We start from the raw sequence: 59,579 nt of genomic DNA, 5'->3' as shown, positions 1-59,579 counted from the left end.
TACCTTCACTCAACAATGTAGTGCACAACAGAGACACTGCTCTCTCTTGTGACATGATCGAACTTGAATTCTGGTATGAGTTCGAACTCATACCAGAATTCAAGCCATCAACGGCAATTTTCAGCACACAGAGACAAACGATTATCCACGCTCACACTCACACCTAGAGACAATTTCGAGGGTTCAGTCAAGCAAACAAACAATGAATCGGCACCGGATGATCGTGCCAGGTGTCCTTTTAAGTGTCATTGATTTTAACGACCAGCACCTGCGAGGCTGCCGGCAGGGCTGACTTGCGAGGCGGTGATGGCGGGTTCGGATCCCAAAAAGCAGGCAGGAGGGAGCAGGAGGTTGTTTGACAAATTGTATTAAAATAAAGTCAGCAGGAACAAAATGTAAAACATCAAAATGATCTGAATGCAAAAAATACAAAGTAGCAAAAGAAGACCAAAAGTAAAAGCCCGCCAAGGTTAAACAAACCTGTACACGATGCATGCTGCAACCAAGCAGCAAACAAACAATGAATCGGCACCGGATGATCGTGCCAGGTGTCCTTTTAAGTGTCATTGATTTTAACGACCAGCACCTGCGAGGCTGCCGGCAGGGCTGACGTCGCTACCCGCTGGTCGCCAATCTGATCGGGACGACCAGCACCTGTGCAGGTGCAGGCGGGGCCGACAGCGCCCCCCGTTGGTCGCCAACCAGATCATGACAATTTGAACAATGGCAAAGAGGAGTTAACAGGACAATCCAAAATGCATTATGCTGACTCGCGACTTGGCATTCTGTAAACTTGCCGGAGAAAAAAAACATTTTTGTTGTTTGGAGCTGGGCTATGGGACTAACCATAAACCTCGTTGGATGTTTTCGCCCTAAGAATTATTCAAAAGATGGTTGGCCAAGTTTATATCACGTCTGACCCGAACCTGCACTTCAATTTCTTGTGAAGAAATCTTAGCATTTATGCTTCGCATCAAACATGATGTTTTCCAACTGGGAAGCATGTGTTTTGCCTCTTCAAGAATCTGACTGACTGTCCTGCTCCTAAATGACCTGCGGTCTTCTGGGCTCAGCCACAAACGTCACACTATTTGTTGAAGAACAGCCGAGTTTGTTCACTCCTGACGGTTTAAAACGTTGTTGCGTCATTATGTGCAATGTCCAACACAGCACTACCAAAGCATGTTTGGTGTTTCTATTTTGCACCCGGGCTGCCCTGATTTTAATTTTTTTACATAGGTTGCACTTAATCAGCGTCTGGACTCATTTACTGCAGGCCAGCACCCCCTTGTGTTGAAATGACGTATGCAGAGATTTCAATGCTTGGCTAGCCTCTGAGACTCCATTTTAAATTAATGTGTTCTGTTGTACCTTCACTCAACAATGTAGTGCACAACAGAGACACTGCTCTCTCTTGTGACATGATCGAACTTGAATTCTGGTATGAGTTCGAACTCATACCAGAATTCAAGCCATCAACGGCAATTTTCAGCACACAGAGACAAACGATTATCCACGCTCACACTCACACCTAGAGACAATTTCGAGGGTTCAGTCATGGGTCCATGCAGGTTTCTGGAATGAGGGGGGAATTTTGGATCCAGAGAGAAAATAAACACAAACATGGGGACAACCTGCAAGCTCCACGCAGGGATGCTGGAATTGGGTTCGAACCCACACCCACTGTACTATGTCAATGCCCTAACCACTAAATTCCCTCCCACCCCACCCTGCCCCCATTTTCTTACCATATGTGTTAAGTAACACAATGAATTATATTATATGCAATATAAACAATGGATAACAATTGAAGAACACTGTGTGGCCAATGTGGTCTATGTACACTGTATCTGAACAATTACAGAGCTATGACATTAAAACATGGCTTGTGGCAAGTGTCAGCGTACACTGCAGTGTGAAAGATGAGAGCAATAACAGAAAAGGGAGAATATCGCACAGGATCACAAGTGGGCCCCCGGGGTGAGAAGTGAATTGATACTGTATGCCACGTGAGCCGGAAAGAAGGTTCATTCTGACGTCATTTTACATACTTCTCCCTTCCCCCGCAACCAGGAGATAATAAACCGGTACCCTTGATACTTGCATGTGCCACATACTGTATGAAAAAATAATGAGGACTCCCAGGCATGTCATGTGAAGTTTGCTGAGGCACTCTCGGTGGACAACAAATACGAATAAAATTTGAATTAATGCAGCATGAAATGTAAAACAGCAAAACTAACAATTTATGGAAGATACAAGGGTAAAGTCAATCCAATCCAAAGAAAAACTAGTTATTTGAGAATTAAACGGCCCAGAGAGGAAACCGTAACTACAATGTGGTTCATGGCGAAAAATTAGTTTGACACCCTTGCTTTAGAACATTGTGACCCACGAGTCAAACAGTTTACCCACCCCTGTCCTACAGTGTGCTGTGGACTTGTACAAAGAGCTGTATGGCAATGAGTTCCAAGACTACTCTGAAGTTGCTCAATCTTTCGATGAAGGTCTCCCTCAGGTGTCCAAGAGAGATGATGTCGAGCTGGAGCCTCAGCTGTCTGTTAAGGAGCTTAGCTAGAAGAGGCCCTGTAGAGCATGTAGAGTGGGAAGGCTGCTGAGATAGATGACCTGCTGATTGAAGTTTTTCTTGTCTGTGTTCAGAGAAAAAGAAAATAAAAGAAACAAAAATAAAGTTGGCATGACTATAAAGTCAGAATTCTGACCTTCAGTGATGTGCAGTCAGGGGAGGCAGGTGAGGCTGTGCCTCACCTGTCATCATGGAAATATCAAATGACAAAATAAATTAAACAGTTATATTTATTTAGTGATTTGTACTTTAATGTGATTTTCCATTTAACTTCACCATTTTTGGATGTTTATTTTTCAAAATCGCTGAATTTTCACATTTACCGTTCAAATACTAAATGGAGACGAGCGGTGAGGCAGCAGCCCGCTGTGCCTCACCATGGATTGCACAATCACTATGCTAACTGTGCTTGCTTGCTCTGCAGTGAGATCGCATTGCTGTCCCTCTGCATATCACTATTAAAGTGTTCAAAAGCTTTTAGTAGATGAACTAAATTTCTGCAGTTTAGCTGGTGTATATTATGTACAGTCACTGTACATTATAAACACTGTACTACAGTGTTTATTTTATTTTTATCAAACCTGTGTGCATCGGTGAGGCACACAATTCTCCTGCTTCATGCCACCATCCAGTCATTTTTTTCGTGTTGCTTGGCCTTATTTTCAGAATGGTGGATTACATATCTAAATTGAAAGCATTTTCTAAACTGGACTTTCAATCGAATCAGGAGATAATAATTAAAGGAAGACCAACACCGGACTGAATGTAAATCTCCTGGACAGATTCTCAGCTTTTTGGCCGAGAAGGATCTCATTGAAACTATTCCTGAAGCGACAAAGTTGCTCCAGCTCGTGCTCACTGTTCCAGCTACTACAACATCAGTGGAGCGGTCATTCTCAGAACAAACGACTGAAAACATGTATACAGTCGGAACAGGACTGATCGAGGAGGACTTTTTTCACTGGCAGTGATCTCCATTGAGACAGAGACTTGGACTTGGACATTTATAAGTAAAGTTAACACGATAATAACGTTTTTTATTCTTTTTTTCTATGCTACAGTTTCTATAGGGTATATAAAGAATGCTGACATGACATTTGAAACAAAACACGTTAACATTTGCCAATCAAATGGTGAATAAGCTACTCAGTGGAGTTCATATGTTTGTAAAGCTGACTGTGATGACGTCAGTGCCTCACCAGCCATGAACCTCACCGCACGTCACTGCTGACCTTATAGTCATGCCACTTACACTTTCGACTGAGGTTTATTGTACAAAGTAGAAGAAGAACGGCAAATTCACCAGAGCTTGACTATAATAATAATAATAATAATAATAATAATAATAATAATAATAATAATAATAATAATAATAATAATAATAATAATAATGGGCGGCCCAGTAGTCGAGTGGTTAGCACACCGGCTTCACAGTGCAGAGGTCGTCCCAGTCCGGCCTCCCTGTGTGGAGTTTGCATGTTCTCCCCGTACCCGCGTGGGTTTTCTCCGGGTCCTCCGGTTTCCTCCCACACTCAAAAAAACATGCATGGCAGGCAGATTGACCACTCCAAATTGTCCCTAGGGGTGAGTGTGAGAGTGACTGTTGTATGTCTTTGTGTGCCCTGCGATTGGCTGGCAACCAATTCAGGGTGTCCCCCGCCTCGTGCCCGAAGACAGCTGAGATAGGCTCCAGCAACCCCCGCGACCCTAATGAGGAATAAGCGGTACGGAAAATGAGATGAGAGATGAGATAATAATAATAATAATAATAATAATAATAATAATAATAATAATAATAATAATAATAATAATAATAATAATAGGGCGGCCCGGTAGTCGAGTGGTTAGCACACCGGCTTCACAGTGCAGAGGTCGCCGGTTCGCGTCCCGGTCCGGCATCCCTGTGTGGAGTTTGCATGTTCTCCCCGGACCCGCGTGGGTTTTCGCCGGGTCCTCCGGTTTCCTCCCACACTCCAAAAACATGCATGGCAGGCAGATTGACCACTCCAAATTGTCCCTAGGTGTGAGTGTGAGAGTGACTGTTGTACGTCTTTGTGTGCCCTGCGATTGGCTGGCAACCAATTCAGGGTGTCCCCCGCCTTGTGCCCGAAGACAGCTGAGATAGGCTCCAGCAACCCCCGCGACCCTAATGAGGAATAAGCGGTACGGAAAATGAGATGAGATGAGATGAGATAATAATAATAATAATAATAAATTACATTTTAAGCGCCTTTCAAAGCTCTCAAGGACACTTTATAGTCACAGACAAGCATAGGTACTATAATAAATATAATAAATAAAATACAATCATAAATAGAATGCAACAAATAAAATACAATTATAAATAGAAAGAAGAGAGAGCTACACAGAAAATGCCATTTTAAATAGGTGGGTTTTGAGATGGGATTTGAAGGTGGGAAGAGAGTCAATGTTATGAATGTTGGGAGGAAGTGAGTTCCAGAGTTTGGGGCAGAGCGTCTGAAAGCTCTGTCCCCCATTGTGCTGAGACGGGCAGGGGGGGGACCACAGAGGTGGAGGGAGGAAGAGGATCTGAGGGAATGAGACGAATAGAAATTTGAAGAAGGTCTGATAGGTATGGGGGGGGCAAGCTTCTGGATAGCTTTAAAGGACATCTCCGGACAAGTTGTGCCCATAATTTGTAAAATGTCTTCAAATGACTACCAGTAAGACTTTAGTTTACTGACGAAGTTTCTTGGATAAGAAGTGAAATGTCCGACACCTTCAAAGAAGTACAGATGACGGCTGAAGAAACCTTTTCATCGATGGACCACTCCTGTACGACTGAGAGTTTACACAGACACTAATGACTGGACCACTGGGCTACTAGAATGAATCCAAATGAAGAAATTCTGAATTGACAAAAATTAGAGCAAATAGATTGTCATAACATTGGTCTTTCTTTCAGACTCTCTGTTCATTACAACCATCATATGCCGTACGTTTCGAGTAATAATAACATCCACTTTGTTTCAATAATTCGCTCAGAATTCTTACATGTGGAACAATAAAATATTTTTTTTGTTTTGTCACTTGAGAATAAAAAGTAATTAATCACTTGCACTACACATTGCAGAACAATATACTTTTGACTTATTTCTGACAATCTTTTCCAGCAACGGCAACATTTCATTTAAATAAATGAAAACGCCCAACATTTTTGAGTACATTAGAGCAACCACATGAAAATAATGGTGTGTGTGCAATATCTACAGTATATGTACACAATTGTCTGTGTGCATGTGTGTGTGTGTGTGTGTGTGTGTGTGTGTGTGTGTGTGTGTGTGTGTGTGTGTGTGTGTGTGTGTGTGTGTGTGTGTGTGTGTGTGTGTGTGTGTGTGTGTGTGTGTGTGTGTGTGTGTGCGCGTGTGAAGTTCCCATCCAGAACCAAATCAATGTCAGTCGTATTGCATTGTAACTGATTTATGTGGTCTTCAATTACTGTCCATTATGTTGAGCACCAAACATAAGCCCCAAGAGTCAGTTTTTAGGCGTTCGGAACGGTAACATTTTAATTTATGTCTTTGTCTCATTTTCTATGAATGCAGCCTTTAATCGGGTGCGTGTTCAGCAGTAGACAGACCAATAGATAAGATTGAAGAAAATGTATGACCCCGGAAAAATCATACGCGAGTATTTGTCAATGGCATGTGTGTTTTGGATGATGTTTAGGGTACGTAGGCTCTTCTTCTTTTTTGTGGTGGTAGATTCACTGCTCACTGACAGGTGAACCACCATATGTTCTGTTTTTTCTGAAACATTGTGCATTTCTTCCTGCTCCTCTTCGGGCACGATGGGATCTTCGGTGTAGCCAGCAAGACTGTTGGTATCAGCCTCGCTATAGGTGCCATCTAACATTGCCATGGTTCTTGTCTGGGAAATATCACATGTGCAGGGCAGTGACTATCAGGGGGCAAAAAAAAAGGAATTATTTCATGAAAGAACAAAACAAATACACAAAACCTCCTGTCTTTTTCAGTCGAAAAAAGTTTTTTGAGATCGCCTCTTACAAAAATATTTATTTCAGCATAACTAAGCTAATATAATTTTATGTGTTTTTTGAATTGCAAAAAAAAATGTAGGTTAATATCAGATGTGTAATGGTTTTTTCCGTTTGTGCCCAGTCGGTAGCATTGGAGCGCGTCTCCGACAGAGTCAGATTGATATCATATCATTACCTCTCGCCTGCTTAAAATGACTATTTAGATGTCACTTGTCGAATAATTCTGTACTGCTCATGACTCATATCCAAGTGTTTGTTTGTACTAAATCATAGTATTTTATTTGTCATCCCTAGTTTTACTCTTTTCACTCCTTTTGTTATTCAGAGTAATGTTGTCTGTTTTTCACATTTTGGCTTTCACTTGTCTTTTCACGACAAGAGATCTTGTATTAACTTTCCCTTGCCTTTGCAAGCGCCTTATCTTTTTCTCGCTATTAACCAGGTTCCGTGTTACTAGTGTTTTACGTTTTATTTTGTCAGTTTTGTTCATTGACAAAACTATAAAACTATTTTGTTGTTGATTTTATCTTTGTATGGATTCTGGACACCCTATTCCCCTCCCAAAAAAAGCAATTAGAAGTGTGAAAAATTACAGTTCAGACATCATATATCCTGTCATTTATCCATCAAACAAAACACGATATCTGTATATGTGGCTCTACAAATTTCAGTTGTTCTACTTTTGACAAAGACTACAAGTATGTTCTCCATGTGTTGCAATGGGTTCTCTTGCTATCTCAGATACATATGGTGTGGTCTGTTGAAATCACCCCTATGATTTACTGCCTATCAGTTTGAGGTCTACAGGTCATCTTAGAACTGGCTCTGAGACAACTCAACATGTGCAATTGTTTTGTGGTATTTGTTTTTGCGAGTTCTTCGCATCGTCCACCATTTTTTTTTCCAGCCCAGTGAGCTGTCAGTTAAGAAAGTGCTGAAAAACAAATCATAGTTCCACATTTTCAGGAGAACTAGACTAAAACATACGGATAAAATCCATCCATCCATTTTCCGTACCGCTTATTCCTCATTAGGGTCGCGGGGGTTGCTGGAGCCTATCTCAGCTGTCTTCGGGCACGAGGCGGGGGACACCCTGAATTGGTTGCCAGCCAATCGCAGGGCACACAAAGACGTACAACAGTCACTCTCACACTTACACCTACGCGCAATTTGGAGTGGTCAATCTGCCTGCCATGCATATTTTTGGAGTGTGGGAGGAAACCGGAGGACCTGGAGAAAACCCACGCGGGCCCAGGGAGAACATGCAGAGGTCGCCGGGACGTGAACCGGCGACCTCTGCACTGTGAAGCCGATGTGCTAACCACTCGACTACCGGGCCGCCCTACGGATAAAATGTATGTCAATAACAAAAGCCTGCTGTAATATGTTGGCTGTTTCGATATCTGCTTGTTTTCTGTGGTGTTTACACAAGGGAGTGGGGGATTCATCCTTTCATTAATGAGGAAATTGACAATATGAGACTTTGACATCATGCCAAATAAACTGGTTGTGAGAAACCAACCTGTGATCGTGCCTGCTCCCTCACTTTCCGTTCCCGACGATCTTGGACAGTGGACAGGTAGTTGACTGCAGCATACTCCAACACAGATAGGAAGACGAAGACAAAGCTGACCCAGAGGTAAATGTCCACTGCCTTGATGTAAGATACTCGAGGCATAGATGCATTCACACCAGTGATGATGGTGGACATGGTTAGCACAGTGGTAATTCCTAGACACAAAATAGAGAATGTCATATTTCACCTCACATTTTGGTACCCCGCCCCTCATTCGTTCATCCACAAATTCATCAATCGACCAATCAATAAACCATCCATTTTCCAGACCGCTTTATCATCATTAGGGTCGCAGGGTGTGCTGGAGTTCATCCCAGCCGTCTTCGGGCACTAGTCGGGGGCCACCCTGAATTGTCTTCCAGCCAATTGCAGGACACACAGAGACAAACAATCATTCACACTCATGTATTTTGTTTTTCTACTTTCATTCCTTTCATCACCTTGCTGCTGTGAAATGTAAATTTCTCCACTCCAATCCAATCCACTCACACTCACACTTAGGGACAATTTGTAGTGTTCAATCAACCTGACATGCATGTTTTTGGAACATGGGAGGAAATCAGAGGACCTGCAGGAAATCCACGTTGGACTGGGAAGAACCCTTCTTGCGGAAATCAGGCTCAAATATGACCATGGAAGAATTCAATATCCATGTGTGCTGCCGAGAAAAACCATGAGCAAAGGACTTCCTAATTCGCATTGACTCTTTTAATTTTGTGAAACAAGTGACCAGCCGACACATGAGCAAGGACATATTTTAGACAGGTCCTTGCTTATGGATTACGAGTGTCAAATTTGAAATTCAAATTTCCACATTGTGGGACAATTAAAGGCTTTCTGATTCTGAAAATAGAATATCTGAATATATGGCAGTCTTATTTGATTTAGTCCTATCGTATGCTCCTATAAAATCAGCGAATCTTCACACTGATGGCCAGTATATATATGGGGTTTCCAGTCCATACTCCGCAAAGATGTTTCACTTTTTTGTTTTTTATATTTTATATATATATGGGCGGCCCGGTAGTCGAGTGTTTAGCACACTGGCTTCACAGGTCGCCGGTTCGCGTCCCGGTCCGGCCTCCCTGTGTGGAGTTTGCATGTTCTCCCCGAACCCGCATGGGTTTTCTCCGGGTCCTCCGGTTTCCTCCCACACTCCAAAAACATGCATGGCAGGCAGATTGACCACTCCAATATATATATATATATATGCACTCTCTTTGTTGCAGTGATAGAGTTTTACGTTATGTAATTCAAGGTATCCAATTAAAGGACAACCGAGGTCACGTTTTTGTTTTTTTACTGACACCAGAAAAACGTTTTATAGCATCCAAAATACCCAAAACACGCAGTATGATCTTTTTAGTCAAATGCAAAACACCCATAAAAAATGACTTAAAGTGTACAAATTCTGCAAAAAATTGAGCTGCGAATTGGGCATTTTCAGAAAGTCCCGCCCCCAGTTCATGACGTCACGCCAAGACGTCTTGCATTGCTTGTGAATCAAAACAATGGCTTCAGATTCGAGGAATATGCTTTCTTGTTACACATCCAGTTATGAATATGATTCAAATAGTTCCGAAGAGGGAAGCATACGTGTTGGCAATCGATTAAAGAATTTATTTGTGCCATTTTGAGGCAACATTGGGGGAAAATCTCTCACCCAAAAAAGAGGCACAAAATGGCGACCTCCAGTGGCCACCTCCGTTTCCACAGGCTGATAAATTCCTTATATGGCGCTTGGATGCCCTCTTCTGGCCTTCTGGCGGCTTTTGGGTGCAACACGAGGTCCCCAGACCAAACAAATACAGCAAAATACATTGACGTGATGGAAGGACCGCTACAATGCGTTTTTTTTTTACAGTGAAGGGCGGTCCTTTAGTGACGTCACGTATGGACTCGTCACCAACTCAAAAACAAGACTTCCCGAATATTCAGTGCAAGTCTTAAAACGTAAAATATAGCTATATGCGGTGGAATCTTTCTAAAATACGCTCAGTAGAAGTCATTTGAAGCCATTTTACAAATTATGAACACAACTTGTCCGGAGACGTCGGTTGTCCTTTAAAGAACTGTAATTATGCGGAAGAGAAAGTGAGATGTATCTGATAAAACAAAGCGGGTTATGAAGTACGAAACATTCAGGACAAACTTTGAGTCGCAAAGACTTAAATAAGACTTTAAAGACAAGACTTTAATAAACAAATAAGCGAGCAAGAGCTCATTCCGATACTAGCAATATCCATGCTCATTGTGAATTCATTGCAAAACAATGCATGTTTGCATGTTTGCATGTTTCCTGGAATGGTTTGATTGTTATCGTGTTAAAAACCTTTTGCAAACTGCACCGCTTATAAGACAAGGGGCAAGCTCTCAGGCGCTAACTATAAGCATAGAAAACTTTGAAGCATTCTGTGGCTGGCTTCAAAATTTTGTGCACGACCTCAGTAGCAATGCTGTCATGTGTGGTGATCGTGGGAATCTAAAGTTAGAGACCGTGAGGGAGTAGAAAGAAAACCACCAGATCTCTTGCTTGTGTTGTTTTGTAGCAAATATTCTTAACTCTGTTCTTTTCTGTGTTATGTATTTTTTTTATTTTACACACCTGTGCTGTATAATGCAGTTTTTGGGCAACATAGCACTTTGTTGCTTTTGTTGTAACACGTACTTGATGTTGTTAACATACTTTGATGTTAATTCAGGACATATACTGTACCACCCTTATTTCACTGTTCTCATTAATCAAAGTATGTTAATACCTTAATGGTTTTCTTCTGTTGACCTTTGATACAGACTAAAAAATGTGCAGTATTTTATATGTACCGTATCTTGTGCTGACCCCGCCCGCCTGTCGAATTTTTATAATGAATGTGTCCCCTGAGCCAAAAAGTTTGCCCAACCCTATATTATACTGTCGATGGATGTAACAGAGGATCTGGTCATTTTTCAAAATAAAACATCAGAAATACATAAAACAGAGGTAATGTAAATCATTTATTTTTCTGTATGGCACGGTACTAAATGACCCACGCACTGGTGCCAGTCCGCGGCCCAGTGCTGCACTAACGAGTAACCTGATAGCAAGTTCTTGACGCGATTGAAGATTCTGACTCAAACGTATGTTGCCTTTACCCAGGGAAACTCGCGCTGGCACAGCCCGGCGGTCAATCCAAAAGGACACCCATGACAGCATGACCATGAGTGTGGCAGGAAAATATGTCTGCAGCAGAAAGAAGAAGATGTGGCGTCTCAGCGTGAAGTTGATGTAGAGGCGATTGTACCAGCCTGAAAACACAGTGTAATTACACCTCAATAGTTTGTACAAGACAAGTATACCTGAGTGTTTCACTACTACAGTAAAGTCTCGTTATATCGATATCGGTTATATCGATAGTACCGCTTATTACGATATTATTTTCATTTCCCTTGCACATTTCTAGTCTTTTTATGTATAATTAGTACCGTTTAGTACGATACCCGGTTATTACGATAATCCGGTTATTACGGTGCTCCTTTTCATCCCCCGCCGGCCATTTTTGTTGTTTATATCGATATATCCGTCGCGCCATTGGTCAACTTGGTCACATGAGCCGCCATCGGTCGCGCTATTGGTCGACTTGGCCGTGTGACTTTGTCACGTGACACGCCATCGGTCGCGCCATTGGTCAACTTGGTCACGTGTCTTGGTTACGTGTCACGCCATCAGTCGCGCCATTGGTCGACTTGGTCAGGTGACTTGGTTACGTGCCCAGCACCCATGTAGCAGAGCCATTTTCATTTTCAGACGCTAGCTCGTGTGTAGCAGACGAGATTGAAGTGTTTGTGTTAAAAGGTAAAAATGGGAAGCAGAAGAAGATTGATGACTTTTTTAAATTGTATACATAATACAGTAAGATGTAAGCGTTGCAGTTTCCCTGTTGTGTTATGTACATGCCCACTGTACTGTATATGAATGCAATCGTTTTTTGCAACAATGTTTCTTGTTTTGTCTGCTGAAGTGCGATGATTTTGAAAATTATTAACATTCCATACTGTGTATTAAAGGACAGCCGATGTCACTTTTTATTCAAATGCAAATAAAAATGACTTCACGCCTAGACGTCTTGCATTGCTTGTGAATCCAAACAATGGCTTCAGATTCGGATAATATGCTTTCTTGTTACACATCCAGTTATGAATATGTTTCAAATACACTGTAGTTCTGAAGATTAAAGCATACATGTTTACAATCATTAAAGAATTATATGTGCCATTTTGAGGCAACATTGGGGGAGCCCTCTTTTGGCGGCTTTTGTTTAATGCAGTTCGGCGCAGGATCGGATATATCGATAGTCCCGGTTATATCGATATTTTTTCGGACTCCCTTGAATATCGATATAACGAGACTTTACTTGTATATGTTAAACTCTGTCATATCCAGGACGCTAAAGGTGGAAGGCCTACATTTTTTGGACTTTACTTCTCTAAACTATACATTCAAGATTAACTGGCTGCGTAATTATCTGAGTAGCCCAGATGCAATATGGAATTTCATTCCAAAATCCATGTTTTTCCGACTTGGTGGTCTGTCTTTCTTGCTGAAATGTAATTATAAGGTTGAAAAATTGCCTGTTAACCTATCAAAGTTCCATAAACAAGTTTTATTAGCCTGGCGCCTAATGTATAAGCAATCTTCCTCTCCACATTCAGGTATGATCTGGAATAACTGTCATATTTTGTACAAAAACAAATCACTGTTTTTGTCGAGATGGATTGACCTGGGTACCATTTATGTGCTGAGTTTCTCGACACACATGAAATCCCTGTGACCCTAAGGACTTTGCCATCGTTATGGATGCCATCCCAAGTGGTATCATAAGCCTATTCAAGGGTCACTCCGCTTCTCCTGACAGACCACCGCCAACTCCAGTGACAGAAACCGCCCGGGGGAAACTGTTTCTCGTCAATTGCTCTAAATCGGAACTGTGCAGTTAAACATTTGTTTCAAAAATCTTTTGTGACGGTTCCCTACATTGTTCATCAATGGAGAACGTATGTCCCAAATATTCAATGTGAGAAGCTTTGGACCCTCCCATATAAATTTTTCATCACAAACAAACAAAGAGAAATAACCTACAAAGTTTTGCACCGTTGCTACCCTGTTAAACATAAGATACGGTCCTAACAGGACATCTTGTACATTTTGTGAAGCTGAGCCTGAAACTTCAACTCACCTCTTCTGGGCTTGTCCCGAAACTACCCGCATCTGGAAACACTTTGTCAAATATGTTCAATGTAAAATAACTTCTCCGTTCATATGTCACTACAAAAACATGCTGTTTCGATATTACAACAAGACCAACGATAAATATTTTATGATTAATTTATTAGTTTTTCTTGCCAAACATCATATTCATAAATCCAAATTTTGTGGGAGGAAACCCCTATTTGTAATCAGAATCATCTTTATTGCCAAGTATGTAGAACACACAAGGAATTTGTTTCCGGTAGAACACGCTGCACTAGTATCGTTGTCAAAAAAAAAACTGCTAAGTGGCACTATACAGTTCCATTTTGGCTACTGTTGAAAGAGTTCAAAGAGTTAATGGCTTGGGGGAAGAAGCTGTTTAAATGTCTGCTGGATTTGGTGCGCATGGATCGGTAGCGCCTGCCTGAGGGGAGTAGCTGGAAAAGGTGGTGGGCAGGGTGCGGAGGGTCCAGTAGGATTTTCTGCGCCCTAGTTTGGATTCTTGCAGTATGCAAGTCCTCGAGAGTGGGTAGGGCGGTGCCAATGATTTTTTCCGCCATCCTAACAGTCCGTTGAAGTCGGATTTTGTCCATTTTTGTGGCGGCCCCGAACCAAACGGTGATGGAAGAACACATCACATAATATTTCAAAATGAAATGAAAGTATATGAGAAACCAATTCAACCATCTGTCGACCTAAACGCTATGAAAACAGATGAATTGTTGATGAAATATGGCATAGGATGATGTGCTTGCCAAATCATCTGGTGTCCCCCCTCCTTTTTGTCAATTTCACTATGTTGTGCAGACTCAATGAAATGTTAAAACCCCTGGCACTCCTCTTTCTCTCTTTTCTCCCTTTTTCCTTTTTGTATAATGATTATCTGTCAGGAACTCTTATTTCCTGTGCGATCGGGTATTGTCTCTTACGCGATTATGTCACCTAATGTATGTTGCCAACTCTTGTTAACTATGTGTACTTGTACTCTATGTTAACTATGCAGAAAGATTTGTTGAGACGCACCTCTGATTGACTTCTAGAAGCTCCACAAGCTATTCAAAGCCAGTGGTTTTGATTGTTTTTGTTATGTTTTGTTTGCAGTGTTGTTTGTTTCTTTTACTTTGTTTGTTTGCGAGTCATTTGAATAAAATAAAAAAATAGGATGAAAACAATGGCTTCAGATTCAGAGAAGATACTTTCTTGTTACTCAGCCAGTGATGAATGTGAGTCAAATGGGTCTGAAGAGGAAACATAATGTTTGCAATCGATTGGATTTTTTTTGTGCTCTTACAATATTCTACGTCTACTATACCTGTGCTGCTGTAGAAGGCCAAGCGAGATGTAGTATGGAACTTCTGTATGAGGAACTGTGATAATGAAATTCGATCATCCGTACTTAGGGACTCATCACCGCTTTTCCAGTAAAGCATTAAGTCTTCATCTGTGTATGCATCTGCAAAATATTGGACAGTGTGGTTTTAGATGCACTGACGAAAATAGATACTGCGCAGTGGAAAATTCTTAGTGATGCACCCTACTTTGCCGAGGTGGCGATGAAATCTGCAAAGCGCGCGTCAAAGCATGTCTTCATTACACTTGTGGCGCCACAAAGTGCGCATTGCTATGTCCGAAGCCTCGCGAGACTGGCTTCCTACGTTAATCTGCCAACTAGCATATTCAATGAGCATCCACAACAAAAAAGAAGTGAACATCCCCTTTGTGGGATCATTTTGAGCAGGTCTCTTTATTTCCTTATCTGAAGTCAACAGTCTCAAACTAGGGTCTTAAAATTGACAGTTATTTTAAAGTTGACCGAAAAATTGGTGCTAAATCTAGCTTCTTTCATCTAAGTCAGCAGGCTAAAATGAAACCTTTCCTTTCTCATGACCACCTTGAAGCAGTAATTTGTCACATCTCAGCTCGATTATTGTCATGTGATTTACTTTGGAGTCAGCCAATCCTCCAAAAGGCGTCTTCAACTGGTCTGGAATGCTGCTGCTCGTCTATTGCTAAGAGGGAGCACATACTCTGACATCCTATCACTGGCTCCCTATATATTTTTCAACATCGGATTATTTATGTTTCAAATCGATAAATAGCCGACAAAAAGAAGTTTGACATCTCTGTTCTTGTTCATCATCTTGTTCATCAATAAATCTAAACAATAAAACATAAAGTCTGAGTCTGTTGCGTCTCTTGAGGCTTGGAGGCAGGACTCAAGAGGCGAGGGAAAGCGAGGAGTTCGGATCCAAAGTACACGGCGAGAAAGATACTTGTGAACCAAAAAAAGTCTTTACTGTGAAAATGTGCAACAAACAAAACCAATGGCGATGAGTGAGGGAAAAAGAATGCAGACCTGACGGAAGGGAAGTCGCGAGGGTAGCTTTCTGAATACTCCGACGGAGACTGTATTGCGCGATCGGTAGATATAGTCAGAAGGCACAATCAAGGGAATGACAAACAGCTGTGGGAACCCAGGTGCGTGATGATGGGAGGGGCCATCTCCAGGGAGCAGCGGAGGACGTGACAGGAGGGGCGGGGCGCACCCAGGATGGCGACGAGATGTGACAGAGTCAATTTCAATCCCAATTTCTTGTCTGTGTCAAATTCATGTAAATGCATTTTAAAGGCAATGTAATTGAACAACACATGTCCTCTGAATTGGTTAGCTTGATCCCCCGAACCTCCACTTGTCTGAACAGGATACAGAGTAAACATGATGATGGTGGTGATTGGTGGATAACTATGTGATTAATGATATTCAACTCACAGCTCTCCAACTCCAGAGAACATGTCTGGGAATCCAGAGGAAATCGGCTGAAATCCATGTTACACGCCGCAGTCACTGTGACTCTAAAAGACATTAAAAGAAAAACCGTGTCATAGAATATATTTTTCAGGATAGATCAGTTTAATGTGATGCTGCTTTAAAGGACAACGAACAACATTTTTTGTTTCCTAACTGCCATCAGAAAAAAGTTTTATAGCATTTAAAATACCCAAAACACGCCAGCTGATATTTTAGTCCAACGCAAAACACCAATAAAATGACTTAAAGTTGCCCAAAACTGCCACTAATGAGCTCAAAACTGGAGAGATTCAGAAAGTCCCGCCCCCCGTTTGAGACATCACGTCAGGAAACTCCTTCACAAAATGACTTGCTCCAGAATCAAAACAATGCCTTCAGAGAGTTCAGATTCGGAAAAAGATCCTTTCTTGTTACTCATCCAGTTATGAATATGATTCAAATAGTTCTGAAGAGGAAAGCGTAAGTGTTTGCGATCGATCAATTCGAGCCGTAAGCGACGGAACTGGTGAAGGACACCACATATGAAGCAGCTCCTGTATTTCGTTTTTCTACTTTCATTCCTTTCATAACTTTGCTGCTGTGAAATGTAATATTTCTTTACTGCAAGACTAATAAAGGCAAATCCAATCCAATCCAATATATGAAGTTCCGTGAATAAGCAATATATCATCAATTGGGTGATTTGTGGCATATAAGGACATGAATAACAAATAATAAGCTAGAAGATGTCAACATCAATGCAGATAGTTGTCTGGTTGTGCATGCTGCTTGGAGGTAAAAAAACATGACTTCTGAGAAAGACAGTCGTGTGAATATTGCCATCCGCATGCTGTGCCATGGGTTGCCCTCATAGAAAGTGCACACACACACACAGATTTAGTCTTTTATAGAATTGCTGCTGGTATACACATCTTTACAACAAAAAAGGTTAATGTTATGGCGACAAGCTTCACGACATGAGAATTAGAGAGAGGAGGCAATTAATAATGCACATCTTTGGTGCTCACCTCATACCTTGTAAGTAATTTCAGAATGAGATCGACCACGATTATTATATTCTGTGTTGTCAAAGTCCAGAATAATGTGAATTAGTGAAAGTAACAAATGAGTGAATACAATGAAATATAGCATTGGTATGCCATTTTTAGAGTCAAACGTGGTTACAATGTATGTGAAGTAACTCTTCAATTCTTTATGCACATTTTGAACATGTGTGTGCGCGCGTGCGTTTGCATGTGTGTGTGTGTCCTCGTGCCCGAGCGTGCATGCGTGCCGTGCGTGCGTGCCGTGCGTGTGTGCGTGTGTGTGTGTGTGTGTGTATGTGTGCATGTATGTGCGTGTGCATGTACGTGCGTGTGTGTGTTTGTGCGTGTGTGTGTGTCTGTGTCTGTGTGTATGTGTGTGTGTGTGTGTGTGTGTCTGCGCGCGGGCGTGCGTGAATGTGTGCGTGTGTGTGCGTGCGTGCGTGCGTAGCCCAGGCTCAATACATACATACGTACATACATACATACATACATACATACATACATACATACATACATACATACATACGTACGTACTTTTGTATGTATGTATGTATGTATGTATGTATGTATGGTCAGCAGATGGTCAGCATTTTAATGTGCAATTTCATGCATAAAATAATGTATGAAATACTGTACTAAAAAGGTAAACATTCAGGGTGTTGGAACGGATTAAAACGATTTACATTATTAGTAATGGGAAACATGGTTTCGGTGTTCGGACAAATCGGTTTTCGAACACGGTTCTGGAACGTATTATGGTCGAGAACCGAGGTACCACTGTATGTCCGCCCTTGTTAAATTGTTAAAGTGTTTTATATTCAAATCTTATATTATTTCATGTTAAGGTTATCAAATTTATATTCAGTTTAAGACATAACAAAAGGCTGCATTCAAACGAAGTCCATCTTGACCATTCTTGACATGGAGCCATCCATTAACAAACTAAGAACCCCTCAAATGACAGATACAACAGTCAAGTGAGGCTAGACTCCGACAAAGTAGGTGGCGATGCACCGCAAATGTTACCTGCCACCTGCCAATAGTAATAAAAATCATCATCATCATCATCATCATCATCATCATCATCATCATCATCATCATCATCATCATCATCATTGTCACGTTTTGCGAGGTGGTGATGGCGGGTGCGGATCCCAAAAAGCAGGCAGGAGGTAGCAGGAGGTTGTTTGACAAATTGTATTAAAATAAAGGTCAGCAGGAACAAAATGTAAAACATCAAAATTATCTGAACAGAAAAAATACCAAGTATCAAAAGAAAATAAAGTGTAAAAGTCCGCCAAGGTTAAACAAACACACGCACAGCATACAATGCATATACAATGCATACAAAGCATGCAACAAACCAACACCGGATGGTCGTGCCGTGACTCCTTTTAAGTGACACTGATTAAAACGACCAGCACCTGCGAGGCTGCAGGCAGGGCTGACGTCACTACCCGTTTGTCACCAATCCGAACGTGGCAGTCCGCCACTGATCAGGACGACCAGCGCCTGTGCAGGTGCAGGCGGGGTGGACAGCGCCACCCGTTGGTCGCCAACCAGATCATGACAATCATCATCATCATCATCATCATCATCATCATCATCATCATCATCATCATCATCATCATCATCATCATCATCACAATAATAAGGGGGGGATATACAAAGGACACTGTTTGCATTTAACTATGACGCTCAGTTAACACAGGTGACGACACACATCCATAAACCTCCTCTTCGGTCTTCCTCTCGGTTTCCTGCCCGGCATTTCAAGGCTCAGCGTCCTTCGCCCGATATAGTCATGCTCTCTCCTCTGGACATGTCCAAATCATTTCAGTGTGGCTTCTCCGACTTTCTCTCCAAAGCCTCTAGTATGACTTGTCCCTCATATATACTTATTCCTGATCCTATCCAACCTGGTCACCCCCAAAGAAAACATCAACATCTTCATCTCTGCTACCTGCAGCTCGGTTTTCTGTCTTTTCTTGGTGTAGACAGAAAGATCTTGATAGATGAGTTTGTTGGGAATGTCTTAGAAGTAAAAAGAATATCAGATAGAATGATGAGTAGAAATTGTGATGAGTAGGAAGTGATGTTAAATGTTGTTTGTGGATGTGCCCCGCAAGTAGAATGTGAGTTGGTGGAGAAGGAGAAATTTTGGTTGGACTTAGATGAAATCATACAGAACATCCTTACAAATGAGAGAATTGTAATTGGTGGAGACTTCAAAGGACATAGTTGTATTAAGTTCATCCTGTCTACGTTATATCTAACTTAAAACAGATTCCTTTCAATTCCTACACAGATTCCTTGTGTAGGATGAAGCTTGTGGTGAGGAGGATGAAGAAACCAAAGGCAGCGCTGAGGACAAGTTGGTGGAAGTTGAAAAAGGAAGTGTTGCATGACTTTTAAGAATGAGTTAAGACAAGCACTGGGTGAGTAAGAGGTCCTTCCAGATGACTGGCACACTACAACGAATGTAATCAGAGAGACAGATCGGAAAGTACTTGGTGTATCGAGTGGAAGAAAGGTAGATAAGGAGATTTGGTGGTGGAATGGGGAGGTGCAGGAGTGTATACAGAGAAAGAGCTTAGCAAAGAAGTGGGACACTGAGAGGACGGAAGAGAGTAGACAGCAGTACAAGGCGATGTCGCAGTGTGTGTGTGTGTGTGTGTGTGTGTGTGTGTGTGTGTGTGTGTGTGTGTGTGTGTGTGTGTGTGTGTGTGTGTGTGTGTGTGTGTGTGTGTGTGTGTGTGTGTGCGTGTGTGTGTGTCTGTGTGCGTGTGTGTGTATGTGTGTGTGTGTGTGTGTGTGTATGTGTGTGTGTGTATATTAATCCATTGATGACTTGTTTTAAGGTTTCTAACTTGCTTTCTCCATTCGCTATCGTGACCATATGCACCTTGTGACCACATAACATGATAATCTGTCATGTAAGAGTTAAATAAGGGTTAAATTCTTTTGTGTCCGATGAGTAGAAATCAAATAAATAAATGTGTTAATCGTTGGCTTGATACACACCTGAGACTGTAAAGCACATGACCATCTGGAAAGACACGCAACATTATGTTGTCTGTGGTTGTGTCATGGATGAAAGACCTCTTCGAGTGGACAAAGAATACGTCAGGGACCCAGATCTTTTTCACGAGACGGCCATCAAACGTCATGCTCTTGTTGGTACTGCTGGTGAATGACAGGCGCTCATCTTTCCAGTAATGTCTTAGGTACAGTGTCATAGTGAAGTCCTGTTGGAAGATGATGTGAAAGTGAATCAGAGAACTTTAATGATGCAGAGTCCGTTGATGTTACAGAAAACACAGTGAGAAATAAGGCAATGAAGCTATATTTAAATGATGCATTTCATACACAAGATACCATCAGTGCCTTAACACTGCAACATCAGCCTATTGACCACTGAAAATAATTCAACAAAGTCTAAATTCCGAGATGGCACCCGAGTAGGCAGTCATCGGCAAGTGCTCTCACAATCCTCTTTTTTGTTGTTGTTGTTTTTGTGTTTTGTTTTGTCACTTTGTGTTGTTGAGTTGTGTGGACTGGATGTGGATTGTTTTTCAGTATTTTTGGTCACAATATTCATCAAGGAGGAGACAGCACTCTTTTTTATTAGGTGAAATGTCAGTGCGATTTGCTGGATAGCTCCGAAGCGTTTGTGTTTGATTGCACATGTAATGACAGCATTTTTCACAGCCCCGCTTTTTTCAGCAGAGAGCTTTGTGTTGTTGGATGGTCTGTGGCTGGATGGTTAAATTGCTTGACGAGCCGACGATGAGAAGAAAGAAGCGTCAGCGCAGAGTGCTGATGCATATATGGAACTGTGAGTCTCAGTTTGGAATTGAAGTAGATTACTGGGGATAGGCGATGACATAATCTCTTTTCATCAATGGATGCAACATCTTTGTGTTTGCTTTCAACATTTAGCTTATAGCTGATGTGTGTACATTTACAGCATGACGTCGCTGATCCACAGATGAAAAGGAAACGTTGATCCTCTACTCTTTCATCTTTAACTCCTTTAGACCACAATGAGGATGCAGAAAAGTTCTTCAATGACTGTTCTGTCTTTTGTGTTGTGTCATATTACTTGTGTTGGGGTAATTCAACATACGAACATGTTTAAACATCGCTTTCTAATCTTTGTTTACGTTTTGGACTTCCTGATACGTCATATCCTGCCTTCCCTTACATGGTGTCGCATCTACATTACGTCACATCCTATCGCGTCACACCCTGTGCGCCATATAAATGCTCTCCCAGTTCTTCTCTCTCTCTCTCTCTCTCTCTCTCTCTCTCTCTCTCTCTCTCTCTCTCTCTCTCTCTCTCTCTCTCTCTCTCTCTCTCTCTCTCTCTCTCTCTCTCTCTCTCTCTCTCTCTCTGTCTCTATCTCTCTCTCTCTCCCCCTCTCTCTCTCTCTCTCTCTCCATGGTTCCTCCTTAGCCGACACCACAATGTCTCCGCTGTCTTCAAGATTAAACCAACTTTCTGTTCAACACCTGGCTTTCTGATGATTTAACCATCCTCTGCCATCAATGCCCGTAAAAGCAATGTGTCAGGGACTAACGATCAAAATAAACCCATTATTATTGGTGCCGTGAAAGACTCCAGGTCCTTGCTGATGGCTTCGAGAGGGGGGGAAGGAGTGGGCCCTGCGGTTGCTTCCAGGGAACGAAGCTCTCTTTGTCTTTCGAGAGTGTTCGGAAAGAGTGGGCCGTCCCTCCCTTCTTGGTGTACTCGCTCAGGATTGTTTCACGGGTGAGTGTCACCGCTAGGATGCAGCTATGTTGAGTGAATGTATTGTAGAATTCTTCCGGCCAAAAGAATTCTAACTACTGTTAATCTGCGCATCGGTGATCTTGAGGGCATGTTAATGTGGTAAGGTAGACAAATTCTAGCCAAGCTCTGTGGGTGTAGACTTACTACGCTAAATTCTAGGTTCTAGGTTAAGAGTCGGATTCCGGCCACTCGGCAGACTATAGGGCTGAAGACCGAGACCCATGCGCGAGGGCTGGCGAAAAATTGATTTATTAATTTGGAGCCGGACGATTATGGGTTCTTTTTTGTTTAATTGCAGCTGCAATAGATCGTGGATTACCGTAACATTAATGCATTCACCGGTGCTGCGGTGTTTCCGAGGGCAGCCCGTGTGGACAGAGAGGGGTCAGCTGGGGGCGGGGGGAATTTGGAGGAGCCGTCTGTCGTGACTTGCGTCTTTTGTCTTTTATCTTTTGTGTGAGTATATACGTTGACAGCTGGGTGCCTGGGTGTGAGCTTCGCTAAAACAAAGAGGGGGTGGGCTGCCCAGAGAGACCGGGCAGCCCAGTCCTCCCTCCTTCCTTCTCTGCCCGAATACGTAATTTGTTCGCCGAATAGGTAAATAAATGGAAATAAAATAAATAAGGTTTGCGTTAACATTTACAAACGTATTGTGCACAAAACATTGTTCCTGCCGCATGTAATTCTGCCGCCCAGTCCTCTCTCTTCTTTCACAGGACGAGAGGCTGCCTTGTCATTACAAGAGGACTCGACGGGGGGGGGGGCGTGCAGATGACTATCCTGTCTCATCATAGTCTCATCGGGAAACCTGCCCAGCCATGCCGCCAGTTCGACGTCTTCATGAATGAGATAACACAGTTTTTTTTTCCATAGCTCTTTGATGAATACCGTCTACTTGAAACAAATACTAAATTGAATAGGCAGGCAAATTAGACTGAGTGAACAAATAAATAAGCCAACAAGCAAATTAATAAACAGAAGCCGAACTTGGGTGAATTTGAAGGCAAAAGTGAAGTGTTTTTGTTAGATTGGATTAAGTGTTTTCCCTAAGAGATTTGACCACCTTGAAGTCAGGATTCCAGTGTTTTTGTCTGCGATCGGGACAAATAATTTTGAAATCCTGATACGGGCGAATGCAAAATGAAATGGAAATTGTATAAAATGACAGAGTCAAAGAGTGAATTTATAAAATTATATGATTAGTTTTGTTAGATTGAGCTAAACTTTCTTTTGTATTTGGCTTGATTAAGCCATTTGAAAGAAGCCAGAGTTATTTACGATGCCTCTTATCAAGTGTTTTGTCAGTACACAGCTGCAAAGAGGGGTTTAACACCCAGAGGCAATTCTGGGGCCCCCACCACATTCCACTGTGTTGACCTCTCGTAAATGACAGTTCAATTGGAAAAAGTAAATATCATAGTCAGTAAATTAGGCTAAATGACAGGAACATTTATCTTGAATTGGATGAAATTGGTGAGGTAAATGTTGCTTGATTCGCTGGTGATTAATTACTTAAAAGAGATTCACCAGTTGATATTGTTGAACTCTTCATAAAAGAAGAGTTTATAGTATATATGTATATGTATATGTATATATTTTGATTCTGCATTTTGATTCTTGATGTTTTTTTTGAAACAAAATGTAATCCCTGTTTCAATTGTCATAAAAGATATGACAAAGGAAAGCCGCAACGGCTGGTGTAATTCACTTGCACATCTAGAGTTTGGCGAACGGTCAAAATAAACCCATTACTGGTTATTCTGTTTTTTTATTGTTTTTACTTCAAGATGGCGGCGCAAGAGTGGCTGTCTTTAAGGCAGCTTCAATACTGTATTTTTTTCTACTTGTTCTTTTTTCATTTTCTCTTCTTCTTTCAGCTAGGATGAAAGGAAAAGTGTATAAAACGGTGGTGAGACCAGCCATGATGTTTGGACTGGTGGTTAGAATCGAAAAGTAACTATTGGTCAGTGTGCGTAGCCTTCCTAAAGACTTCTGTTTTAGCGCTCTGTCCTCTTTTATAATTACTTTACAATCCAAAAAGGCTAGTTGGTTCTCTTTAATGTCCTCACGAGTAAATTTAATGTTGATGTCTACCGAGTTGAGGTGATCTGTGAAGGATTGAATGTGAAGAAGCTGCAGGGGGTAGTCTTCTGCTCCTCCCAACCTGAGAGCAAGGACATATCATAGCAGAGTCCGGCACCGCCATGTCTGGACAGTAGGAATATATATAGGGCCTAAACTACCAGTAAGACTTTAGTTTGCTGCCGAAGTTCCTTGGATAAGAAGCGAAACGTCAGACACCTTCAAAGAAGTACAGATGACGGCTGAAGAAACCTTTTCATTGATGGACCACTCCTGTACGACAGAGCTTACACAGAAGTATTAGAGGGCCAACTCATATTAGAGGCTTTGGAGACAAAGTCAGAGATGCCAGACTGAGGTGGTTTGGATATGTCCAGAGGAGAGAGAGTGACAATATCTGAAGAAGGACGCTGAGCCTCGAACTGCCATGCAGGAGACAGAGAGGAAAAACAAGGAGGAGGTTTATGGATGTTGTCAAATAGGACATGAACGTAGCTGATGTGAGAGAAGAGGATGCACAAAACCGGGTTAGATGGATGACATTGACTCGCTGTGGCGACCTCTGAAGGCAAAAGCCAAAAGGAAAAGAAGAAGAAGACAAAGAGGTTCACTCCATTACACAGTATGTGCTGACAGAGCACTGCAGCTATGGTGTCGTCGGATACAGGACAGGGGACTGTCTGAATGCATCCACTGGGATGTGACCTTTAAAAAAGCCATAATAACACCATCGCAAAGCAAGGAGTTGAGGTGGCCACAGTCTTATCTGCGAGGGGACACCAACACAGAGGTAAATGGTGCTGAATCTGTTGACAGTGTTCAAGAGCAATTTAAAGACTGCTAAAAGCACACCGAACTATGTTAATACCAAAATAAACAAGTTCCACAGCATTCACCACAGCTAGGAAAGGGATGCAAAGTCAGTGTATAAGAAATCAGCGGGCTTTCCGTCCCATGCAAAACAGGGTCGTCCTGCTCATGAGACAAAATGTCATGCTTGCCGGAGGAAGGAAGATTTTCAGCATGTGCGAAAGTTTAATTCTCCGCACAAAGTTACAAGGGATGAAGAAGATGAGGATAATGAGGAGGCCCTCGTTGATGGTGTTACGACAGACCATGACCCGTGGATGGTGACAATAGAAAACAACTCAACGCAGTGTGATATTTCAAATTGATACTGGCATCTATCACACCTGTCTTCCACACACAAATTTCAAGAGCACATCCAGAAACAATCTCACCAAACTGAGCAAGGCGACCAAAGAACTCTAGGGACCAAGAAGGAGGAGATGGAGGAGGTTTACATCGCATGTGCATTCTGCCTTGCTTGGTAAATGTGCAAGCAGCAAGCTGGGGCTTGTCACACGGCTCAGCAGCATCACTGTGGAGACAATAAAGAATAATCCTAAAATATTTGACTGGGCTCTGAGAAATGCAGCATTCATACAACATCAAGCTGAAAACAGGGCCTGACCCTTTCTCGTTAAAAACACATCGGAGGATTCCATTGCCATTAATGGGACGATTTGGGGTGAATCACAACCTGAGCAGAATCGAGGAGCCAGCAGACTATTGTGTTGGCTTCCCAATGGTGTCAAAGTAAGGTGCTGTATGCATCTGTGTTGATCTCTCCAAACTGAACGACTATGTGCAAAGTATATCTTTCGTCATTGGAACAAACGCTGGGAATGCTTGCTGGAGCCAGAATTTTTCGTAAGCTGGATGCAACAACCCTTAACACACAATTCAGCAAAATTGACAACTTTTATTACACCCTTCGGGCACTGTTGCATCTAGTGGCTACCTTGCTGGATATCGTCTGCCCTCAAACTCTTTCAAAACCGAATGGTAATAGAGGTTACAGAAGGGTTGGAAGGTGCCATTTGCCACATGTATGATGTGTTGATACGGGGCAGAACACAGGAGGAACATGATGACCGCCTGCATGCTACTTTGGAGAAGATCTAAGAAGCAGTCACAAAAGGTGTGAAGTGTTGAAGTCAGAGGTCAGGCAAAACCCAGGCAAGATTGAGGCAATAAGGGTGATGCCGGAGCCAACAGATGTAACAGAGTTTAGAGGTTTTTTCGAAATGTTGAAACCACTGCAGATGTTTTTGCCACGGCTGCCAGAGAGAGACAAGCCTCTCAATAACCACCTGTACTGAAAGAACTGTTGGGTAGGGTTGCAGACCAGGCGCAAGTTTTTCAAGATTTAAAAGATGCATTGACCACACCAGTGCGAGTCAGGGAAAGAAAGTCTCTGCAGAAGCATTGTCATACAGGTTGAGGGTGTGATGTGGTGACACAGGGTTCTCTGTATCTTTTTGTCGTCTGAATTCCTTATTTATTTATTGATCCACTTCTGGGGTTTTGATTTGCTTTGTTATTTTCAGGCTGGGCCAGATTAGGCTCCCTCACTTGCAGCTGACCGCAATCACCACCTGGGTATAATACCTCTGCTGATCTGCAAGCGGGTGCCAATTGATTATGCTTACTACTGTGTTTCCATGCCCTACCAACCTCTGCGTTTTCCCCCACGGACTTCATTCTCAACTATTACCCTGCTCTTCATCAGCTTTTGGATCTACTTCTTCTCTCTTCCCTGAACCGCAACAGGGAGGACTTTTTCTCCAGAAGTGGGAGGAAGAAAATTGTCACGGTCGCACACATTCACAGAGCAGAGATATGTACAAGAGAAGAATAAGGTTCTGGGGCTGACCTGGGCCTGCAATATGTTCCGCAACATTCTCATTAGGAAGTACAGTATTTTCTGATGGAGGCAGACCATAGGCCTCTCTTGACTCTCCTGGGGTCCAAGCCATGGACGGTGGCCCTGTGTTGCATTATTGCACCTTATTGCTTGAAGCTCCTTCCTCCCCTGGTTTGAATATGCCCACAACTCCCTCTCCTGCTCGGCCACAGGTATGTAAAACTTTCATGGCTTGCTATGAATCAGAATCAGAAAGCCTTTAATCATCCCACAATGGGGAAATTTTCAGTCCACAGCAGCAATTTGAAATGGGGTTTGAAAAGATAAAAACCAAAATATTCAAGCATAATAAAAAACATCTCAGAAGACTGAGGTGTATACTGTAACTGTGAAGACATGTTTCATAAAAAAATACATGGTGCAAGTATAAAAAAACCTTTTGATATATGTAGCTGTATCACATCAACATCAGATGGCCGTGCTGTTTACAGTACAAGAGTCCAGATTTTTTTTTCAATCACATGATTATTGAGAAGCCTGAGGGCAGTCGGTCGGAATGAGCAGCAGAAGTTGCAGCGCAGGTCTAACAGTCTCTGGCTGAAGGAGCTACCCAGTGCTATCAGGGTGGGCAGGAGGGGATGGGAGGGGATGTCCATCAAAGCTTTAATTTAGCTAACATCCGTCTGTTGCCCACCTCCTCCAGAGAGTCCAGCGAACAGCCCAGGACAGAACTGGCCCTCTTGACCCAGCGCTCCAGTCTTTTTCTGTCCCGGGTGGTGATATTGCCTGACCAGCAGGCAATTCCATAGTAGATGGCTGAAGCAACCACAGAGCCATAGAAAGTCTTCAGGAGTGACCCCTAAACCCCAAAAGACCTCAGTTTCCTGAGTAGGAAGAGGTGACTCTGTCCCTTTTAGTTTAGGGCATCTGTGTTTGTCGTCCAGTCCAGTTTATTGCTGAGAGTAACACCCAGGTACTTGAAGGAGGCCATACTCTTTGCCTGTACCCCAGATGTTCAATCGTGCAGCGTGTCCTCACCTGCACACTGTTTCCTGCATAAATCCACAACCAACTCCTAGGTTTTCGCGGGGTTGATCTAGAGGTGATTCTGCTGGCACCAGTCCACAAAGTCTTTTGTCAGTCCCCTGTACTCCCGATCATCTCCCTCTGTAATGAGGCTGACAATCACAGAGTCATACATACGGTGGCATGTTGGAGTGTTGTAGCTAAAGTCCGAGGTGTAGAGGGTGAACAGAAATGGAGCCAGCACTGTCCCCTGCTGCGCCCCAGTGCTGCAGAGAGGCCTGCCCGATTCACAGTTCTTTGCCCTCACATACTGTGGTCTTGCAGGAGGTCACCCTCATTATGTGCGTACCCTGGATGTTCAACGGTGCAGGTGAGCATTGTTTCCTGTAGAAATCCACAAACAACTCCTTGGTTTACCCGGTGTTGATCTGGAGGTGATTCTCCAGTCCACGAGGTCCTAGGTCAGTCACCTCTACTCCCGATCATTTCCCATTGTAATGAGGCCGACAATAGCTGAGTCAGCAGAGAACTTCTGAAGGTGGCAAGTTGGTGTGTTGTAATTGAAGTCCGAGGTGTAGAGGGTAAGCAGGAATGGAGCCACGACTATGGATACCAGTCTCCCATGTTACCTACCAGGAAGCACGGGTAGTGATTCCTGCTGTACAGAATCATCTCCACATTATCTGTGCTGTTTGGATGTCTGTCAAAGTGGCTCTTATGCGAACAACAGCAAGGAAAAAAAATACTGACTCCCTGGCTCGTGATTATCAGGTGAGACAAGAGGTCTGGTTGTTGTCTGGTGACCATCCCCTTCAGATTAAATCTCAGAAACACATTTTTTGTGTGTCACTATTCACTATTTCCAGTCATTAATCCATCCGCCATCCTTTTGAATTTTCACTCCACTTTACATCTTTCGCTCCTCAAACCAGTGTCCACCAGTGACCTAAGCTCACCTGCTGCCCCCCCCCCCCCGTGTCTTTTTGATGGCATACTGGCCTTCTCTATTTCCCGGATTCTGGATATGCAGCCCTTCAAATATCTTGTCGACTGGGAGGGGTATGGCCAGCAGGAATCGTAGTGGGTCTGAGGGACCTTTACAGGATCAATCCTGGCAAGCCTAGGCGGATTCCGGGTATCGCACGTCAAGGGAGGGTACTGTGATGTGCTATCACAGGGTCCTCCTTATCTTTTTGTATTCTGAATTATTTGGTTATTTGTTGATCCACTTCTGGGGAGTTGGTTTGCTTCCTGTTATTATTAGGCTGGGCTAGATACGCCTCATGGACCTGCAGCTCATCTGCAATCACCAGCTGGGGATAAGACCTCTGCTGATCCACAAGTGGGTGCCAAATGATTGTGCTTACTAGTCTCCAGGCTTGACCCACCTCTGCGTTTTCCCATATGGACCACATTACCTATTATTACCCTGCTCTCCACCTGTTCTTTGAGCCATTGCTACTTCTCCTTTCCTTGAACCGCAACAGGGACCAGTTGTTCTCCAGAAGTGGGAGAAAGAATGGAGGCCTACATGTCACGGTCGCTCTCACTTAGAGAGTAGAGATGTGCCCAAGAAGCGGAGGCTCTGGGGCTGACCTGGTTCTGCGAGAGGTTCCGCAACTTTCTCATTGGGATGCATTTCTTTATGGAGGATGGATTTCCACAAGCCTCGCTTGAGTATCCTGGGGTCCCAAAACATGGACGCTTTACCTCCACAGATCCAACGTAAAATGCTACTCATGCGTTATTCTTCCTCCATCTCTCATGTCCCAGGAACATGCCTGTTGCCAGCCGACACACTGTCTCAGGCTCCTGTGAAGAAGGGAGGATGCACCAGATGATGAAGGATTGTTTGTAGATACAAACATCTATGTGAACATGATGAAGGAGAAATTACCACCGACCACCAAATACCTGCAAAAACTAAGGGATAGCGACTCACCATACCAACAAACATGAGAAACAATGTCTCAACAAACTGCATATTGGTCATTGTCATAAAGATAGGGAGCCAATAATTCCATTACTGTACCCATGCCGACCATAGCAGAAGCTTGGAGCAGATTGGTTCCTGCTTAAAAGCAAGACCTACTTGTTGGTTTTGGACTACATGTCAAGGTAGATGGAGATAGCTACGTCGGCTTCCACAAAATATAAATAGGCAATTTACCACCTTGAGTTGATCTATGCACACCACTCAATCCCAGATGTTCTGATTTTGGATGGAAAACCCCAGTTTTATGAAATAGCCTTCACAACGTTTATCGAGTCCTATGGTTTCCGTCCCATTACAAGCAGTCCATGATACCCTCAAGACAATGCGGAGCCAGAACGTGCAGTACAGACAATGAAAGACCCCTTGGAAAAAGCAGATGAGCCCTCTCTGCCCCTACTCCCTTACCTCTATCAAAGACGGGTATCGGCCGGTGCAAATTGTCATTGGGAGGAGACGCCACATAACAGGGCCGATCCTTCCCTGCGTAACCCAGGCATCGTAGACCGAGAAGCCACTATACAGAATGAATGAGAGAAGAGGACAAAGGATGCACAACACAATAACATGTGACATTGTGCACAGAATGTCGTCAGACTCAGCCCAGAAGAAAATGTGTGAATTGAAGATCAAGGAGCCATCATTGAAATACATTACTCCCATTATCATATCTGGTGGAAGGACCCCACCGGTGCATCGGACGAATCCGTCGTCATCTCATCCCCATGAGGTCCTCGCCTGAGCACGGTGGTGCAGCAGCAATTTTATGGAGGAATTCCATAAAACCATCCGCAGGACCACCAGAGCAGAATTTTTGGGGAATTGTATTGCAGGTGGGCCAAGTCACTGCCCGGTTACACTCGTAGTTTGGAGAAGTTGAGGACCCGGAGCGCTGTTTCAAATAATTGGGGTGATATACGCTGTATTATCTTATTTGTTAGGAATTAAATGGTATTCTGAGGGTAGCTGGTGTGAGAGAAGAGGATGCACAAAACCGGGTTAGGTGTCGGACACTGATTCGCTGTGGCGAACCCTGAAGGGAAAAGCGGAAAGGAAAAGAATAAATGGTTTTCTGGATATTGTCATTCCTGAGCCCATCAACGAGCACACCGGAAATCCACCAAGGTATTTGTTTATTGGTCAAATAGTGTTAAAATTCTGCCTTTCAGTAGAAATGGGTTGCTTTGAAAGAATTCAGCTTTTTGAAGTTGATGTGGTCCTGTTGGGTCCTTCAAGCAGGCCTCTACAGCTCTCACTGGAGTGTTTTATGCTGAGTATGAAGCAGTTGGGATGAGAATCAGCACCTCCAAATCTGAGACAATGGTTCTCAGTCAGAAAAGGGCCTTCATCCTTGCTAATCTTTCCTACGTCTTGGTCCACAACAGTCACCTCATCTACTCTTTGTTCCTTCTCATTATCCTCATTCATCAATTCTTTAAAGTACTCCTTCCATCTTGCCATCACACCATTGGTACCTGTTAATACATTGCCTTGCCATTTCTATCCTTCATCAGCTTAACCTGCCACAGGTCCTTACCATCTTTGTCTCTCTGTCTCGCCAGCCTGTAAAGATCAGCCTTCCTTCCTGTCCAGCCTAGCATACAAGTAATCATAGGCTTCTTGATTGGCCTTTGCCACCTTTACTTTCACCGTGTGCTGCATCTGCTTGTGCTCCTGTCAACGCTCTTTCGTCTCAGTGCCCCACTTCTTCTTTCCTAACCACTTTCTCTGTATACACACTTACACCTCCCCATTCTATCACAAAGTCTCCTTTCTACTCTTCTTCCAGTTGACGTACCAAGTACTTTCTGACCTGTCTCTCTGATTACGTTCGCTGCAGTTTGAAAGTCATCTGGAGGGACCTCTTGCCCAGCCCGTGCTTGTCTCAACTCCTTCCTAAAAGTCATGCAGCACTATCCCTTTCAACTTACACCATTTTGTCCTCAGCTCTGCCTCTGGTTTCTTCATCTTCCTCACCACAGGTATCATCCTACACACCACCAACCTATGCTGTCTGGTTACATTGTCACAACTACTACTTTGCAGTCACTGATTTCCTTCAGATGGCAGCGTCTATACAAAATGTACTCTACCTGTGTACTTCTGACTCCACTCTTCTAGGTCACCCTATGTTCCTGTCTCTTCTGAAAGAAAGCATTCGCAATAGCAGTGTCTGAAACTCATGACAAAAAGTTACCGGAAACCAGGGCAGACAACGCTGAAAAGTTGCCCGCCCAGCCATAACGTTGCCTGCCCCATTTTCACAACTTTAATAATAATAATAATAATAATAATAATAATAATAATAATAATAATAATAATAATAATAATAATAATAATACATTACATTTTAAGCGCCTTTCAAGGCTCTCAAGGACACTTTGCAGTCACAGACAAACATAGGTACTATAATAAATAAAATACAATCACAAATAGAATGGAATAAATAAAATACAATTATAAATAGAAACACAGCTACACAGAAAATGCAATTTTAAATAGGTGAGATGGGACTTGAAGGTGGGAAGAGAATCGATGTTACAAATGTAATGATGTTACGTTGAAACACAATAAGACGACTAATTGCAAAAAAAACTAACATTGTTGCAAAGTATTAAGGCTTAATATTATAACCACAATATATAACAGAACAACACTTTAAAATTAAGTAATTGATGTACCTACCACAAATGCTACCTTGCTTAATTTATCATAAATATCCCTTGCTGAAGATTTTGCTCCAGTTGTCGTTTGTCCATACACTGTTTAGTATGTTGCAGAATGCAATGTTTGCGTTGCGTCGTCTGCTACAAGCCACGTGAACTCCTCTTTCCACAATGCTTTTAATGTACGTTTACGTTTTGTAGCGTCATACATTTTGTTAGCTTCTTTTGAATCTTTTTTCTGGGGCTGAGGTTTTGGCTTGATTCCTAACCACTTATCCATTTTTCTTGTGGTCTCTGTGCGTCTACTTTGGAAAATGATATGCAAATGCACCCAGAAGCACGTTGTTTGATGCAGGCTTCTGATTGGCTGCCGAGTATGCAAATTGCCAAACGAACCGAAATTCCGAAATTACCAAGCCGAACGAAGGGTTCGAAATCGGAATAAAGCAAATCTTTGAATTGAGAAAAATCTTTCAATTTTTTGTGTGTGTGTTTTTTTTTCTTGAAAAAGTTGTCGGCCACCCGGGTGGAGATGTTCTGTAAGTTGTACGCCCGACGTAAAAGTTGCATGCCCCTGGCATCCGGCAGACGTTATTTAGACTCTGACAATAGCAATTTCCATCCTCTTAGCAAAGTCAACCATAATCTGTCCTTCAGCATTCCTCATCTGGAGTCCAAACCTGCCCATCATCTCCTCATCATCTTTGTTTCCTGCGCCAACATGTCATTTGAAGTCTCCATCAATTACAACTCTCTCACTTCTATGGATGTTCTGTATGACTTTATCTAAGTTCAACGAAAATGTTGATGATGCTATTTTTCCCAGTCTCACCTATTGTGTCTGTCCCATCAGGAAGTTGAGGATCCACTGTTAGATCATAGGGGACACACCGAGCTGGAGAAATTTGGAGGTGAGGAGTTCCAAGATGATGGTGTTGAACGCAGAGCTGAAATCTACAAACATCGTAGGTCCCGGTGTTTTCGAGGTGCTCGAGGATGTTATACAGCCTGATATTGACCGCATCCTCCACAGACCTGTTTGCCCTGTTGACAAACTGAAGAGGGTCCAGGAGGGGTCCGGTGATGTTCTTTTGGTGGTTCAGCACGAGGCGTTAAAAAAACTTCATGACCACATGCGTCAGAGTGACAGGACTATCATAGTTCAGTTCCGATGTTGCCGGTTTCTTGAGAATGAGCAAAAAATGTGTTTATCTCATCAGCCAGAACCTTATTGTTCTTTGCTTTGGGGGAGATGGTGACCGATAATTTGTGATAGCTTTCAGGCCATTCCACACCGATGGAGAGTCGTCAGCAGAGACAACAGCCTCCTCCGATGGCGTCTCAAAGCTCCGTATAGAGAGATCGCGCCACAATGCGCCACGAAAAACCTTGTGGATTTTGTTGTGCTGACGAAAGGAGTCACAATGTGGATCCCCCAATGCAAAGCAACTATTCCCTTGTGTAAGTAAGCCGCATAGGGTCACCAAAAATGAATGAAATTGACAAAAACAGTACCAATACTAGAGAGTGCGTCACCGATGCTGCCACTCGCATCAGCGCCATCAAGCGGACGAAATGACTTTTCTCCAAAGGTTCGGCTCTCCCTTAGAAATAAAGTGAGAAGCTCAGTCATCCGGGAGGGGCTCAGAGTCCAGCCATTTTCCTCCACATAGAGAGGAGCCAGATGAAGTGGCTGAGGAATCTAGCCTCTGTATTTGCCAGTAAGACCTGGAAGAAGTAGCTTGGGAGAGGGAAGTCTGGACTTCCTTACTAAAACTTCTGCGCCCGTGACCCACACCTGGAGAAGCGGCAGACAATGGATGGATGGCTGGATGCTTGGTTTAGCCCAATACACACTTTTAAAATAACATAAACACATTTAAAGATGTAACATGTTGTCCAAACATTATAAAAAACTGTAATAACACTAGCATAGCATTATAGTGCATTATAGTGGGGGTGTGAAGTGCAGTAAAGATTACGAGTACAATGATAAATCAGAATATTTATTTCCGTTCTAATTCCATATTTCTGAAACAAATCATTTAATATTATACTTGTTTATACTTTTGTTATTTTTATCTTTATTATTTTGAGTGAAATACATTTGCACCAATAAAAATCCAACACAATTCCCAACATACACAGTGGTGAATTTACCATGTCAACTTCTGAGATGCTGTCCAAACTCTCCACCTGAACATCGACCCCCACAGGGATAGCCGGACCTGAAAAATAAAATGACAAATTACAAATATCTGTGGCGTCACATGTGCGCACCGCGGCGCTGACATGAGTACGCCTTTGAAGTGTCTTTCAAGTGCGTCTCAGCCTGACGCATTTCCCACGCATGCAAATGCATATATGAGTAGCCTTCGCGGGACAGAGAAAGGGGAATCACACGGACTGACACAGACTCATAGAGACTCGCAGAGACCCGCACAGCTATTCCCGGCTTGCGCCGGGCGTCGGACGGAGATCATTGCGTGGCAAAACAACTTGCTCAACTCCACGCAATGATCAAGCTCTTGGACACTTTTCGTCTGTGTGTCACTTGCCTGAGAGACCTGACAACTAACCAACTTACGATTAAAGAGAACCACCTAAGTCTTTATATCCACCAAATATCTGATCCACTTTTCCTCAAGGACGTGCTGGGTCTATCCCAGCTGTCTTTGGCCAGTTGGCAGGGGACACCCTGCACTGGTTTCCAGAAAACATTACATATACTGCACATCAATGTTTTTCAAACCCTGTGCCACGGAACACCAGATATTTTCATGTGTGCCATGGGAAATGATGCCTGTGCGATCTATTGCCTGACATTGTAATCGTGTAGCACTCTGTCAGTAGAGAGCAGCAGCAGCTAGCTAATTGCCTTATGCTTTGAAACAAACAAAGTTTGTGGTAATATAAAAAAAGGAGTATTTCATTTGGATTTACATTTATCGAAGAAACGTCACCAATGTTCCCTCGAAGCTGCGCAATTGCGCTCTTGTCAAACACTCTCAGTGCACAACAAAACCTATCCAGTGAAAGCACTACAAATTAATTAGAAATACAGTAAAACTTTTTGGGGAATAGATTTGTAGTGGAATTCGGTGAGTGACAGGTGTCCAGCCCATTACACAGCCTGGATTGATTACAAGAAAGCCTATGACTCGATGTCATACACATGGATCACTGAATGCTTCGACTTGGATAAAGTCAACAGGACCCTAAGAGCCTTTGTTGCAAACTTGATGATGATGATGTGGAAAACCACACTTGAAACCAAAAGCAAGCCACTTATGCAAGTTTCCTTCAAATGTGGCATATACCAACGTGATGCACTCTCCCCTCTGCTGTTCTGCATAGGACTGAACCCCCTTAGCCAAGGAATCGCCAAGATAGGCTATGGATATCGCCTCAGAAATGTGCTATGATCAGTCTTCCTCTGCATGGCATGAAGCTGTATTCTGAGAGCGAAAGGTACATAGACTCTCTGAACCACACAACCAGAATCTACAGCGACAGTGACATTGGGATGTCATTCGGTCATGAGAAATGTAGTCAGAGGGTGAATAAGAGGGGCAGGGTAGTCCACACTGAAGGGGTCTCACTCCCTGATGGAACAATAGCAGACATTGAAAACAGCTACAAGTACCTTGGTAAGCCACAAGACAATGGCAACCTCAAACTGGCAATAAGGAAGGTGGCTATGGCCAAATACCTCCAGTGGGTGAGCCATGTGCTAACACGTCAGCTCAATGGCAAGAACAGGACCCAGGCAATAAATAGCTATGCCCTTGACAATAAAGCTGACTTTGACTTGACTTTGACTTTGAGATACAGACTGGCAAGATGGTAATGGCAAACCAACCAGATATTGTGATCACAGCCTGGAATGTAAAGGTGACAATTGTGCCTGTTGGTCGGAGCACTCGGGGCAGTAACCCCCAACCTAGATGTGTGGTTTCAACCCCATAGCCCGTATCTAAGCCCTCCAGATATTTTTCTTTGTTCATGGACAACTTTGTGCTGCACAGCAAGAAATGCACTGAGATAAATGGAGGCCATCTAGAACATATGCTGTAGAACAGAGAAAAAAAGGTCAAAGGTGTTTTGATTATAATAAACTATTTATAGCCAAAGTTTCATTTCATTCGGACAAAACACTAAGAAACTGGGCCTAATTGAAGTTGGCCCATTTTATTGGGTCGCGCAAGGTCTCAGAGAGGAGCTGGAGAGAGCCTGGACAGTAAAGGTGACAGTTGTTTCTGTGGTGATCGGAACACTCGGGGCAATGACCCCCAAACTAGATGAATGGTTGCAACAGATCCTGGGAACAACATCTAATATCTCTGAAAAAAAAACGCAGTTCTGGAAACAGCTTGGATACTGCGTAGAACCCTCAATCTTCCTGGACCGTGTACTTTTTTGACACTGCGGTAACGTTGGCGCTCTGAGGACCCTTCATCGTCGGCTTCTCAGGCCATGTGTCCATCCAGTCGCAGACTGTCCAACACCACCGACCTTTCCACTGAACAATGTGGTGCTGGGAAAATGGTGCCCATTTCAGGCTAAAAAACCCAACGCCCCAGGACTGTCCAGCAATGACAGTTAAATGTTACCGGCATTCCTTCCAATAAAATAAATCAGTGGTGGTACACGTGTGCTGCTGAGAAGGCCTAACCACCAAGCACATATTCTTCTTTGATAAATGTTGTGGCCAAAAATGCTGAAAACAAACATTACCAGGTCCACATAATGGAACATCACCACCATGTGACAAAACAAAAGACAACCAAAGCAAATTAAATACAGTAAAGTCTCGTTATATCGATATTCAAGGGAGTCCGAAAAATATCGATATAACCGGGACTATCGATATATCCGATCCTGCGCCGAACTGCATTAAACAAAAGCCGCCAAAAGAGGGCAGCCAAGCGCCATATAAGAAACGGAGCTGGCCATTAGCTCCCTTTTTTGTTCCCCCAATGTTGCCTCAAAATGGCACATATAATTCTTTAATGATTGTAAACATGTATGCTTTAATATTCAGAACTACAGTGTATTTGAAACATTCATAACTGGATGTGTAACAAGAAACCATATTATCCGAATCTGAAGCCATTGTTTGGATTCACAAGCAATGCAAGACGCCTTGGCATGAAGTCATTTTTATTTGCATTTGAATAAAAAGTGACATCGGCTGTCCTTTAATACACAGTATGGAATGTTAATAATTTTCAAAATCATCGCGCTTCAGCAGACAAAACAAGAAACATTGTTGCAAAAAACGATTGCATTCATATACAGTACAGTGGGCATGTACATAACACAACAGGGAAACTGCAACGCTTACATCTTACTGTATTATGTATACAATTTAAAAAAGTCATCAATCTTCTTCTGCTTCCCATTTTTACCTTTTAACACAAACACTTCAATCTCGTCTGCTACACACGAGCTAGCGTCTGAAAATGAAAATGGCTCTGCTACACGGGTGCTGGGCACGTAACCAAATCACCTGACCAAGTCGACCAATGGCGCGACTGATGGCGTGACACGTAACCAAGACACGTGACCAAGTTGACCAATGGCGCGACCGATGGCGTGTCGCGTGACAAAGTCACACGGCCAATCCGACCAATAGCGCGACCGATGGCGGCTCATGTGACCAAGTCGACCAATGGCGCGACTGATGGCGGCTCACGTAACAAGACACGTGACCAAGTTGACCAATGGCGCGACGGATATATCGATATAAACAACAAAAATGGCCGGCGGGGGATGAAAAGGAGCACCGTAATAACCGGATTATCGTAATAACCGGGTATCGTACTAAACGGTACTAATTATACATAAAAAGACTAGAATTGTGCAAGGGAAATGAAAATAGTATCGTAATAAGCGGTACTATCGATATAACCGATATCGATATAACGAGACTTTACTGTAAATAAAAGGAAAAAAAGACAAGACTTTTGTTGCCCTCGTTGAAAAAAAAAAGTGTTATCTCGGATGATTGCTGTGTGATGGTTTGTAACCAGTTCAGGATATCCCCTGTGTACTGCCTGAAGACAATGAAGAAAATGAATGAATTAATTAATAAAACCAGCATGAACGTTAATGTGTAAATTGGATTATTTTTTTTTTTGTAAAAAAAAACATTAGTTACAATATAGTTTTATTCTAATATGTGGGTGCTTTACTGACCAGAATTTCAAAATCAGAATCAGAATCATCTTTATTGCCAAGTATGTAGAAAACACAAGGAATTTGTTTCCGGTAGAACAAATGTTCAATTTCTCCACAAGCCTTCATCGTATTTTCAAATTGTAAAATGTAAATGATACTGTAATTACTTGGTCCCCGAAGCTACTCTAAAATATGGAGTAGTTTTTGTGCTGCTTGATTCTTAGTTGTGACAAAGTGTTATTTGGAGTGTAACATCTGGTTGTTCGTGAATCAGATTGGTGTCAATACAAATCTAAAGTGTAAACATGAGGATCGGCTGCCAGCTTAATCTGCTCAACATTGCTGCCATGTGAGTTTGCCCCATTGCTATGTGTATATGTATAACAGTTGTATTTCAAGTCACATAAATCACTCAATGTAGTAAATAGCCTATAGCATTTTGAATATAAATGTTTGATGGTCTTAGTTTGATGTGTGAGGGGAAACTGTCTTATTTTTATGACATTGTGACAAACCCATATCCCCAAACAGATTAATTACATTGCATCACGTGTTGGTGCTCAGGGATAAAGCAGATAACATGAAAGCTTTTCTTAGTTTGAGCATGGCAACAAATCGAGGATTGCAATAAAATTCTTCCACTTCAAATTTGCGAAAGTTACAGAGTGCAAATCACTGATAAATCTTGTTCTTGTAGACAATTCCTTCTTTTGTCATTTGCCCATTAAAACCATATGCAGTTAAATTAAGACTGGTTGAATATTTTATTTAAATATAAATTTGTATCCGGTGATACAATCCAAATGTGGATGTTAGCACTGTATTATTATTATTATTTATGTTTTGTTAAATAATGTTGGTATTTTCCTTATGGCTCAGAATGCCTTTGCTCACAGCGCTTGTTGCTGTGTCACAATTCTGTCCTATCTTTTTTTTGAGGGATATAGATTTTTTGAAGATGTACAATTCTGAATGATTTCCCATATGTCAGCGAATTTCTTCATTGTGGAACAAATCTATATATTTTTTTATCTTAAATCATGTACTTCACTTTCTATCCCTTCCACATTTCTCTTACTCATTTCTTTTGCATTGTTAATTAGCCCTCAACTCATTTCACACATTCATACACAGACACAAAGAGAGAGAAAGATATCTATCTATCTATCTATCTATCTATCTATCTATCTATCTATCTATCTATCTATCTATCTATCTATCTATCTATCTATCTATCTATCTATCTATCTATCTATCTATCTATCTATCTATCTATCTATCTATCTATCCATCCATTGATTTTATATATATATATATATATATATATATATATATATATATATATATATATATATATATATATATATATATATATAGCGGCTGGATACCTCAGTTGATAAGGCATCGGTTTGGCATATGGAAGACGAGGGTTCGAATCCCACTTGTGGCAGAGAAAATGAGCACAATCCTTGGGCAAGACCCTTCACGCTAATGCCTACCTCATACAATGATGAGAGACAATAAATGGAATGACATGTGTCATTCAGACGTCGCCCGGCCAAACAAGGTCTGCGTCAGGTGCTGGGGAACCAGAGCACCCTGATGAAAAATGGGCTACTGGAACAAAGCGGAGATGGACGAGATGCGATAACATGGCTCTGTTGGAATGCTACTACTCAAGCAACCCTAGTCAGAGGGGTTACATGCGGAGAATGGGGGCTGAATGGTTACTTCGAAACCCACAGTCACGGTTGACCACGAAACAAATAGTAGCTCAGTGTTCCAATATCCACAAACGGCAATTGCTATCACAACTTGAGATTGATGAGGTACAACACAAATTCCGAGGTGAAGGGCCCCAGGCTGCCACATCAGAGGAAGAGGTTCAACCAGAGATTGGGAGGCAAGCCCCAATGAATGATGAGATTGGGAAGCCAGCCCCAATGAATGCAATGCTGAGCGAGGCAGCAACTGACCTGAGAGATAAGATCATGGCAAGAATGAAAACTGGGTAACACGATTACAACGGCTATGTGAAGTACCACCTGAAAGTCTCATGGAAACTGTGAATGCAGCACTGAGAACAATCCCGACCGGAACGATCACGGAAACCAATGAGCTGATATAACCAATGAGATGCTTGGCTACAAGAGCAACCATGAGAGCCACGAGATTCATTACCCTCCATGGAAAAGACGGTTGGAGGCCAAGATCAAGGCGGCTCGGAAAGATGTCAGTCAATTGACGGAGATCCAGAGAGGTGTGAATAAAAGGCCAATACCCAAGAGGTACATGCAGATAACCATACCTGAAGCACTCGAAACTGCCAAACAAAGGCTCCAGGATTTGTCCAGTCGCCGAAAAAGGTACACAAAAGAGAATGAGGCCAGAAGAATAAACAGGCTGTTCGCAACACAACCTGCGAAAGTGTACGCTCAGTGGCAGGGTTCTAACAGCAGAGAAGACCCTCCAAGGCTGGAAACTGAAAGATACTGGAAAGGCATATGGGAGAAGGAAGTCGCACATAACAGCAGTGCACAATGGCTGGTGACTCTGAAAGAGGAGCACAGCAACCTCCCTGAACAGAACCCAGTTACCATCACAGCGGCAGATATACAAGGAAGAGTCTCAGGTATGAAAAACTGGACGGCACCAGGCCCGGATATGGTCCACACCTACTGGCTAAAGAGACTCACAGCTCTCCACGAGCGCCTAGCAGCACAAATGAACCAGTTGCTGATGGATGGGACGCACCCAGGATGGCTAACCGAAGGGCGAACAATCCTGATAATGAAGGATTCCTCAAAGGGTGCAGTTCCTTCCAACTATCGACCAATAACCTGTCTCTCCACAACATGGAAGCTCATGTCAGGCATCATTGCGGCTAAGATAAGTGGACACATGGATCAATACATGAGCAAAGCACAGAAAGGCATTAGTAGAGATACGAGAGGTGCCAAACATCAGCTGCTGGTTGACAGAACAGTCACTCAAGACTGCAGGTCCCGACATACCAACCTGTGCACAGCCTGGATTGATTACAAAAAAGCATATGACTCGATGCCACACACATGGATCACCAAATGCTTGGAGTTGTATAAGGTCAACAGGACCCTGAGAGCCTTCGTTGCAAACTCGATGAGGATGTGGAAAACTAAGAGGGGCAAGGTAGTCCACACTGAAGGGGTCTCACTGCCTGAAGGAACAATAGCAGACATTGAAAACAGCTGCAAGTACCTCGGTATACCACAGGCTAATGGCAACCTCGAACTAGCAACAAGGAAAGCGGCTATGACCAAATACCTCCAGCGGGTAAGGCAAGTCCTCAGAAGCCAGCTCAATGGCAAGAACAAGACCCGGGCAATAAACAGCTATGCCCTGCCAGTAATCAGATACCCTGCAGGAATAATAAGGTGGCCAAAGGAAGAGATTCAGACCACAGATGTTAAGACCCGAAAACTCCTCACCATGCACGGAGGGTTCCATCCCAAGTCCAGCACCCTGAGACTGTACACAAGCCGTAAGGAAGGAGGCCGGGGACTAGTGAGCGTGAGAGCCACTGTCCAGGATGAAACATCCAAGCTCCATGAATACATCAAAGAGAAGGCTCCAACGGATGATGTACTCAGAGAATGTCTCAGACAATGGGGAACAGAGGATGAGGTGCTGGAAGAGGGACAATCATGGGAAGAAAAGCCCCTACACGGGATGTACCACCGAATCATAGCAGAAGTGGCTGATCTCAAGAAGTCCTATCAGTGGCTAGAGAGGGCTGGCCTAAAGGACAGCACAGAGGCACTCATCCTGCCTGCCCAAGAACAGGCCCTGAACACCAGAGCCATAGAGGCAGGGATATACCACACCAGACAAGACCCAAGGTGTAGGTTGTGCAAAGAGGCACGTGAGACAATCCAACACATAACTGCAGGGTGTAAGATGCTGGCAGGGAAAGCCTACATGGAGCGCCATAACCAGGTGGCTGGCATAGTCTACCGAAACATCTGTGCGGACTTCCAGATACAGACCGACAAGATGGTAATGGCCAACCAACCAGATATCGTGGTCATAGATAAAGGGGAAAGGAAAGCCGTTGTCGTGGATGTAGCGGTCCCGAGTGATGGAAACATCAGATAGAAGGAACATGAGAAAATCGAGAAATACCAAGGGCTCAGAGAGGAGCTGGAGAGAGCCTGGAGGTAAAGGTGACAGTCGTGCCTGTGGTGGTCGGAGCACTCGGGGCAGTGACCCCTGAACTCGACGAGTGGTTGCAACAGATCCCAGGAACAACATCGGATATCTCGGTCCAGAAAAGCGCAGTGCTGGGAACAGCACGGATACTGCGCAGAACCCTCAAGCTTCTTGACCTCTGGTAGAGGACCCGAGCTGAAATGGGGGACAGACACCACCCATGGTGGGTGAGACGAGGATTTAACTATATATATATATATATACAGTAAAGTCTCGTTATATCGATATCGGATATATCGATAGTCCCGGTTATATCGATACTATTTCTATGCACGCACGGAGAAAATTACATGCAAACAGGGTCGGATATATCGATAGTCCCGGTTATATCGATATTTTTTCGGACTCCCTTGAATATTGATATAACGAGACTTTACTGTATATATATACAGTAAAGTCTCGTTATATCGATATCGGATATATCGATAGTCCCGGTTATATCGATACTATTTCGATGCACGCACGGAGAAAATTACATGCAAACAGGGTCGGATATATCGATAGTCCCGGTTATATCGATATTTTTTTCGGACTCCCTTGAATATCGATATAACGAGACTTTACTGTATATATATTTATAAAAGTACTCCATATTTTATATATGTATATATACATATATACATATACATATGTATATATACACACACACACACATACACACACACGCACACACACACACGCACACACACGCACACACACACACACACACACACACATATATATATATATATATATATATATATATATATATATATATATAGTTCCAAAATTGCACAGCACTCTTTTAAAGTACAATAGAAAATTAGATAAGTGTCACTGTGTATCAGAGATTATAACCGAGTATTGCTCTGCTGCATGTTAGAACTACTTCTTGTTTTGCATCAACATTTTACAATTAATTACATTGAAGTTCAATGTCTACTAGATTAGTAAAAAAATATTGACATAAAACATTTTTTTCATCTCGTCTCTCATGAGAGGTGACAAAAGTATACAAAAGACAAGTAATACAAGATGTTTAAAGGGGCATTTAACTTGTTTGTATTTACCTCCAAATGCTGGCCTCATGGTAAAGTCATGATCATCCACTTTGATGAGATGTTCTGTCTTCATTTTACGAGACTTGGTCACATCTGGAGGCTTCTTTGCGAAAGAGCTAAAAGAAGAGTATGAGGGGCAGATCATGTCACCTACCTTTTACAGAATTAACAATTATAATACATTATTTTTTATTCTTTATTTGAACAGTTACCATAAAATGACAAATAATACAATACCACATACAAATATGGGAAGTCTTTTCTGCATACGCTCTGTTGTTAGAAATATCCATCCAGCCATAGACTGCAACAGCACGACATTCCCGCTGAACAAAGCAGGGTTGTAAAAAATCTCACAGATAGATAGATAGATAGATAGATAGATAGATAGATAGATAGATAGATAGATAGATAGATAGATAGATAGATAGATAGATAGAGAGAGAGAGAGAGAGAGAGAGAGAGAGAGAGAGAGAGAGAGAGAGAGAGAGAGAGAGAGATAGATAGATAGATAGATAGATAGATAGATAGATAGATAGATAGATAGATAGATAGATAGATAGATAGATAGATAGATAGATAGATAGATAGATAGATAGATATTCTTCTCTCTCTCTTTGTGTCTGTGTATGAATGTGTGAAATGAGTTTGAAGAAACAGCTTGTCCTTCACCACAATATGTGATATAGTTCTCCCTCCTCACTTGTATTTGTATACCTTCAGAAAAGGAAACATTTGTGCAAAAATGATTTTTGTATTTTTTTTTAGCATGTCATTGACAAACTTTCTTTTTTACCCTCCAATGAACAATTCAGAATAATACATTACACTGTACAACCATGGCTTGAACACACAGAGAATTGCTCTCTGTGAGAATGCCACCTATCCTATCTGATTTATGTCTGATACTGTCTTGTTCATGTGTACAACTAATTGTTGTGAGGTGGCCGTGCCAGACCTCTGCTTTGATAGGTCCCTGTGCTCATACCCTGCTCTGAAAGATTCATGTGCTGGAGCCCTGCTCTATTAGGTCCCTGCTCTAAGGTTGGGGGAGCAGTAGACCATCAATGTATAAAAATATCAACCCTTCACAGTAGTGCCAAACCATCACATTCTAACAATACATTACAAGAGAGAAATGTGTTAACTACTCACCAAAAAGATAAAAGTAATGCTACTTTCCCAGCAGACTAGGGTAGTTGTATAGTGCTTCTCAACACATTGGATTATGAAGACAACAGGTTAATCAGTTATTCTAACACTCATGAGCAACTAAAAAGGGGCCCTTGCTAGAGATAAAAGAAATAAATTATAGACTGTCTCCAAATGGTAGATTAAGATAAACTAATAGACAAACAGATGTATTTGAGTGGCTGCCTTTCCAGCAGCTCATGTATTTTGTTTTTCTACTTTCATTCCTTTCATCACTTTGCTGCTGTGAAATGTAAATTTCTCCACTGTGAGACTAATAAAGGCATATCCAATCCAATCCAATTTTATATTATACCTGGGAGAGGCCACGCCATGTATCTATGGACTGCCAAAAATACACAAAGAAGGATTCCCCCTCAGACCCATCGTCTGTAGCATTGACTCCTCAACATATAATGTAGCCAAATATTTAAAAAAATATCTTAGCTTCTTGGGTTGGTAACACAGAGCGTCACATAGAGAACACCAGATGGTCTGTCGAGAGGATCAAAGCCCTTAAACTGGAGCCTGAGGAAACATTGCCATCTTATGATGTGACTTATCATTTACATCGGTCCCAACGTCAGAAACAGTCTCAGTGGTGATAACGAGATGGTGTTGGAGGATTCCACTCTGCATGAAAGAACCAAACTTAAACCGGAACATATCTGTCAATTATTGGTAATTTGTCTTAATACAAAATATTTTCAATTTAGAGAGACATTTTACAAAGAAATTCATGGTTGTGCTATGGGTTCACCATTCTCACCCATAGTGGCAAATCTGTACATGGAAGAGATGGAGAAACAGGCCCTCACATCATTCTCGGGGATGAAGCCTAGGCACTGGTTTAGGGAGGTGGATGACACTTTTGTCATAATTAAAAAACAAGAAATTCAATCCTTGTCGACAAGATCACCTCAAGACTGTGGAAACCAAAATCCAATTTACTCGCGAGGACAATTAAGTGAACCAACTAGTCTTTTTGGACTGCAAAGTAATTACAGAAGAGGACAGAGCGCTAAAAATAGAAGGCTTTAGGAAGGCCGCACACACTGACCTGCTTTTTGACTCAAGTCACCCATTGCAACATAGACTAGGAGTTATCAGAACCCACCAGCATAGGGCTGAACAAATACCAACAAGTGTTGAAGGTAAGAAAAAACATGTCAGGAGAGCACTCACAAACTCTGGTTACCCTCAGTGGTCCTTGAACAAATGTCAAAAGAAAACAATAGAGAAAAGGTGAGGAGTAGCAGTACCTTACATACAATACAATACAATACAATACAATACAATACAATACAATACACATATATTGATTTATACAGCACTTTAACAACAGTTGAAGTTGGAAAAAAGCACTTAAGATAGACAGCTACAATATAGAGGAAATACAGCAGTAACAAAGATAGTAGAAAGCACCAGGGAGTACAACCAGACGGGTTTGAGACGGGTTTTAAAGATGGGAAGTGAGGGGGCTTGCCGAATGTTCATTGGCAGGTCATTCTAGAGAGTAGGACCAGCAACAGAAAAGGCTCGACCCCCTCTGAGCTTCCGCTTAGTTTTTGGCACATCGATTAATTAATCTCTGGTCAGCACACCTCAGGTGTCAGGAAGGTGTGTAGGGGTGGATGAGCTTTGAGAGGTAAGGAGGAGCGAGGCCATTTAAAGATTTGAAAACAAATAATAAGATCTTGAAAATAACTAAAATGTAGGCAGTGAAGGGATGCTAAAGTACCGTATTTTCCGCACTATAAGGCGCACCTAAAAGCCTTCATTTTTTAAAAAAGCTGACCATACGCCTTATAATCCGGTGTGCCGTATATATGGATCAATGGATTGAGGTCTCGTAGCTACGGTAAACAGTCGAGATTCCATTTTCACCCATAGAAGAAGTAGTGCGCGGTGCATGCCGGGATATACACAACGGCGTCAACAGAGCATTGAAAGCTAGACTGCTAACTGCGTGGCAGCGGTGGATGCATAAGGCTAACACACGTTCACCAAGACGGGGAGACCTCTGATAGTTTTGTTGACATTCCGTTTAGCGCGAAGCGGCGTCTAGCACCGAATGCATAACGTAACCCCAGCCTCTACTGTAGCATCTTATGAGGTGCGCCGCATATATGGAAAAAGTTGTAAAATACGTCATTCATTGAAGGTGCGCCTTATAATGTGGTGTGTGTTATAGTGCGGAAAATAAAGTAGTGTATATTGCAGGGGTTTCAGAAAAACTACAAAGGTTCCTATGGCAACACAAAATTCCCACGTATTTCAAACCTATAAATACCTTAAGACCAAAACTAGTGAATCCAAAAGATAGGCTGCCAAATGAAAAAAAAGTAATGTAGTTTTTTCTACACAATGTAAAAATGAAGATTGTAAAGAGCAATTTGGGGAAACTAAACAAATAGACAATAAAAATTGACTTCATTAACATTGGAGGGACAATGCTAGTGGGCTACAATCGGCAGTACATCTACACCTAAAAGCAATCAACCATTGTGGTTTAAAGGACCTGAGCTGACAGTGAGCTCGTGCTCACTGTTCCAGCTGCTACAGCATCAGTGGAGCAGTCATTTTCAGCACAAAAGACTGAAAACATACAGTCGGGACGATCAAGGACGACTTTCTTCACTGACAATGATCTTCATTGAGACAGAGACTTGGACTTCATTTATAAGTAAAGGTAACATGAAAATAACGCTTCTTTATTTTTTTTTCTCCGATGCTACAGTTTGTATACAGTATAAACAGAATGCTGACATGACATTTTAAACAAAACGTTAACTGTTGCCAATCAAATGATGAATAAGCTACTCTGTGGAGTTCATATGTTTGTAAATCTGACTGTGATGACGTCAGTGCCTCACCAGCCATGAACCTCACCGCACGTCACTGGTGTCCGGAATATTGTGCAAAAAAAAACTCTTCGAAGGTTCATCGACTCCACCCAGTATTTTGATAACCAAAATCATCATCCTGCATTAACGAACACACAGAGGAAAGAAGGTCACTCTCCTCTAATAGTAGACAAGTTGCTCTATCATGGTACAGACTCAAAGATAAATAGAGTTGGGCTTATCTTGAAATAGGAATGTCTTAAAGTACAAAGGGTATCAGATTGAATGGTGAGTTTGAAGCTATAAATTGAAGTTGTGGTGTTCAATCTTTTTCGTGGGTATGTCCCACAAGTAGAATGTAAGTTGGAGGAGGAGACATTTTGGTTGGACTTTGATGATGTCATACAGGACATTTCTAGAAGTGAGAGATCTGTAATTGGTTGAGACTACAATGGACATGTTGGTGCAGGAAACAAATATGATGAGGAGTTGATGGGCAGATTTAGAGTCCAGATGAGGAACACAGAAGAATAGATGGTGGTTGACTTTGCGAAGGGATGGAAATGGCTATCACAAATACTTTCTTTCAGAAGAGGCAGGAACAAAGGGTGACATTAGAATGGAGGCAGGAGTACACAGGTCGACTACATTTTGTATAGACGGTGCCACCTTAAGGAAATCAGTGACTGCAAACATGGTAAAGACGTGTAGTCGGTTCGGGTGATAAAGGATAGAGACGGCAATGTATTTACAGGTACCAGTAGTGTGATGGCAAGATGGAAAGAGCACTTTGAAGAATTGATTAATCAGAAAATTGAGAAGGAACAAAGAGTAGAGATATGACTGTTGTGGACCAAGACGTAGCAAAGATTAGCAAGGATAAAGTGAAGTGGGCGCTGAAGAGGATGAAGGGTGGAAAGGCACTCGGCCCTGATGATTTACCTATGGAGTATGGAGATGTCCTGGAGAGGAGGCAGTGGTGTTTTTGACTGAGTTGTTCAACAAGATCTTCGATGGTAAGAAGCAGTGACGTGCAGTCAGGGGAGGCAGGTGAGGCACGGCCTCACCTGTCATCATGGAAATATCAAATGAAAAAAATACATTAAACAGTTATATTTATTTAGTGATTTGTACTTTAAAGTTCTTTTCCATTTAACGTCACCATTGTTGAATTTTTTTTTCAAAATCGCTGAATTTTTACATTTACCGTTCAAATACTGAGTAGAGATGAGTGGGGAGGCACCAGCCGGCTGAGCCTCACCATGGATTGCGCAATCACTATGCTAACTGTGCTGACTTGCTCTGCAGTGAGACCGCATTGCTCTCCCTCTGCATATCACTATTAAAGTGTTCAAACACTTTTAGTATATGAACTAAATTTCTACAGTTTAGCTGGTGTATATAATGTAGAGTCACTTTACATTGTAAACACTGTACTACAGTGTTTATTATTATTTTTTTAATAGTGCATTGGTGAGGCCGGGAGTTCTCCTGCCTCATGACAGGAGGCGCTGGTGATTACAGATTTTTCTTGCGCCTCCTTGGGTGCAGAATAATAGAATTAGTGAGAGCAAGCTACAGTAAACAGTTATCACGTGCAACCATCCAGTCATTTTTTCGTGATGCTTGGCCTTATTTTCAGAATGGAGGATTACATATCTAAATTGAAAGAAATAGAGAGACTTTTAGAACTGTTGCACCAATAACTTTCAGTTATTGATGCCTTTCTTCAGAAGGAGCGGCACATGGACTTCATTTATAAGTAAAGGTAACACGATAATCACGTTTTTTTATTCTTTTTTCTATGCTACAGTTTATATAAAGAATGCTGACATGACATTTTAAACAAAACATGTTAACTGTTGCCAATCAAATGGTGAATAAGCTACTTTGTAGAGTTCATGTTTGTAAATCTGACTGTGATGACACCAGCCATGAACCTCACCGCACATCACTGGTAAGAAGATACCTGATGAATGGATGCGAAGTGTACTGGTGCCCATTTTTAAGGACAAGGGAGATATGCAGAGTAGTCATAACTCTTCTTCTTTTCCTGTCGGCTTTTCCCCTCAGGGTTCGCCACAGCGAATCAATGTCCCAATCTATCCCGGTTTTGTACATCCTCTTCTTCTTCACAGCAGCTACCTTCATGTCCTCTTTGACCACATCCATAAACCTCCTCTTCAGTCTTCCTCTCGGTCTCCTGCCTGGCAGTTCAAGGCTCAGCATCCTTCTCCCGATATAGTCACTCTCTCTCCTCTGGACATGTCCAAACCATCTTAGTCTTGCCTCTCTGACTTTCTCTGCAAAGCCTCTAATATGAGTTGTCCCTCTAATGTACTCATTCCTGATCCTATCCAACCCGGTCACTCCCAAAGAAAACCTCAACATCTTCAGCTCTGCTACCTCCAGTTCTGCTTCCTGTGCACAGTAGTCATAACTACAGAGGAATAAAGTTGATGAGCCATAAAATGATACTATGGGAACGAGTATTTGAAGCTAGACAAAGAGCAGAAATTTTCATTTAATAATAATACATTTGATTTATAAGCACCTTTCACAACTTTGAAGGACATTTTACAGTCACATATTTTTTTTTCTGTAGGATTGCAGTGACAGCAATACGCACCAGCGTTCACTAATTTGTGTACAACAGTATGGTTGCATGCCAAAAAAGAGTACGACTGATGCAGTGTTTGCTTTAAAGATGCGGACAGAGTAGTAAGGAGAAGGTCAGAGCAAACTGCATTGTGTCTGTGTAGATCTGGAGAAAGCATACAATAGGGTGCCCAGAGAACTGTGGTCTTACACGAGGAAGTCAGCAGAGACAGAGAGGTATGTCAGAGCAGTGCAGGACATGGACGATGACTGTAAGATAGTTGTGACGTGTGCTGCCGGAGTGATGGAGTAATTCTAGGTTGAGGTGGGACTTCACCAGGGGTCCGCTCTGAGCCCCTTCTTATTCGCTATGGTGATGGACAGGCTGACAAATACTGTGAGACATATCTCCTTGGACGATGATGTTTGCAGATGACATTGTGATCTGGAGTGAGAGCAGAGAAGCCGCCTGGCCACGTGGTGCAAGGACAACAATCTTCGTCTGAATGTGGAGAAGACGAAGGAGATTGTTGTGGACTTCAGGAGAGTGCGCCCCCAGCATGCTCCACTAACCATCGACGGTGCTGCAGTGGAGAGAGTGAGCAGCACCAAGTTCCTGGGAGTGCACATATCCGAAGACCTGTCCTGGAGCCACAACACGGCATCAATGGCCAAGAGATCCCACCAGCGCCTGTACTTCCTCCGCAAGCTCAAAAGAGTTGGAGCCCCGACCCCCATCACGACCTCCTTCTACCGCGGTACCATAGAGAGCATCCTGACCAGCTGTATCACCGTGTGGTACGGCGCCTGCACCGTGTCCTGCCGTAAGACTCTGCAGCGCATCGTGAGGACAGCTGAGAAGATCATCGGTGTCTCTCTCCCCCCCCTTCAGGACATCTACAACACCCGCCTCACCCGCAGAGCCATCCGGATCGCTGGCGATCCCACCCACCCCTCCCACAGCCTCTTCAGCCTGCTGCCATCGGGTCGGAGACTGCGGAGTCTCCGAGCCAAGACCAGCAGGCTCAAGGACAGTTTCTGCCACCAGGCAGTCCGGAGACTCAACTCCCTCCCAGCCCTGCCCAGCCTGCCCCTTCCCACTGCCACACTCACCGAACTCTGAGTACACGCTACATGCTGTACGATCACCCTGAACTCTATTTTTTTCTTCTTTCTCATTTTTTTCTGCAAGACCTCACTTCAACCCTTTCTTGTTGTTCGTTTTTGCATTACTACATTACGTCACTTTATATACGTCACTTCCTCACTTTACATATGTCACTACCTCACTTTACATACGTCACTGCCTCACTTTCCATACGACACTACCTCACTTTACATACAGAAATTACATGTATTGTCTGTTGTCAATTGTATGTCTTTTTTAGCCACGTTATAAGTGCCTTGCATGTCTTGCACGCTGGGTCCGAGAGGACATTAATTTCATCTGTGCTGTTTTCATGCATATTAGCATATTTGACAATAAAGCTGACTTTGACTTTGACTTTGACTTTGAGAACCGGTGAAGGAGAAACTAGAGAGGAATGAAGGTCAGTCGCAGCAAGACAGAATATATGTATGTGAATGAGAGAGACCCAAGTACAAGAGTGATGCTACTGAGAGAAGAGATAAATAAGGTGGAGGATTTTAAGTACTTGTGGTCAGAGGCATGTACAGACTGGCTGGAACGGTGGGACTCAAATGTCAGGTGTGATGTTTGATAGAAGAGTTTCAGCTAAGATGAAAGGAAAGTCATGATTTTTGGACTGGAGACAATGGCAATGAAGAAAGGACAGGAAACAGAGCTAGAAGTAGTAGAGATGAAGAAGTTGAGGTTTTCTTTGGGAACGTCCAGGTTGGACTTCATCTTTTTGTGAAATACTGTACTTGAAATACTTGCCTGCCTCGTGGATGTTGATTTTGCATGTCATCACAACAATCTATGCGACACGCCATGCCCATCACTAGAGCATTATTTGTCTCGCAATTCAGTAATTCACAATTTACAGCAGCAGAATTCGGAGGGAAGAGTGAAGAAAAAGTAAGTATTGCAAAAACAATTTATTGTAAGCAGTCCACAATGCATTATAATTTCGAAAATACGAGCTATAAGTCGATATGTAACTGCATCAATGCTGCATAAGGTGGCTGTGCCATTTAAAATTGGAGCGTGGGGGAGAGTCCGGGTTTTCCGGTGCCACTATTCAGTATAACATATAAAGCAGACAAAAGCCCTCGGGCCAGTTCCGGCCAGTTGGTCTTTTTATGTCGTCCCGCTCATGGTTGCTATACAATTTAAGTTCAAAATGAATTATTGCATTCATTTCTATTGGACTTGTAATGACAGTCATTTCAATGCCTGGTGGTGCAGTTACTCCAAGTTGCAGACATCAAGGGGAGAGAGGCAGACGAAGAGGGAGAACAATCGAGGAAGAAATCTTATCTATCCACAATAAACTGGACTGGACAACAAACACGGATGCCCTAATCAAAAAGGGACAGAGTCGCCTCTTCCTCCTCAGGAAACTGAGGTCTTTTGGAGTTCAGGGGTCACTCCTAAAGACTTTCTATTACTCTGTGGTGGCATCAGCCATCCACTATGGCATTGTCTGCTGGTCAGGCAGCATCACCACCCGGGACAGAAAAAGACTGGAGCGCTTTGTCAAGCGGGCCAGTTCTGTCGTGGGCTGCTCGCTGGACTCTCTAGAGGAGGTGGGCAACAGACGGACGCTAGCTAAACTAAAAGCTATGACGGACAGCCCCTCCCACCCCCTCCTGCCCATCCTGACAGCTCTGGGTAGCTCCTTTAGCCAGAGACTATTACACCCGCGCTGCAAGAAGGAGAGGTACCGCCGCTCGTTCCTACCGACTGCTGTCAGGCTTCACAATTCCCAATGATCACATGTGAAAAAAACAAAAAAAACTGGACACTTGTAAATATGGGTTGTTGCAATATATCTAAATGCATCTCTTGATTCTGCACTATGTACAGTCTTGTTTATAGAACGGTTTTTGCACATCTACATTTGCACAGTATACAGTTGACATTTTTATTTTGTTATGCTTAGAATATCTTGTTTTCTATCCTTTCACTCCCACCCCAACCCCATCCCTCTTCAATTGCTGCTGTGGACTGCAAATTTCCCCATTGCGGGACGAATAAAGGTATTCTGATTCTGATTCTGATTCTGATCCATTGTGGACATCTGTCAAACGGGAATTCCCAAACCCACTAAGAAAAAAAAGATGCTATACACTTTCTACTACTATATTACATTAACAATTGATTCATAACAACGGAAGTTCTGGAAACAACACGCATGCCTGGAGTAGCTATCATTAATCAACAAAAAGCAACATGCAAGTGACTCTTGATTACAGTGAGTTTTACTAGAATTGCAAAAAAAAAAACATTATTAATACATTGATTGCCATGTAGCCCATGGCATCCAAATGAAGTAATGAAGAGAAAGTGATACTGTATGTATTTGATTAAATATAGAGGTAGGCATGAAATATTTGGAAGATTTTTTGGGCTGGAAAATACTGAAATCTGGATACTGAAAAACAAGGAAGTGATTCAAATTGTGGCAATTTCCATGATCAGAGTGAATTGCTTGAACAGTCGAGTAAATGCACATTTCCTGGAATGGTTTTGCTGTTATTGTGTTCAAAGCCCTCTGCAAACTGGGCCGCTAAGAAGTGAAGAGGGGTGTTCCATATGTGAACTATGACATTCGAAGACTTCGGAGCAGCCCATGGCTGGCTTCAAAAGTTTGTTGCATGACATCAGCTGAGCAATGCTGTCTTGTGTGCTGATCAAGGCGAGGTTAGAGACAGTGAGTGGAAAGAAATACCACTATGTCTCTTCGGACATTCATTAAACCGTTCTGGTGGGGTGAGGTTCAATTTGGATCGTTCATACAATAGCCTGCTTAGGCAAAACAGGTTAGGCAACATTCGTAATGCTGATGAGGTGATACCAGGAGTGGGGCAAATAGGCCAGTCGTTAGTCAGGAATGTAGGAACAATCAGTGGGGCCACAGGGAGTGGTCCTCTGCTCCCCCCAACCTGAGAGTAGGGACCTATCATAGCTGTGTCCTGCGCCGCCATGTCTGGACATTAGGGATATATAAATAGGGCCGATACGACCAGTCAGACTTTACGTCTGTGTAAGCTCTCAGTCGTACAGGAGTGGTCCATCGATGAGAAGGTTTCTTCAGCCGTCATCTGTACAAAAGTGAAGGTTTCGGACGTTTCGCCTCCTATCCACGAGACTTCGTCAGCGAACTAAAGTCTGACTGGTCGTATCGGCCCCATTTATATATCCCTAATGTCCAGACCTAGTGGCGCCGGACACAGCTATGATAGGTCCCTACTCTCAGGTTGGGGGGAGCGCGGGACCCCCCCCTGTGGCCCCACTGATTGTTCCTACATTCCTGACTAACGATTGGCCTATTACCCCCACTCCCCCCGGTATCACCTCATCAGCATAACGACCCTCATCAGCATTGCGAAAGTTGCCTAACCTGTTTTGCCTGAGCAGGCTATTGTATGAACGATCCAAATTGAACCTCACACCACCCGACCGGTTTAATGAAGGATTTTGTTGTTTTATAAGAATCGCCTCTTTTACCCCCCTTTCAAACCATCTATGTTCTTTCGCTAAGATTTTAACCTCATTGTCGTCAAATGAGTGGTTAGTAGCTTTTAGGTGCAAATGTACTGCCGATTGAGGCCCACTAGTATTATCCCTGCGATGTTGATAAAGTCTTTTTTTGAGAATTTGTTGAGTCTCCCCAATGTACTGCTCTTTACAATTTTCATTCTTACAATGTATGGAATAAACTACATTACTTTGTTTTTCATTTGGTAGCCTATCTTTTGGATGCACTAATTTTTGCCTTAACGTGTTTATCGGTTTGAAATAAGTAGGAATTTTATGTTGCCAAAGGACTCTTTGTAATTTTTCAGAAACTCCTGCAATGTACGGTACTGCTACTCCTCTCCTTTTAGAATCTTGAGAATTATTGGTTTCGTTCGTTATTCTTTCTTTCTGACATTTGTTGAATGACCACTGAGGGTACCCACAGTTAGTGAGTGCTCTCCTGATATGTTTTGACTCCTTTTCTCTACCTTCAGTGCTAGTTGGTATTAGTTTAGCCCTATGCTGGAGGGTTCTGATAACTCCTAGTTTGTGTTGTAAGGGGTGGTTAGAGTCAAAAACTAAGTATTGGTCAGTGTGCGTAGCCTTCCTAAAGACTTCTGTTTTTAGCGCTCTGTCCTCTTTTATAATTACTTTACAATCCAAGAAGGCTAGTTGGTTCTCTTGAATGTCCTCACGAGTAAATTTAATGTTGAAGTCTACAGAGTTGAGATGATCTGTGAAGGATTGAATTTCTTGTTTCTTAATTATGACAAAAGTATCGTCCACATATCTAAACCAGTGTCGAGGTTTTGTCCCTGGGAAGGATGTGAGGGCCTGTTTCTCCATCTCTTCCATGTAAAGATTAGCCACTATGGGTGAAACTGGTGAGCCCATAGCACAACCATGGATTTGTTTATAAAATTTTTCCCGAAATTGAAAATACGTAGTATTAAGGCAGATTTCTAATAATTGGCAGATGTGATCCGGTTTCAGTTTGGTTCTTTCATGCAAAGAAACATCCGCCAGCAGCCTCGTCCTCACCACTGAGACTGCTGCTGGGGTTGGGACAGATGTAAAGAGAGAAGTCACATCGTATGATGCCAAAGTTTCCTCAGGTTCCAATATGAGGTCTTTGATCCTCTCTACAAACCCTGTGGTGTTGTCTACGTGGTATTCTGTGTTACCAACCAACGGAGCTAAAATAGTTTTTAAATATTTGGCTACATTGTATGTAGAGGAGTCAATGCTACAAACAATGGGTCGGAGGGGGAACCCTTCTTTATGTATTTTTGGCAGGCCATAGATACATGGCGTGGCCTCTCCCGGGTATAATCTAAAATACATCTGTTTATCTATATGTTTTCCTTTCTCTAGCTTTTGGAGACAGTCAATCATTTCTTTCTTGTATCTATTGGAAGGGTCCCTTTTTAGTTGCTCATACGTGTTAGAATCACTGATTAACCTATTTATTTTGTCTTCATAATCCAATGTGTTGAGCAGCACTGTGCATCTGCCCTTGTCTGCTGGCAAAATAGTAATATTTTTGTCTTTTTGTAGAGTAGTTAACGCCTTTCTCTCTTCTAATGTTATGTTGGACGGAGGAAGTTTGGCACTACTGAGAAGAGCTGATATTTTAATGCGTAGATCATCTGCCTCTGCATACGAAAGTTTGTTATTTTTAATAGCCGATTCAGTAGCTGTGATATAATCTATTGTAGGTATCATTTTGGAGCAAAAACTATACCTATCATTTTGGAGCAAAAACTACACTGGTTTAGATATGTGGACGATACTTTTGTCATAATTAAGAAACAAGAAATTCAATCCTTCACAGATCATCTCAACTCTGTAGACTTCAACATTAAATTTACTCGTGAGGACATTCAAGAGAACCAACTAGCCTTCTTGGATTGTAAAGTAATTATAAAAGAGGACAGAGCGCTAAAAACAGAAGTCTTTAGGAAGGCTACGCACACTGACCAATACTTAGTTTTTGACTCTAACCACCCCTTACAACACAAACTAGGAGTTATCAGAACCCTCCAGCATAGGGCTAAACTAATACCAACTAGCACTGAAGGTAGAGAAAAGGAGTCAAAACATATCAGGAGAGCACTCACTAACTGTGGGTACCCTCAGTGGTCATTCAACAAATGTCAGAAAGAAAGAATAACGAACGAAACCAATAATTCTCAAGATTCTAAAAGGAGAGGAGTAGCAGTACCGTACATTGCAGGAGTTTCTGAAAAATTACAAAGAGTCCTTTGGCAACATAAAATTCCTACTTATTTCAAACCGATAAACACGTTAAGGCAAAAATTAGTGCATCCAAAAGATAGGCTACCAAATGAAAAACAAAGTAATGTGGTTTATTCCATACATTGTAAGAATGAAAATTGTAAAGAGCAGTACATTGGGGAGACTCAACAAATTCTCAAAAAAAGACTTTATCAACATCGCAGGGATAATACTAGTGGGCCTCAATCGGCAGTACATTTGCACCTAAAAGCTACTAACCACTCATTTGACGACAATGAGGTTAAAATCGTAGCGAAAGAACATAGATGGTTTGAAAGGGGGGTAAAAGAGGCGATTCTTATAAAACAACAAAATCCTTCATTAAACCGGTCGGGTGGTGTGAGGTTCAATTTGGATCGTTCATACAATAGCCTGCTCAGGCAAAACAGGTTAGGCAACTTTCGCAATGCTGATGAGGGTCGTTATGCTGATGAGGTGATACCGGGGGGAGTGGGGGTAATAGGCCAATCGTTAGTCAGGAATGTAGGAACAATCAGTGGGGCCACAGGGGGGGGTCCCGCGCTCCCCCCAACCTGAGAGTAGGGACCTATCATAGCTGTGTCCGGCGCCACTAGGTCTGGACATTAGGGATATATAAATGGGGCCGATACGACCAGTCAGACTTTAGTTCGCTGACGAAGTCTCGTGGATAGGAGGCGAAACGTCCGAAACCTTCACTTTTGTACAGATGACGGCTGAAGAAACCTTCTCATCGACAGTCAGACTTTAGTTCGCTGACGAAGCCTCTTGTATAGGAGGTGAAGCGTCCGAAACCTTCAAATTTGTACAGATGACGGCTGAAGAAACCTTTTCATCCACCATGTCTCTTACTCGCCTCATTTTGGAGCAAACAGTCCGAACTTTGAATGATTCATTCATTCATTCATTCATTCATTCATTCATTCATTCATTCATTCATTTTCCAATCTGTATTATCCTCACTAGGGTCATGTGGGGTGCTGGAATGAACTGTCCCAGCTATCTTTAGGCATTAGGTGTGGTAACCTTGAACCGATTGCCAGCCAATTGCAGAGTACACACAGACAGACAACCAAAACAATATACAGTAATAAAATAGCAATAATGTAATTATTTTGCACAACCCAATATTTTTCTTTCCGTATTGTTCTTATCGTATTAAACTGCAGCAAAAACTGCCGTAAAAAGACAAGCTGGGCTGCACCATAATTAACACGCTTCTCTGTAGTAAGCAGCTTTTTATGTGTGAACGCTCCACAAACATTACACCAGTGTAAAATATATTGGAACTAACCCATGCAACACCCATGCAAATGTCTGCCATGTGAAAAGCCAAAATCCTGACTTTATAGATAAATCAGTCCAAATTCTTATGTACTTATTATACAACATTTTGGTTACTTACGTTCCATGCTTTTGGGTCTCCACAGTTCCCGTCCATCTCCGCTCCAGATGACGGCATTCTCCCGTTATGAGTAAACACATGAATAGAATCAAAAGTTTCGTAAAATTCGGCATTTTGATGACCCAATAAATACATAGAGAAATAAAAACTGATGAACTCTAGAACTCTCCCTTCATGCATTTCATTCCAAGTGGATTTGGGCACAGCATGACTCTCAGTCGAGGATGGATAAATCCTCATTCATGGCTCTGACTCTCTGCAGTTGCTGAGGAAAAGCATGTGTGCACCTCTTCACCATCTACACTTTTCACACCAGTGTGGGGATGGGGCGTGGGACGGCGAATGGGGAGGGCAATAGGGGATTGTGGGCGAGTGAACAGCTGAGAAGAGATAAAAAATACATTGGGATTATTTGCTGCTAAGCATGGCACATCACGAGTGGGAGATTATTTTTTCCTTTGGGGAAAAAAAATCTAAATAGTCAGGGGTGGGGGGGGGGGTTTCCCCATCGTCAAGTTAAAGTGCAACCTGTTCTCTAGATCATAAACTGATTGTGATGTAATTTTATATCGTACTGTATGTTTTGATCAATATTTTAGCTGTTTTCAAAGCAAATACGAAGATGTA

General features: G+C 42.5%; 1 protein-coding gene across 5 annotated transcripts; it reads right to left on the bottom strand.

Annotated features, from left to right (window-relative positions):
• Nucleotides 1-417: 417 nt before the first annotated feature.
• Nucleotides 418-59,276, bottom strand: gabrr2a (gamma-aminobutyric acid type A receptor subunit rho2a). Of its 5 annotated transcripts, none has more exons than XM_089003780.1 (9): nt 58,953-59,276; nt 43,997-44,103; nt 34,677-34,744; nt 20,270-20,493; nt 16,182-16,264; nt 14,724-14,864; nt 11,317-11,469; nt 8,131-8,339; nt 418-2,651 (listed from the first exon to the last, which is right to left on the bottom strand). In XM_089003780.1, exons 1-9 carry the CDS (start codon nt 59,063-59,065, stop codon nt 2,571-2,573), a joined length of 1,179 nt encoding a protein of 392 aa, XP_088859906.1. In that variant the 5' UTR covers nt 59,066-59,276; the 3' UTR covers nt 418-2,570. The 5 variants fall into 5 exon arrangements, with proteins under 5 accessions (XP_088859906.1, XP_088859901.1, XP_088859902.1 ...); XM_089003775.1 differs by lacking the exon at nt 418-2,651 and adding an exon at nt 5,855-6,508 and having other exon boundaries at nt 58,953-59,274; XM_089003776.1 differs by lacking the exons at nt 418-2,651; nt 43,997-44,103 and adding an exon at nt 5,855-6,508 and having other exon boundaries at nt 58,953-59,273.
• Between the last annotated feature and the right edge of the window lie 303 nt (nt 59,277-59,579).

This window comes from Hippocampus bargibanti, linkage group LG09, assembly GCF_051943395.1.
Source record: "Hippocampus bargibanti isolate YZ-2025 linkage group LG09, ASM5194339v1, whole genome shotgun sequence".
NCBI classification, from domain to species: domain Eukaryota; kingdom Metazoa; phylum Chordata; class Actinopteri; order Syngnathiformes; family Syngnathidae; genus Hippocampus; species Hippocampus bargibanti.
Note: the sequence above shows the minus strand (reverse complement) of the source record. Positions and strands in the feature narration are given on the sequence as shown.

What these genes read in the sequence shown, in the direction of transcription:
- gabrr2a (XM_089003775.1), bottom strand. Translation starts at nt 59,065, where the DNA reads ATGCCGAATTTTACGAAACTTTTGATTCTATTCATGTGTTTACTCATA. An exon ending in GAGACCCAAAAGCATGGAAC is followed by an intron (nt 44,104 to 58,952) that starts GTAAGTAACCAA and finishes CTCTTCTTTTAG; the next exon opens with CTCTTTCGCAAAGAAGCCTC. An exon ending in CATGTGCTTTACAGTCTCAG is followed by an intron (nt 16,265 to 20,269) that starts GTGTGTATCAAG and finishes AATGTCTTTTAG; the next exon opens with AGTCACAGTGACTGCGGCGT.